Source organism: Nelumbo lutea, chromosome 1 (assembly GCF_056320005.1).
Source record: "Nelumbo lutea isolate HS-2025 chromosome 1, American lotus-T2T, whole genome shotgun sequence".
Lineage (NCBI taxonomy): Eukaryota > Viridiplantae > Streptophyta > Magnoliopsida > Proteales > Nelumbonaceae > Nelumbo > Nelumbo lutea.
Window position 1 is genome coordinate 201,266,315 of NC_142684.1, and position 60,814 is coordinate 201,327,128.

Here is a 60,814-nt window from a genome sequence, read left to right on the forward strand (position 1 = left end):
AAGCGGATGTTTCAACTGATGCACAGATTGCTCATTCTCTTAATACCGAAGATGATTTGGATGCATATCTACAACATGCCAATCAACTAGGATTTTGTCAATTAGGTGATGTTGATAATTCACAAAAGGAAGGAGACACTGACAGAATCCATAATGCAGTACCATTTCATTATCTCACACGCAAGGTGGTGGAATTTGCAAAGAAGCCCAAGAGTGGAAAGACTAGTCATGGTGGAGGTAGAATAAAGCAGCCATTTGAGAAAAAAAAAGAAAAGTAAAAAAAAAATCCCGACTCCAACCACAAAATCCAGCTACTTCGACAGTTGAAATTCAGCCCTTAGCACATCTTGCTTCAGTATTATCCTAACTCACATATGTATTATGTAGTTACTTTAACAAATGTATTTTTTATTATAGATTTATTTATTTGTATTTATGCCATTTCTTGTTTGATAGGAATCATATGGTGTTAGTCCAAGCATGAATCAGTTAGATACAACATGTCAACCATATGCAATGAATATCGACACCATTGGATTGGTACATACCCTAGATCTTAACCAGCTTGCATCTCAGAACCCCATCAACATGATAGACTTGCTACATGCTTCAAGTCCAGTTCAACAACAAACAAGCCAAGTATGTATGGAGTTGAATATAAAAAGTTGTAAAGATAAAATAAGTTTTCTTTCTCAAATTATTCAACATTTTCTTATTTGTTGTAGGAAAATATTATAGATTTGCAAAACTGATGTTTTGGCACAAATTTGGATGGAGGATACCAACCAACATATCAAGACAGGCAATAAGACCATCCTAGTGAGTGCACTTTTTAGACAAATTGTAACTTGATTCATTTTTTTTTCATAGATTTTGGCTTACAAAAAAATTACATTTTTGGAATTTAAATTGAGATTCTTTGACTATAGGGGACCTCTATGGAAACTTGGATAATTCTATGACTATTGAGGACCTAAACATCCAACAATCATTACACCATCAGCTTATGAGAAAGCTCAATATGATATGTAGGGTTAAGCTCAGAGGTAGACCCAACTGTGGGGCAGATGCCCTAAATTTTCAAAACACCCCAATTATAAAATCAAGTGGACAACATGTAGATCTGCAAATTTCTTTCTTAGATAAGGTTGAATGGAGAACAGATTAAGCTATGAGTTGTTTGCAATCTATATGGGTTGGGTCCTTTTTCCTTTGGCGTATGGTATGATGACAACAACAACGAAGGTCAATAAAGGCTAAGTGGATTATTTATGAATTAGCGAAGTGGCATAGTACGGAAATGAAAATAATAATTCTTGACTGAATAATTGAGAGAAAATTCAATATCAAAAACTATCTTAGCCTTCCCCTAACTATTCTTTATATAGGCATACACACTTATGCCTCCTACAAGAAATCTTTCTAATCTATGAAAACACTCCATAATAGATTCCTAGTAAAACTCTTTAAAAAGAAAGTCTTAATTGAGCAATCATAATCTAAGAAAACACTCCATAATAAAATATTAGTAAAACTCTTCAAAAAGAAAGTCCTAATTGAATACAAATTCAAAATCTCGCTATAACATTAACTTGGTAATTACGAACTAAGATAGAAACTCTGCGATGGCGCCAACTTGGTAAAAATAAACTAAGATAGAAATTCTATGATGATATTATATCAATAAATATTTACTAAGTTTGGTCGATGGCATCATCTCTGTTTCTTATGTGTCTTGGAATGGTCCCAACTTGCATAGAATTTATTAGCTTGCTTTTATATTGCATCATCATCTCCCTATATGTACTAAGAGGGGTTTTCGAAAATCAACTTTGTAAATTTTTACTCAGTTGGTCCGAATCTCGTATTGCGTCATCCTCCCCAGGTTTAAGAGAATCCATCATTGAATTCATGCTATCATGTGAGAGTCCTCCAACATTACGTATTGTGCTTTATTTGTGCTTCTTTGTTTCCAGCTTTCTAATAGACAGTTGGTGGTGTAACCCTCCAATATGAATTGGAATGTCTTCATTACACCTCTCAACTTTTGAAGCACAACTGTTGATCTTCAAATAATTTAGTTCTCTCTTTACTGACCATTCAGAGCTTTGTAAAAATGATTGTGAATATGGATCTTCATAGACTTGTATAAAAATAATGCTATCAAAGTATCTAGAATGATAAATATTATCTCCATCTTTTTTTAAAATCATGATGAAGGATAACATGTTTTTCTTGAGCAATGGGTTCTTTATCATAGATTGAAGGTTTGTTCCAATGAACATATTGTTCTTCAATAGATGTTGTTGAGGAGAATGGCCATGCAAGATTTTCGTAACAATCATCAACAATATTAAAGCAATCAACAAAGCCATAAGATTTGATTTTACTTTCTGACTTTGAAACTGATAACTCCTCCATGGAACTCCAATCCATGAATTCATTTGAGGATATACCTCCATTAAACTCCGGGAACTCAAACATGAGATATGTTTCCCATCGATTCTTTTCACCACTTGCAACTACAGCTAGTTTGGGTGCTTGCTATGTAGAGAAACCTTCATGAAACTTTGGGATCTCAATATTGAAACCCGTTTCCCACTATTTTTTATCACCACCTACAACTACAACCAACTTGGATGCTTGCCTTAATGATGAAAAGGAATGAGGATAAACACTTGCATTGGAGTCGCTGTCCCCTCGCAGCGATTTTAACTCCTAAGCAAGTGCCTTGACTTGTCTTCTCAGCTCTCCTATCTCTCCTTGTGTTTTTTTGTTAGGTTATTGTTCCATGATGTGAGCTATTTGTTTCTTCTTAGGAGTCATAATCTGAATAAGGATCAAACATGAGTTCTAATATGAAATGACACAGTATAGAAACAAAACACGTTGAAAAAGCTTCAAAGAAAAGAGCAGAAGTCGAACTAACAGGAAGAAGAATTCTTCATTGAATAATTAAGAGAAAATTCAATTTACTAGCTATTGTTAAAAATATATATGGGTAACATTTTTATTAATTGTTGCTAAAACAATAATTTTGGCAACGATTGTAATTAGTTGTTGCAAAACACAATTGCTACCAACAATTGAGCCAGCTGTTGTGAAAAACATATTTTGCAACACCTAATTGTTGTTAAAAACTTTTAACAACGGCTCCGCCGCTTGCAACAGTTTGTTCAATTGTAAGTAAACATTTGGCAACAGTTTTTAAGTGTTTGGCAACATATTTTGATTGTTGCAAAAGGTCACTTTTTTGTAGTGATTATTTATTCCATTTGTTAGGTTGCAAGAGGCTGTTGGGACAGTGTGAGCATGGGCTTACCTTGACCGAAGCCAATATCAATCTTGGCATAGGCCAAAACCAACCTAAATGTGTTAAATTTTAATTTGAAGTAGGCTTTGGTTGGCCAGGTTGAGCTTGACCTTTGCCTCGGAACTAAATTTTAGAGTTTGGCCTAGCTAAGTTGCCTTTGAACAATGCTCAACCCGTCTAAGCTACATTCCTACAAGTAAGGGTGTCAATGGACTGGTTTTGGATTGGACCCCATATAAACCAAAATTAATTTGGATGGATTGGACTAACCAACAAGACATATTGAATTGGACCATTCCAGACTTAATTGTTCAAAGTATTTACTGGATTGGATTGGACTTAATCCATCCATAATGAATTTATATGTGATTGGTTTGGATTGAGTCAATATTTGATCCATTGATAAAAGATAGGAATATATGTGTCAATGGACCCGGATTGGGTTAGAACTAATCTAAGCCAAAACAATTTTGAATAGATTTGACTATCCGAACATTGAATAGGATTGATCCAAAATGGTCCAAAATATTCATTGGATTGGATTGGCCCTAGTCCATTTGTAATGGACTCACATTGGATCGGATTGGACCAAATCCAATCCAATTGACACCCATATCTACGAGGCTGGGGTGCATAATCCAACATTTCAAATCTGCCCTGCTTGGTTTTGCAAATTTTATATGTTATTTTTATCAATTTATTAATTTTATTCTTAATTTTTTTAGGCTTACACCTCACATTTCTAGACCATTACACCTCAACTACACCTTTAACCTTTTAAAACCTTGTCAACAAGTGAAATGATCAAAACTCCCTAAATTTAAAGCCTTGGTCCATCCATCCATATGCTAACCCTAAAAACATATTTTTATTGATCAAAGTTTTTGACTAATGGATGAAAACACGAAATAACAAAATATCCAAACCTATAGACAAAGATTGGGTTTTTTTTTTAAATTATAAATGATGGAATTTAGTGACCTATCTATCTACTCTACTTTTGATTCAACAGAAAATTGAGAGAAAGTTTATAAGAAATTTCACAAAAATTAACTCCAAATTCAAACTATGATCCCTACATTCCAATCCAACCTCATTACATCCCTACATGTAATAGCCACCATGAGAACAATTATTGCCTTATTTATTGGTCAAGTCGCTCTTGAGATGAAGTGGCCTATTGGTCTAAGTAGGTCAAAAACTTATTGGCCTATTGGACTAGGTGGCTTTAGCATCCACCATACAAAAAGTGGAAGTACCTATTCGAATTTAATATGGGAGAATGACTGTTCAGCCCACCTCGGAATTCTTAGCCCCAACGTACAGGTGGGATGAACCCTGATTGTGGATTGATGCCAAATCCACGGGCAGGATACGATTTATAGGGAGCTACTAGTAGACTATGGGGGCTGTAATTTCAAAATCCTTATTTTCTCCTCGACCTCCTAAAAGTTTTATGGATTTTTTTTTTAATTTTTGAGTAAAATAAAATACATTGAGGTAGTGTTTGGTTCATGGTTTTGAAAATAACAAATTTTGGTATTCTAGAACCATATCAAAATTTTGTTTTTCTTTGTTTGAAAATAACAATTTTTTTTTGGAACTACATGGTACAAAAAGAGGTTGTGTATAGGGATGGCAATTTTCCCCATCCTTGACAGGGACCCGACTTCCTTGACCCGATGGGATCAGGGATAGAGACGGGGATTGAGGTCTCCACCCCACCCTAACCCTCATTATACATATATGAAATATTATTTATATGAAATATATATTTTTATATATGATATTATTTATATTATTTATATTATTGTATATCAAAACATATTTAAAACATTAGTTTGTATTTTATTTTTTTTTATTTTAAGTAAATTTACTTTTTAAAAAATACTGTTGACTAAAAACATTTTGGGGATTCAAATCCCTATGAGGAACCCATCCCTGTCAAGGATTAGGGATGGAGGACAACTTTTGTCCCCGATGGGGATTGGGGACGGGGACAACACAGGAATTAGTTTTAAAATCGGGGTTGGGGACAAGGAATATGATTGTGACTTAATTGGAATATTCTTTGATTGGTTGAAGTAGAGATTAATATGACCAACTGACCAAGGTTGGGGATTATGGATATGGGAGATGGGATACCCCACGGTGTGCATCCCATGAAGAAAAAAATAAAAAAAAGGCTGCCCATATGCGAGTGTTGACCATACAGTGTAAGGCACAACCATATAGATGTGGAAGGCACACCATATACACCTACAACATCTTAATTTAGGGTTGTGTTTGGTACTATTGTAATTTTTACTTGTAAGGTTTTAGGTTGGTCGATACAAATTTTTGAGAAATTGGTTTGCCACATCACACCAGATAACCACTTCCACTAAAAAAAATATAGGCATTGGATTGGGTGTTGACATTTATAGTAAAAATACCAAATTTGGTGTTTCTATAACTCAAAACATTTGTGGTAGAAAAAATACATTCTCATAAGATTTGTATTGACCAACATAAAACATTGCAAGTAGAAATGGTCATGGTACCAAACATAACCTGGTTGTCTGAACCAAAGTTCATTCACGATTTCATTGTAAATGATTCTATTTCTTAATAGATGCTTTGTTTACTTGCTAAAAACATGTTTCCTCGGTAGAGGAAGCTATAAATAGTTGTGTTAAAAAAAAAGCATTTTTGTGGTAAACTTTCAGGTAGGATGGAACTTTGGCTCTCATTAAGTTGCAGTACAATCACCTTTTCATGGTGGATGTAAAGTCAATAGACCTGGCAATTGGGTTGGGTGGGTCGGATTCGGGTTGGGTCAAGACACTTCGGGTTGATTTCAGGTTGGGTTGAATTTCTAGTTGAGTTATCAAATGCTAGACCCTAACCCTAAATGTTCGGGTTAGGGTTGGCCCATGGGTCAATTCGAGTCATCCCAAAAAAATAATTGAAATTAAAAAAATTAAAAAAAAAACTACATGAAAAATGTCAAAATTAAAGGAATTAACCTTAAAATTCCAAATATAAAATAAAAAACTTGAACATTTAACAATTTAAAGAGTAAACAATAAAGAGTAAAGACTAAATAGAAAAAAATAAAGAGTAGAAACTTCTAATAATTCATAAATAGTCCCAATTAGATTTGACAATTGGGCCAGTGGATTGACCCACGACCCAACCCATTTTTCCAAGCCGGGTCGGGTCATTCTCACATTCAAGTAGTTAATTATGAGACCCTAACCCTTTTTTTCTGGGTTAGGTTGGGTCAAGTTTGTGGATTAGGTCAACATATTAGCATTCAAAAAATTAGACAAAAAATAAGGAAAGTGTGGACATCATCCACCGTTAAAAGCGATTGTACTTGCAATTTAAAAGGACCAAAAGTTTTTTACCAGATGTGATTAGCCATGTGGGCTGATTCCATATGAGTGAGATACTCAGCTTATATTTGTCCTAACGAGTGATTTTTGCTCTTCAAAAGTCAGAATCACTGAAAAAGCGCTTTTCATTCGCGATTTTCTTGTTATATATCAGTAAGATACGTGTTATTTATTTAATTACTTTTGGGCCAGTATATAGCAAATGTTCTACACGGCCCCTCCCAAGTTTCACCCCTAAATGCAAATCTATAGAATGCAAAATTTTGTATTTTGTATTTATACTCCTTTCAAACTGAGCCTAAGGCCCTAACCAAAATTGTGTTCGTTGGACTTGGATAATAATAAAGTTGTCAGGCTGGGATAATAGTGAAGCTGTTAGAGATGAACCATAAGCCCATGCATTATGAAACATGAACCATGATAGTGAACCTTGGCCGCATGCATTAATAAAAGAGTAAAATATAAAAACCTTTCCTGAAGTTTCTGATAATCATTAAAACCTTCCTTATAGTTTTATTTTAGCAAAAGCCTCCCTTTATTTTTAAAAAATTGTCAAAAACTCCCTTCCGTCAACGAGCAATACGAAAAATGTTAAACCGATGATAATATTTTTCAAAATAACTGTTTACCCCTCTGGCTACGACACATGGCACAACCATGAGTTCTCTCTCTGCGGCGCGATCCCTTCGTTTTAAATTCCAGTTGGCTCAATCATTTCTCCAACGAGATCCCGGCATCACTTGGGAGATTGCCAGTGACGGTGAGCTTCGATCTGAGGCATAATAACCTCAGCGGAGAAATCCCTCTGGAACGCAGACAACTGGGATGAGCCTCTTAAATAAACAAATCGATCAAAGAAACAATGGACCCAGAAATTAAAAACGTAAGAATCAAACTAACCGGATTTTGGCAGCTTAGCAATTGGACCGATCGAAGAGCGAAACCCTACGCATCGTATACACATTGGAAAGTGGTACCTCTGCCTTTTGCATCCAAACACACCTCGCAGACGACTGATATTGAACTATTTATCGGGATATGCTATGTAACACTTTCGTGCTTTGTATACGAACGTGGGTTCATGTATGTGTTCGCCGTAGACATCATGAACTTCTCTCTCATCCCCAGTAGCTTCCATATCTGGTTCTCATAATCCACGTGCCCCAACCCCAGCATCCCTTGTCCTGTGGATAAACACTCCGGCGTTGCAGTTTGACCTAGAATCCCGTCGGATCTGGTGGAGGTATTTTCTCATGCAGGAAATCGATTGATCAAGGCAGTATGTAATTATCCCCTATCCCTCTTCTCTCCCTCCTCGACTGCTTCATCATTGTGACGAAGAAGAAGCAATTTTTGTCTTCAAGAATTGTAGAAAAATCTACCTTGTCGGTAATCGGAATTCTGTAGCAATTTCCCGGTGATGATCTTGATAGTTTCCGATGGATGAGAGAAATGGCGATTTGCTGAGGAGGGATTCTGATTTTCTGACTCAAAAAGGATCAGAAATTCTTGAACTCCAGAAACAAATGCACGTTGACGTTGTCGAGGTCGATTCCGCGCTCCCCATCAAAGAAGATCACCGGGAAAGAAGCGATTGTGAAATTCTCCGTAATATTTACTTGATTCCCGGCGAAATTTCATCAATCTGCCGACGGAACTCCAGGGGCGAGGAGGAGTTTGGATGAATAGGAAGATACAGAGCAGTTTTTAAACTTGAGAAAGGCACGAGGTTTCCTCTTTCAAAACTGAAAACTGCATGAAGAAAGTGATGCCGGGGAGAGGCTCATCCCAGCTGTCTACCTTCCAGTCTGAGGGATTTCTCTGGTGAGGTTGTTATGCCTCAGACCGAAGCTCACCGTCACTGGCAATCTCCCAAGTGATGGCCGGGATATCGCCGGAGAAATGGTTGAGATAGATCGCCGCTGCATAGAGAGAACTCATGGTTGTGCCATGCATTGCAGCCGGAGGGGTAAAATAGGTATTTTGAAAAAAATATCATCGGTTTAACATTTTCCGTCTTGGTCGTGAGGTTTTTGTCAAAATTTTTTCACAATAGAAAGGAGATTTTTGTTAAAGTTAAACTATAGTGGAGGTTTTTGTTAAAAATTTTTTGACAATAGAAAGGAGATTTTTGTTAAAGTTAAATTATAGGGGAGGTTTTTGTCAATTTTTTTTTGAAAATAGATAGAAGATTTTTGTTAAAATTAAAGAGGTTTTTATGATTATCAGAAAATTAAGGAAAGGCTTTTGTATTTTATCCTTAATAAAAATCCCAACCTGTCGTAGGCAAATTGACTTAATCTTCTCAAGGAAAATTGATGTTTCATAAAGAGAGGAGAAAAGTCATACATCAGTCTACTTAGTATCGATTTCGATTAATTGTCAGTTTTTTATTTTGATTAATCGAAATCGGACTGATTACTTTGATTAACCGAATTTTTTATTCGATTTTGACAGAATATGGTTTTCTGGTTTTTTTCTCACCCTGAGATCGGATCTGCTCGGGGCGCCTCACACCCACATCCTATAGCAATATGTTAAGTATTTATAAATTATTATTCAGGTAAAATGTTCCTAATGAATGGTGGATGTGCCTAAGCGCCCATGTGTGAGGAGCAGATCCCGTTCCCTTTCCTTCAGCTATCCAGCCTTTCATTTAAACAGAATCGCTCTGAAAAAGTGTATTTGAACTTTTTTAGGTTCCTTGATTAAACATAGCTTCTAATCATTCCGGTTCACCTGGACGGGGACTACCGAGCAGGGTGCTGGGACGTGCCACCTGTCTTGTTATTAGTTATGACACGAGGTAGGGAGAAGAGTCGCTTGCATGGCACGTGAGGCGCGAGGAGAAGAGTCTAGAAGGTGACAGCTAACTTCAATGTTCAGACATGCAAACCCTCAAGCATGGGTTTGAAATTTGAGGACACCGTGACGTAAGCTCCAAGGATTTCACGGCGGCGTATTTGCCTATTAGGAGGATTCTAACACGTGTTGCTTATATTGCTTATCAGCCTTATCTGAATTCTGATCCTTCGTGGCCTGAGCTTGATTAGCCACTGGTTTAACGGCTCGACCAATCGTAACCGTGGAGAAGAGGAAAAGAATAAGTGTATATTACGCATCGCATGAACGTAGCCCCAACTCTGATTGGTGGACGTAAAGTAGTGAAGGCCGGCGGGTCCACTAAATAAAGTCAGATGCCTAGACCTAGGCTATCAAGTACAATGAAGCCCAAAGATCCCTCTCAGGCTATCACCCACCCAAAGTGATCCACAAATACAAAGTGAAAATTGAGAAAGAAGCATTGATATTGTATGGGAACATCAATTTATGGATTATGGTGGGAGTGGGACCACTCCTACTCCTACCCAGTAAAATCATCTAAGCACTAAGCTTCTCGCAATTATGTATAATCTGGTGGATTGTTTAATCTTTTATGGTAGAGAGGATTCAGGGAAAGGGAAAGTGATCGCAATGGATTCATGATCCAGTTACCTTATTGGAGAGATTGATATCATACACTTTTGATCCACAAATTAGGAGGGTTTGTTGGGATGTCTGCGCTTTATGGTTGTGATGAATTGACCTTTACGCTGCTTAAACTTGCCACGTAAAAGCAATGCAGCCATGTCAAATACACTTTCTGAAGAAACCGTTGCTTGGAAATCTTCGAGAGGGACCACAGCCCTGCCTATATAGATCTAGATACAGTTTATCAGCCCCCATCAGCCTCCGCTCAAACCCGAAAACTCGGTGGCTAGTGGAGTTTATTTTCCAGGGAGACGTTTCCTGGGGCGCTTCATCCTTGGTTCTTGGACTTGTTTTGGTGAAACAGCTGTTCCGGTCCCACCAGCACTGACCTCCCCCGGGTCCACGCACTCCAGTTGCCTTCATTGTTTGAGTTGACCCAAGCACGCCCACCACTTGCTGCAGCAGTTGGATGGACCTTGGACGGGACATATTACCTTCCCCGGGTAATCCGATTTACAAAACTTCGAATTTGCTGATCCAACCCGCCAACCCGACCCAACCAAATGCTACTACCCACCACTCCATTGGCAATTACATCTCCACATGGTGGCAAGATGGCAACTTGTCTGCGCTTCTCTTGAACCCAACTGGCCAAGTCACATATGTCAATAGAGGTGATTGTTCCTGGCATTCGAGTCTTCGTACAAGCCTGCATGCTTTGTCACAATGTATACCGTGTACTAAAGTCCGATAAATCCAAGGCCTTAATTAACCCGACCGAATGACTTGTCATCAGTGGCCATCGGAGATCGGACCTTCAAATTTCAAAAGCTTCACAAGAAAGGCCATTTAGAGATTGAAGTGATTTAATGATAGTGTTCCCAGTGATCTAGTGGTAGAGATTAAGTAAGCTCCATGGATCATATTACGGATGAGATGACTGAAACAGGTATTGTGCTTCATTATTTGCTTTCAACTATCATTCTTTACAAACCATGAATTAACGCTTAAAATTAATTATATTTTGTACAAATTTACATTGAAACTTATTTCAGATCCGGTCCACTCAGGAGACTCCACGTGCAATGAGGTCAAAGATCCTCTTCCCCCAATCTCACTCTCTGACCCAAATAAAAAAGTCAACTCCCGGCGGCAGCGGCTCGACGAGCGGTGCACGTTAGCCACGGTTCAAAGTCTGCCACAAAGATGCGCATTGTTTCCTCGCAAACCCAACTCTTCGCTTCTCCAGGTCATACACCACCTCAAACCCCTGCTGCTGATAATTGCCCAACGTAGCTGCGGGCCCGCCCGATTCCGCGTCATCTCCACCGTTCATCACCATCAAACAACCCGCTTTTCTTTTCTTTCCCCCTCCGTCACCACCGTTGGTGAGCCCAAAGAAGTAATTTCGACTGGGCAGAACCACGCTCGCATTGCCAACAAAATGGAACACTAGTTTAGGCACCTTGGGGAACTTATCAACTGAGTCATCGTAGTAATAACACGGACCGAGTCCCGTCTGATCCTCGACCACGGTTGCCCGCTCATATACTTGTCCGACTCGGTGGTCGAACTCGGTCACCATTGTTTTATACAACCCGGGTGGGAGCATAGTAAACGTCGTGCCAGAGTCAACCACCATTCCGCCATTCCCCTCCCTGTTTACTCGTTTTAAGCTATGCGACGCCGGAATACGAGTACTGCCTACGGAGACCGCTTCCAGCCCAACACAGTAAAAGTATGGACGTTTCGGGTTGTCAAGCATCGGCGTGTATAGAAATTCGCCATCACCACCGTCGTTGCCGGACCTTTTCTCTTTCTGATGACGACCAAGAATAAGCGGGCTCGGTCGACGAATGCGATTAACATCGAACGAATGAGATATTAAACAGTAGGAGAATTGGTTACCGAGTTGGGGAGAGACGTGAGCGAGTTGGGCAGGCAGAGAGAGGATGCCTTGGCCGAAGCCGGCAACGCCTATTGGTTCGGCAAGTGCGGTGTGAGCGCAGCCGAATGTGAAATTTGGTAGATGAAGCGGTGGAGACGAGAAAGGGATTGAGAAGCTATCACGGTACAAACGAGCAATCAGACTTCCATCGCCATAAGCATAGTAGAAAGGAGGGCAAGAGAAGGAGGAGCAATCGGAAGTCTCAATAGTTTCTAATGGGCAGCGAGCAATAGCGCAGAGGTCGGAAGACGGGAGGGATGAATGGACGGCGGAGCAGGCAGGGGAGTTGCAGGAGACGCGAGAGGCAGAGGAGGCATTAGGAGGAGTGGTGTCCGCAGTAACAGTGGTGTCGTATTTGTCTTCGCAGAGTATGCATTCGAATGGTGCGCAAGGAAACCAGACAAGGTCGCTTCCAGTGTCCATGTAAAGAGAGATGGTTTGAGTTGGGTTGGAACCGAGGGAGAAGGACAGAGTATAGTCGCTACCGGGAGAAAGGGGTAGAGAGATTTGACGCTGATTCTGGTGGTGCCGGTGATGGTGACGGAACCTGGTGGTGGAGCGAACAGAGGCGGCCTTGAGAAGGTGGTGGGTGTGATTGAATTCGGTTTCTGAGAGTGAGTGCGTGAGAGGCAGAACAATTTGTGAGCACGAAAGAGATAGGTGCTCAATAGCTATTGCGAAGAAGAGTAATGAAGTGAAGGAAGCCATGAACGGAGAACAGGAATGAAAAGAGAGGGAGGCGTTCAGAGATCAGAGGTGGGTGACACTCGAAAGAACTAAGACGAAGCTTCTGGTTAAGGCTCTTATGAGCAATAAAGCGAAGTGAAGCGTAGACTGCTTACACAGACCACATATAGACCGTGAAAGAGAGAGAGAGAGAGAGAGAGAGTTATCACTTATCATCTCATCTCTCAATGAAAGTAAATTTATAATAAAATGACACTAATAAATCACTCGAAGTCTCGAACGTCTATTTAATGGAGGAGTTGGGAATGGGAGAGCGGGACATCTGTTTGGTATTTGGTGATTGGTCGTGGACAAAAGTCACTAAAGAGGTGGTTGGCTCCTGCGGCGCATATTAGAATTAAGAAGTGGCAACTCCACCATGCTATGTTGCTAAGGGCTCAGCCTCGGCTAGACTGCCATGTATACAATTCAAATTGGTTGGCTTTTGAAGCCGCTTGAGGATGGATTTGATGAGGCGCAACGTAACTCATGTAGATTGTAGACTACAGAAATGCGTACCCTCTCTCGCATTGGTAGCTGGTCCCCTTGTTTCAGACTGTCCATTTGATTCCACAATTCCCTAATGGAGCCATCCTGAAAACGACAACCACGAATTTTTAAAAATCTGTTAACGTGTGTGATTGATATTCAAGTACATCAAACGGTCATGATTGTTCAGGGGGGGGAATCTTATAGTCTTGAGTTTATCTCCTTTGGGCGTCTCCGAGAAATGGAAATTTGTGGGGTTACAGTCTTGTCAAATCCAGCTAGAGTGGCCTCCCTTTCACGTTTCAAAATCAAAATTTATAGACGAAAACACCCTTACAGGGAATGATGACAAGAAGCGGCTAGGAATCAAAGTTCGTTCATATATGGAAGAAAGAACAGATGGGCATTATAGTCATACAGAATTAGAAGGAAGAAGGCAATCTGCTTTCAGCTTCGGGTTTTCTAATTCTCCAAGCTACCAAAAGAAACCCCAACAAAAGGAAGGGTTTCCCAACAATTTTCCAGCTCTGATATTGCCAGCTGTTTGAAAACAAAGCCGTTTACTACAATGCAGCCGCGTGTCAAATTGACGCGTTGTGCTTCGTGCCGACTGCCGAAGTGGCAGTCTGATGTGGGCCCAGAAAGAGTAGGTATCTTCCTTTCATGGGGATTTGGACAGAGATTCTCGTGACCTGCCTACCTACAGACGAGCCACAAGGACACGAGTGGCCAACAACGAAACCATAACATGGGTTTTTTAATGATATTTTTGGTGAAATTGTCCATGCATACACAGCTGTAGCTCTGGAACCAATAAAGGCTCACGTAGACGTAGGCAGGCGAGACTTGAAGACGACGTCATCTCTTCTCTCTGCTTTGACTAAAACAACGGTGAAGACAAGCTCATAGAGCATGGGAAAGCATGGAGAGAGAGAGAGATGGATATCACGGTTCACAAAACCAAAGGAGGAAAGTTCATTCATTCATTCATGTTCATGGTGTCTCGTCTTACGTGAGTCGATTTCAATGTTGTATGTGCCAGCTGCTCGGCAGGTTGACTACCAAACTATGATAAAAGTAAACTAAATGTTAGTATTAGCTTCTTATTTTATAGTGTGAATTTGGTAGAAAAACATTTGTTTACGAGAGTGACCTAACGGGAAGTTGCACCGGATTCAGTCAGAGCAAAGTCGGTTCAAACAACCAACATAGCCTTGCATTTGAGAATAAAGTACGGAAATATTCTCAATGCAAGGCTGTAAAAGCTGTTCGACACTGTTTAAACGGGCCTTGCACTGACTGAATCGGATCTCCACCGGTTCATCTTCTTTAAAAAAAATTGATTCAAAGCTTTTTAGAAAACTCCATCTCGTCCCGTGGAGTAGACAGCCTACTGTTTCTGTCCGTGCGTTAACTGGAAAAGACAAAAGAATGGTGGGAAAACATGGATTATGGCCATACAACAGGACTGGAGCTCTTGTCATCAACCCTGGATGATTCTTATCCAAGATCAATAATGAGATGGTACTGTCAGAAGGTATGTCATTGGATGAATACAGAGCAGAATAGCAGATAGCAGCATGGCTGCTGCTTCTTGCAAGGACATACAGGACCCAGCATGGATACAAAGTGGTTGTTGGAACCCAAATTGAAGAATAACGTATGTTAAAGATGGAGGAAGACATGAAATCCTAATCCAATAGAAAAGGAGTTGTCTTAAAGCTAATCACATCCCAGTGAGTCATGGTCTTGGCCTGCCGATGGAATGGATCATCAGGACCTGGATCCAGGCTGCAAAACTTCAATATCCATTTTGTATCCAAAAACCTTCGATATCAATATTCATATGACGATGTAAGTACCATTTTCTTAGAAAACAATGCTTCTTTTTTATTTGGAAGTGACACTAAAACATAGGCTGTTTTTCGTGAAATCAACATTGATTTTATTTGATATCAGTGTACAACTATTTTAAGTATTAGTCATAATATCTAACGTCCAAGATGAAGTACATCGATGGCACAACATTATACCACTGGCAGCAAAGAACTGTTCTATAAGAAAACACCACACTTTCTCGATTTATAAGACATAATTTAAACGAACTTTTTTTATAAAAAATAGTTTAATATAAGATGTTTTTTTTTTTTTTTTTTCTGATATAGCGTCTACATAGTGCCATTTTCTCCCAAAACGACATCCATGCCAAACATCTAAGATATCTTGACCCAAGATTCAGAAACCTTTTCTGGAATATCAATCCACTGAGTCCGTGTTCCATGAACCCGTGGGTTCACAAAACGCGTGAACCCGCCAATGAGGGACGACCACATCGTCCAGTATAGATGGGCTAGCTTTAACAGGGTTTTGGCCGTTAGTTGGGTATGCGGTTGAACCAAGGAACAAAACGATAAAAATTAAATTAAACCCTCCACAGTTTGAACCCTCTTTCCCCTTTTTCTGCTTTTCTCTTTTCTCCGCCACCGAACCCTCTATCCCACACGGCCATCGTCCCAGCTGTAAGAGCTCCGACGGTACGCTCTTCTTCTTATTCTTCTTCTTACTTCCTGGTTCTCTGTTTGGACAGATTGAAGGTGACCCCGAAACATCCATGACAGTTTTGTAAGAAGAAGCAACTGAGGTTCGGGGTCACCTTCGATCCACCCTTACTTCGTTACAAACTAGACGCAGTTGACCTCTTTGCAACTCGAGAACAATAACTTTACAGGAAAAATTCCTCCTAAGATCGGTAGATTGACATATCTCACCATCCTCTTCCTCTACAATAATCACTTCTCAGGTGTGATACCCCCAGAGATTGGAAACCTGAAAAACTTGCAGCAACTAGACCTATCGGTGAATGCTCTCATAGGTCCTATACCTCACACAATTGGAAACCTCTCAAAGCTTGATTTCTTACAGCTTTTCTACAACAATTTGACTGGAACGATTCCACCGAAGATAGATATTTGATAACATGTCATCATTACGAACGCTTGATCTCAACACGAATCAATTGCAGGGTGAGGTGCCAGACCATCTCCCGCCTTGAATATCTTGAGACACTCTTGTTTACCAACAATTTATTGGGTAGCATTCCAAAAGAATTTGGACAGCCCTTTAATTTGGCTTATGTTAGCTTTTCCAACAACAGCTTTTCCGGTGAGTTACCGTTGGAATTATGTAATGGCTTTTCACTCTACCATTTGTCAATCAACAACAACCATTTCACAGGGCCATTACCTGATCGCTTGCGCAATTGCTCACAACTAGTTAGAGTTAGGTTTGATGGAAACCAGCTCACTGGGAACATATCGAAGGCATTCGGAATACACCCAAACTTTTTGTACATAGATCTCAGTGGTAATCAGTTGTCTAGTGCATGGTTTTTAAAACCGAACCGATCATGGGTCCCGTTATCGGTTGGAACGGCCCGGCCGGCCTATTCTGATAAAAAAATAAAAAATTAAAATTTTGAAAAACGGTCAAAACGGTTTGAACGGTTTGAATGATTAACAGGCCATTTCAGCGGTTTGTTCACTAAAATCAACAGTTTGGGGGGAAAGTGGTTTTAGAGAAAAACGAAAGGTGACCAATTTCTGGCTTTTCCGGTCCGACCATCCGGTCCGGTCCAGTTTTGAAAACAGTGGTCTAGTGAGCTCTCCCCTGAGTGGAGAGAATGTACATATCTTATTTTCACATTGATGGATATAAAAGTTATGGTGAGATTCCAACCGAGCTTGGGAAATTAACACATTTTAGGCTATGTTTGGTTTGAAGGAAAAGGTAGGGAAAGGTCAGGAAACATATACAAGGTTTGTGAAGGTTATCCTACCTTTCCCTTTCTTTCTCTACTTTTTCCTTCAAACCAAACACAACATTAGGGGACCTAAGTTCCATCTTCAAATGAACTGAGGGGGTAAATTCCAGCAGAATTAGGAGATCTAAACAGGTTATTCAAGTTTAACTTGAGCAACAATCACTTGACAAGAGTGATCCCTTGGAGCATTGGCAATTTAAGTAGGCCACAAAGTACTTGACTTGTCGGAAAATATATTAAATGGCATCAGAGCTTGGAAGTTGCACCAATTTGAGGTTCGGGGTCACTTTTGATCTGTCCAAATAGAGAACCAAGAACACCTTTGCAAGAAAAAGAAGAGGAAGAAGAAGAGGATGAAGAAATGCATACCGTTAGAGCTCTTGCCACCTATGGAATAAGAGGAAGAAATGAATACCGTTAGAACTCTTGCCACCTATGGATGATGGCCGGTGTGGTGCATTCACCGATGGTAAGGGAAAAGCAGAAAATGGGAAGGAGGGTTTGAACTGTGATACGTGATAGGGTTTAATTTAATTTCTATCGTTTTGTGCCTTGATTCAACCACATACCCAACTAACGGCCAAAACCCTGTTAAAGTTAGCCTATCTACCTGGACGACATGGTCATCCACCAATATTGAAAAGGATTTCACTCTCACATGAATTTAACAGAATGATTGATCAATCCAATTCAGAATTATTTAACTCTACTGTACAAGGGTGATGAATCTAACAGTGGATTGATGTCAAATCCACAGGTAAGATGTGATTTATAGATATCACTAATAGACTTTAGGGGACTGTAATTCATAATTCTGCAGTAACCTCCGCAATACTTTTCTCCATAAATTATTCACCTCGGCCGTGCATTTCAGGACGCATATGCTACTGATGAATTCTGAATTTATTGGTGCAATCCATATAGGCCGATCCCCGAGACTAGTCCCCTAGCATGTAGCATCTAAGCCATCATCCTAAATGTGCCTCGATATTGCTGCTCACCGGATCCCAATCGCAAGACGTGTGTTGGGACTTGGGAGCATATCCGGACTCGACACGCTCTGCGCGGCCTAGAGGCTCAGGCCAGTACCAATTTGGGGGAGCAACGCCAAATTTCTTCACTTATGCGCTTGATGTGCCACCAAACGGCGTTCCAAATTCCGCTGCCTGCACATCAACTGAACTCAGAAGACAGAACAGAACCACCAAGCAAACCTTTTTCACTTGTAAACTTCCACTAAAACGGACCCATTTCATCAGTCCTAGTCTGAAATGCCAGCTCGAATGAGGAGTAATAAAGGCACGTTGGCCAATTGCCATTCTATTAAAAAATCAAAATGCAAAGCAATGGACAGAAATGATAACCTACGCTCCTGCATTATAGTTAATAAATATTTGTTCTAATCTAAACATTGCTAACATTGCTTTTGCAAAGGCACTAAGATGCATCTTTTTCTTCCTCCCATTATTATATATTAATAATTACTTGGTGCTCTCTCAAAATAAGGGTGCTTTGAATGGGCATTGTACTGACCGAAGCTGAATTCGATCATAAGTGCCATATTTCTAAATTTAAAATGCATTTTGAGAACAACTGTAATTTATAAAAACAGAAAAAAAAATCCAGGGGAGTACCACTGATACTCGAGCAGCAACATCAGCAATCAGGACAACCAGTAGCGGAAACACCGGGCCCTTTTATTGACTAATGTGTCATTCGTATACAAGATAAACGCTTGAAAAAAGCTACCTTAACCACACATCAGGAACATCCCCTCGTGTTCCCAACGTGCGGCTGTAGTGGCTCGTTGGGAGCAGATCCGAACTTGACGAAAAGGCCCATAGGATGGTGGGCCTGGTGTTTATTACCCAAGAAAATAAACTTTCCCTAGTCCCCACATAAATCTGAAAAAACATGTGTTTCCTGGTCAATGGGAATCAAAATTCCATTGACCAACTTTCCCCCTCTCAAAATCCAAAAAAAAAAAAAAAAAAATCCAAAAGGGTATTAATAAGGTTTAACCATAAATGGATTATAAGAAAGAAATACAATTTTAAGACATGCATCTATATACACTTTGCAACAACTAAAATATGCATGTATAATAGAAAAATTAGCTCATTAGATTAGAACATCAAATTAAACCAATATTTAGTGAAATATGTTGTTTTTAAGTTCACTTAAAGCCTCATTATCATAACATGATGTAGCTTGATGGTGACAACTCTAGCAAGTCATGCGGGAAAGTTGGGTTATGAGTCTTGTTGACAGTACATTGTTATATATATTGTGATTCACTTAAATGCATTTGAAAGAGCCTGTTTGTTTTCTATTAACTCTTATCTCTTAAAATGAATCTTTTAAGTTTAAGAGAAAAATGGTTATCCGTTTCCTCTTATCTCTTATCTCTTAAAGTGCAACCATACAACTTTTTGTTTTCTAATGATACGCCCAAAAAGATAAACAAAAACTCTCATATATGGGGTCAATTGATAATTTTCAGAATTCAGAATTCAAAACAACATTCTCTGCATTCAAAGTTCAGAGTAAAGAAAAGTTCACCAATACCAATATACCACTTAATGTAATTATTGTACTCTCAAATGTTAGACTTCAGAGCAAATAAACAGGCCCTAGTTTGGAAAGAGTGAAAATATTTACAGTACTAAACTTGTATATGCACTATACATATTTGTATTTGTACTCTTTCCAAACTGAGCCTTAAAATTTTGATTTTATTCAAATATGAAAATTGCATTCAAATTTAATGGACTAAAAAGTTGCAACCAATTAACCGAATGAGTTGCCTTACTAATGTACTAAATAAATAAGCAAACAAAGATTAATGGAGAATGAATGAGGTAATCAATATAGTAAAATACAAAACTTAATGGGCTTGTTATCAGCCTGTATTAGCCATGCATCGGTCTGTTTTGACACGAGTACATAGCTGATACAGGCTAATATGAGCTCGGTCTACATGAGCACAAAGTGACCAATAAACATGGATGCCTTGCTGATACAGGCTAATATGAGCTCTGAGCTCGGATCAGGTAAGCACACTGAATAAGTACTCGGGAAATTTTGTGACACCTGTCCCATAAAATACCCTCAGCCTACCCTTAAAATGATTTAAACAAAATTCTAATACAGCTGTGAGAATATTTATTGAATGCTTACTGAATGTGCTCACAATAGTGTGCCTACTGGATCCGATCTTAGGCGGGCACCTGGCATGGATCAGTAAAATTATAATCACAACAATACTGGGCCATTCCACCTATGCCACATGTCAGTATAGCCAAAAACCAATACATATCAAACTGTATAAGCCAGCACATGTCAATACTTTAAATCATGGATATGAATGTGAAGATACAACACCTGACCTAGCCAATATATCTGAAATAGGGTCAAGTTCCTCTAGAAATCATCAAACCTAACCTGAAGAGCATGAAAGAATCTTCCCTGCCTTAAGCTAGATGCTCAGCAAGCCCCGTAGCCTCTTCCTACTGCATCTAATAGCATTGGATGAATCCTTTTCACCCTGTGAAGAGCTAAACAGCAATCCCCTGGCAATTTGAGCTCCAGTAAGGCAGTAAATACCTCTGCCTCAGATGAATCCAGTATTGAATTGACAACCAAGAGAATTGGAATCCAATACCGTGTCTAGGAGTCTGACATGGACTCAGGGACATCCAAAATCAAATTTTACTATTAAAAAACTTCCATATCTTGTGAATTCTTTCATTATATACTTGTATAATATTGTGCAAGTGAATCCAATAGTTAATCTGTGTCACCTAGAAACATTCAATAAGAGAAAATGGAAACCATTATGTATATAAGATATATTTAATTACTTATGTCAAAGATGCAAGGTGAAGGAGGAATACCACATGTAGAAGCGTCCTTAGATGCTGGAATTGACGCATGTTCAATGCATACATTTTTTTTTTCCATTTAAGAGACTCCATATAACACTGGTTGTATCAGTGTTTCATATGGAACCACCGAAGAGACACATTGTTCCGGCTAGGGGTGTAATTCAGATGGTTCATTTCAGTTTGAATAGAAATTTCGAACTTAAGTGACATTTCAGTTTGACCATTTCTTAAACCATACCAAACTGAATTCAGTATCAAAACTAAACCAAATTTAAATTGGTTTGGTTCGGTTTCAAAACAGTTTGGCAACAATAAATCATGTGGAATGTGGCTTCTAATTCTATAATTGATGGGAACAGATTGACAATGGCAATATTGGCTGTTAATCACCAAATTTATTTTTTAGAACGAGTAAAGTCTAAACACACAAAAACCCAGTCAGCATTAGGACATAGAACAAAGAGCCACACAAGACCCATACCCTAATCTTGAAAAATAATCAAAATAGGATGCACAACAAAGATAATACCATCGCTTATAAAGTAGTAGCAGAAAACCATAATGAAAACTTGAGAGAGAGAGAGAGTACCGTCAACACTAGGAGTGAGACCATATCTCTGCCACACTAAAAGCGGCAGCAAACCATAAAGGAAAGTAGCAGCAGCTGAATGGTTTTTGAGTGCTCTTTGAGTCTCCAACAGGGAGTCACAGAGGGCTAGAGAGAAAGAGAGAGGCTCTTGCATTTGGGGAAAAAATCTAAGTATTGGTTTTTACAAGTGATACAGTGCCGGCAATCTCACTGTAAGTTTAAGAACTAACAAATCAAATAATAATAATTTATGAATGTATTATATGTTTTTAATATTTATTATCCAATTTTCAGTCTGGTTTGGTTAAAAACTTTGTCAAATCGAATCAAAACCAAAAAGACGAATCTTTAAAAAAATCAATTTGAGCTGAACTACAAACCAAATAAGCCGAACCAAATTAGCTTATTTGATTTGGTTCAGTTTGGTTTTTGGTTCAGAATCCAAATTTGAACATCCCTAGTTCTAGCCTCTCCATGGAGGAAAATTCAACCAATACCATCCAGTCCTATATTTCCAATGAACTGCCATGACATTGAAGCCTTACCAACCCAGCCACTAGAGAGAGGGATAGAAGTAATTTCCATGAAATCAAGAGGCCAGCATCCACAAGTTGGGGAAATCTCCTCATCTCTTCAAATGGTGGGCAGGAAATGATGAGCTTTGAAAGGTTAGGACAGCAGGAGATGACTGAAAGATCTCGATTAGAAATTTTTTTCTGAATATTATTAGAAGTAATAAACCCTGAAATCCTTAGCACCCAGCATCCATGAGTTGAAAAGGATATATCTTCTCAATACTTGAAAGGATGCTCAATGTGGAGTGATGAATCATTAAAGTATGAACATGGACAAAAACATAATGCCTTTGAAATCATGAAGTTTTTTTCAAACTTTTATGGGGTATTTGTCAATATAAATGAATTTGTTTTCAAAACAAAACAAATGCCATATCAGAAAAAACAATATGATTTTTCTGATGTGACAGTTGTTTATGTTTTAAAAACAAAATCATGCATATTGGCCAACACCCCCTTAGTGTTTCAATTTCTGTCAACATGTGTTTGAATGTATAAATTTAACAATGGTAACAAGATGATCAAGACAATGGTGTTAATAATGGATTGATTGCAGCGATGGTGATAATCAAGATAATGATCAGAAGATCTGCACCTCCCTCCCTTCATACTTTTCAATATTAAAAGTTCAAAGGAAATAAAATGAAGGACAATACAACACATGACCGGTGTATATAAGGAGACAAAACAGAAGAAATGAAACAGAAGCTACCCATTTTGACTGGTTACAGCTTCAATAACATGCATTTTCATCAAACTTGGGGAGGCAGCAATACCAGTTCAATTTATTCCTAGAATCCTGAGCTCTCTACTTCAGTAAATGGGATGTAGAGTAACTGCTCCCAGTCAATATGACTCTGTCAGCATAAAACAACAGCACTCAAAGGCATCAATTTGATAAAGAAAAATTCTACCCAAAACTAATACCTGTACTACACAGATTTAGGTGCATTACTGTGTAGTAGAGTTTGCCCCACATTCAAAACGTGACTCACAGGAGAGTATACAAAATTGGGCATTTAACTGCAAGAAAAACCATAAGATTTAAAAGAAAGCATTAATTGATACCATCAGGATTTGAGGTACCCAAAGATAACCTCCATCTTTCCTTTGTGTTAGAATGCTCGAGTCAGGGGTATTTTGGTCATTCTGGTGTATCTTCTTGAAAGTGAAAGGTCTATTGTATCTGAGTTTAAGTTATGTGTCCCATCTTCTATGAGGGACAAAATTGTCTTTCTTGTAACTCTTAAGTTTTATGAATAAAATTCAAGTGGGTCGGCTAGGAGAGTGATTTTTCACATTCTCTCTTCTAGTCTGGCCAAACACTCTTCTTCTTCTTCTTTCTCTTTTCTTTCTTCTTTCTTCTTCTCTACTTTGACCTGGAATCAACTAGGGTTTATTCACATGGTATCAGAGCAATAAGGTCTCGTGTTTTCTTGCTGCTGTCTTCTTCCTGGGTTCGCCACCAGCTTCACAATAGGTTTCATCATCCTATGGCTGACCTGATTGAAGAATCGATAAAGGGCTGAAAAGGAGTTGTCGTTTTGAGGGCCTGGAGGTGAGAATGCCTCTGGCCGGTGCTACGGTGGTCGTTGAAGTGGTATACTAGACCCTCTATTCAGTGTACGAAGAGGGCTGGACGTATACAGGTATGGACACTGCTGTCGTGTGTTCAGAAATGGACTGTGAATGCTAATTTTTGTGCTTCAAAAGTTAGTTGTTGTGGTGCTGGGTGAAACTGATACACATATTAGTCATGTTCCTTTGTTGTGGTGTGGTGATGGTTGTGTTGTGGTGGCTGACATCTGTGATTCTAAATGCTTAAAAGTGAACCCCTAGACCTTGTGTGTAATCAGTTCTGCAGTATAAAGAACAAGTGTTCGATGAAATGACTGAGTAATTTCAGCAGTGGTGTGTTGATGGTAAATGGTTCTGCGGTGTGCAGTCCAAGTGTTTGATGTGTTGACTGAATGATTTCAGCTTTAGAGTGTAGTGTGTAATGTGCAGTTGAAGAAGGTGGAGTTGGTGGTATCATAAGTGAGATAAGTCTTGTGACGAGTGTGAGATTGTGGTGTATATTCAAAGGTGAAATAATTGAGATGGCTTCATCTATAGATGGGAATGACAACAAAACCGGCATCATGCTTTCTCCAGATTATCTAAGTGTTCAAATGACATCCATCAAGTTGAATGGTGAGAACTATGTACCATGGGCAAAATCTGTGGAGGTGTTCTTGAAGGCCAAGGGGAAAGTAAAACATGTGAGGGAGGAGAAACCTCCCTCAAATTCCCCTGGGTTCAGTGATTGGGAACAAGATGATGCACAGATAATGACATGGCTTTGGAACAGCATGGAACCAAAGATTAGTGTGAACTTCGTGTTCCTAGGTATAGCCAAAGAGATCTGGGATCATGCTAAAAAGTTGTACTCTGGACAAGACAACACAACTAAGGTATATCAGTCATACCAAGAGTACTTTAATTTGAAGCAAGGAAGTCAAAGCTTAGAAGAGTGTTATGCAAGTTTGAGGAACATCCACAATGAGCTAAATGTGTATCACCCTCTAACATCAGATGTCCAGATCCAACAACAGCAATGTGAACAGCTTGATGTGACTAGGTTTCTTGTGGGCTTGAAGGCTGAGTATGAGCCTGTCAGAGCACAGATATTGGGGGGATCAGCTCTCCCCTCACTTGAAGAAGTTTTTGCCCGTCTTAAGAGAGCATCCATTGAACCGATGGAACATTCTTCCTTCTCTGATAGATCTGGTTTGATAGTGACTAAAGGGAGTGGCCGTGGAAGTAGAAGTGGTAGTGGCAGCAGTGGCCCTCCAAGCAATCGTGGTGGACACATGTTTAACCGAGCTAGTGGCCGGATTGGAGGCCGTGGAAAAGGAAGGAGTAATGCTCAGAGAAAATGTACATATTGTGCCTTAGAGGGGCACACAGTTAATTTCTGCTATGATTTGCATGGTCCACCCAACACTTGGGCTGACCATGCTACATCTAAGAGTAATAGCACAATTACTGAAAGCCAACAAACTGCCCCAACCCCTCCACACCCGCTTATGCTTCCGGGCAGGAAATGGTGAGTGTACCACGGGCAATATATGAGTAGTTCCTTCAAACATCTCAGCAGAACACAACTACATTTGCCCATTCAGGTATGACTTGCTTAGCTTCCAAAACCTCACCCTAGATCATTGATTCCGGAGCCTCGGACCATATGTCTGGGACTCTTGATGTATTTTCTTCCCTTTCTCGCTCCTCCACATCTTAGACAGTTACACTTGCTAATGGTTCTATATCTCCTATTTGTGGTGTTGGTGATGTTGATCTCTCCTCCTTGTCTTTAGCATCTTTTTTATATATTCCTAAGTTCCCTTTTAACCTTATGTCTGTTAGTAGATTAACCAAGTCCCTTAGTTGTTCTGTAACCTTCTATCCTTCTTCTGTGTGTTTCAGGATCTCAAGATGGGGAAGAAGATTGGTGGAGGGCATGAAGCAGGTGGTTTGTATTACCTTGATGATGGTGGCCCCCTAGTGGCTTTTCAGTCATCTCTTACTCCTCTCCAATGGCGCTGCAGATTTTGTCATCCCTCTCTCAAGGCTTTGAAGCTGCTAGTTCCTTCCTTGAGTCATCTTTCATCACTAGATTGTGAGTCATGTCAGTTGGCAAAACATCATCAAATCTCATTTAGTCCAAGAATTGATAGTCGTGTCTCAAGTCCTTTTGCTTTAGTTCATTCTGATGTATGGGGTCCAATTAAAGTGGTGTCATACAATGGGTTTAAGTATTTGGTAACCTTTGTTGATGACTTTTCAATGATGACATGGATCTATCTTATGAAAGACCGTAGTGAATTGTTCTCTATTTTTCAGAAATTTCATGCTAAAATACACACTCAATTTGGTGTTCATATGAAAATACTTCGCTCCGATAATGCCAAAGAATATATCTCCTCACCATTTCAGCAAAACCTAGAACATCATGGAATAATTCATCAAACTTCTTGTGCCTACATCCCGCAACAAAACGGTGTAGTTGAATGGAAAAATAGACATCTTCTTGAAACTGCTCGGTCCTTGATGATCAATATGCATGTCCCAAAGCATTTTTTGAATGATGCTGTTCTTACGTCCTGTTTTTTTATAAATTGGATGCCCATGTCAAACCTTGGAAGTCAATCCCCTTTCTCCGTGTTGTTTCCCACTTTGTCTCCATTTCCTCTCACCGCAAGAGTCTTTGGCTGTGTTTGTTTTGTTCAACACTTAGGGCCTGGAGTAGACAAGCTAGATGCTTGAGCTACGAAGTGTATTTTTCTTGGCTACTCGAGGACTCAGAAAGGGTATAAATGTTATCACCCAAAATTTCATAAATCGTTTGTGTGCTCTGATATCACCTTCTTTGAATCAGTTCCATTTTTCTCAGATGTCGGGGTCTCTTCTTCTCCCTCTGTGGTTCCTCTTCCTATACCGGTTGTGGACCCTTTTCCTGTAGCTCTCATTCCTACTACAGATGCACATCATATGCCTGTTACTACAGAGAGGCCGCTAATTACTCAGGTGTATACCCGCAGAAGTGCTTCGGCCCCTCCTCCATTTCCGCACCTATCGACAGATCCTGCTACTGCTCCTCCCTCAGATATTGATCTCCCTATTGCTTTGCGGAAAGGTAAACGTACTTATACTTCTCATCCCATTTCAGACTATGTTTCCACTACTCACCTTTCTGCTTCTCATTGCAAGTTTATATCATTACTCTCATTAGTTCCCATTCCCAAGACTATACAGGAAGCCCTTACCTCCCCAAGGTGGCGGCAAGCCATGGAAGAAGAATGGCTCAAAAAGGCAATCTATGGATTAAAACAATCTCTACGTGCATGGTTTGGCAAGTTCAATGAAGTGGTGAAGGCCTTTGGGATGAAACAGTGTCAGGTTGATCATTCTGTGTTCAGCTATAATTCAAAGGATGGAAAAATCTTGCTAGTCGTGTATGTGGATGATATTGTCATAACTAGAAGTGACATCAATGGAATTGACAGGCTGAAAAAATTCTTACAAGACCACTTCAATACGAAAGATCTGGGGAAGCTAAAGTATTTCCTAGGAATAGAGCTTACGAGGTCAAAACAGGGGTTCAACCTATGTCAGAGAAAATATGTTCTTGATCTACTTGAAGAAACAGGGTTGTTAGGTGTTAAACCAACAGAAACTCCTATGGAACTCAATCCAAGTTAAGTGTGGATGCAAGTGAAGAGTTTGATGATCCTGGAAGATATAGAAGGTTGGTGGGAAAGTTGAACTACCTAACCATTACCCGACCAGATATATCATTTGTTGTGAGTGTGGCGAGTCAGTTTATGCAACATCCCCGGGTTCCTCACTGGGAAGCTATTCTAAGAATTGTTAGGTACCTAAAGGGTGCTCCAGGTCGTGGTTTGTTATACCAAAAGGGAGGAACTCTTGAGATGATAAGGTACACAGATGCTGACTGGGCTGGCTCTACATAAGACAGGAGGTCAACCACAGGGTATTGTACCTTCCTGAGTAGCAATCTTGTAACTTGGAAGAGCAAGAAGCAAACAGTGGTGGCAAGAAGTAGTGTAGAAGTAGAGTACAGGGCTATGGCCCATACCACATGTGAACTAGTATGGCTGAAGAACTTACTACAGGAGATGGGCTTCTCAATTGACAAACCCATGAAACTATACTGTGATAACTAAGCTATTGTTCACATCTCATCCAATCCCGTCTTCCATGAAAGAACTAAATATATTGAGGTGGATTGTCACTTTGTGAGAGAGAAAGTGATAAGTGGGGTAATAACTACATCTCATATGAGCTCAAGAAACCAGTGGGCAGATCTCTTCACAAAAGGATTGTCTCGAGGAAGAATAGATTACATTTGTAACAAGCTAGGACTATACGATATATACTCTCCAGCTTGAGGGGGAGTGTTAGAATGCTCGAGTTAGGGGTATTTTGGTCATTTTGGTGCATCTTTTTGAAAGTGAAAGGTCTATTGTATCTGAGTTTAAGTTATGTGTCCCATCTTCTATGAGGGACAAAATTGTCTTTCTTGTAACTCTAAGTTTTATGAATAAAATTCAAGTGGGTCGGCTAGGAGAGTGATTTTTCACATTCTCTCTTCTAGTCTAGCCGAACACTCTTCTTCTTCTTTCTCTTTTCTTTCTTCTTTCTTCTTCTCTACTTTGACCTGGAATCAACTAGGGTTTATTCACAATTTGGAGGCCTTTTGACAATTGAAATGTGTTTTACGGGAATTATCTAACTATGCCTCCCAATTTTCAAAATGTAATGACCAAGTCAACATAAGGGAGTTATCAACCAATGAAATAAACCTACCTATAAAAAAAGTAAATGAAATAAACCTAATTGACGCAGTAAACAAAAAATGACAAGCAACAGAAATTAGTTTGTAATATGCATATCACAAACCAAAAGGATATGCTGATATGGCAAGTATCTAAAGCAGAGATAGCTTCAAGTTTGTAGGAACCTGTAACTGGCTTTAGTAGTATACTTGCATAGAAAGAGGAAGAAAAACAAGAAATGGAAGAAAAAAGGAAAGAGAAGAATGTAAAGGAAAGAAGGGTGGGGATATGGGATGGAGTTTAACTACCTCTTTACAACCTACAGGAGTTTTACCAATCCTGGAAGGAGATAACAGTGTCTCACCTCTATTTCAAAGAAACCTCTCCTCTGAGGAAAGAAATCAAGTTGCAAGCTCAAAACTTAAATCTTCATTACTTTGGGAAAGATGGATTACATAGGCTCATATATGAACTTATGGAGTACTAGGATTCCCCTTAGGCTGTGTTTTATTTGAAAGAAAAGGTAGGGAAACCTATACAGGCCCTGCATAGGTTTCCCTACCTTGCCTTAGGGTAAATAATAACTTTGATGATAGGCAAATAGGTAAAACCCATGTTTTTAAAAACCAACCTAGGGGCCAAACCATTTTTGCCTGCAGTTCACGGGTCACCAATTCAACCATGCCACTTCATTACCGTATGTTTGTGTATAAACATGCATTTGGTCAATAAATAATTAATAATGTATAATTATATCTACATGTAATATAAGTATTATGTTATATTTAATTACTATTTTTTAATTCAGTTTTTAGTTTTTATATGTAAAAAATGCTAAAAATTGTGGTTTGTGGCCAAAAAAGGGATTTTTTCGCAAAAAAAAAAAAAGTGGGGCAAGGTGCCTACAACGCATAGATCTCGAAAAGTTACTGAAATCAATAAAAGATCACCCCATTCAGACATTGGAGCGCAAATTAATAGCCTCTGAACCTTTGCGTACACATTTAGTGTGCAACCCATGACCTGGTGATTGGGTCAAACGAGTCAACGGTTCAACAACCTAAGTCGAACAATTTTTTACCATTTCCCAGGTTTTAGGAGAACTGAACCCAGAATCATGGTCAGGTGATGGTTCTAATGGTTCAACCAGTCAAGTCAACGGCGGGTTGAAAACAATGGGTAAAACATATAAAGACAAAATCCAAAACATTCTAGAATATTCTTTCTCTAGAATCTACGATGAAAGGCCTGCTAGAGTGGCTTCATACTTGGATCACAAGTCAGTGACTGAGCTTTGACTACTATGGACTAAGTTGTTGGTCAAGTGATGGGTATCATTTTGGGCCTTAACACATGAAGCTCATATGTTTGGAGCCTAAAGGCATTAGGAAGGGTCTTATTTGCATTAAGAACCCAAGGTTAAGAGGGTGAGGTATATCCTAACTCCGTCATAAGAAAATTCCATAAATAACTATTTTACCGTGTTATAAATCTAAAAGAAGAGTAACAAATAACAATTCACAAGAGAGCATAATTATAAGGCTTTGAGTTTAATTCATGAACAAGGTCAGGAGCCAAAGCAATTGTTGATGCAAGATGGTAGAAACTTAAGTCAAGTAGATGGAGCAGAAAAGTTCCTTTTTTACAACAGATACATAAAAGATAAATATGGTCTATCTGTTCATAAAAGTGCGAATAAAATTATAACTATTAAACTTAACTAGAAGCAAAATAATAGCAATAATGATGATGAAGAAACTATAAACAATATGGTAGAGCCAAGATTAATATTCACTATAACAGCCAAAACATTAACATTGCAGGGAGGAATTATGTACTCATATCCCATAAGGCCCCTAAGTGAGACCATGCTTACCTACATTGTTACGTGACCGATCAACTTGCAAACTGATCCATCAGAAACATTTACAAGTCAGTTAACTTGGTTTTGTATTATGTGCCAAATCCTATTTATAGTTATCAACTAAATTTAAAAAGAGCCCACAATCCTATTGGTCTATTAAATGAAAGAATCCTCTAGCTAGTTACTGATATCCCTATGTTTTAGGGTAGAGTGCTGATAATTATACACTAAACGAAAATGTAAGAATCCTACTTGTTGCGAAACTTCTCATGTTTCAGAGAAGTTGTATTAGCTGATAACTTTAGGTACATAACCATAAATGATACTCAGTTTACTTGATTAGTAACACTATGAAATTCCATATATTATGTTAGGTAAATTTATTAGATCAAATATGAAATATACTTGGCTCAAGCAATTTTGTAGAGTTAGTTTAACTTAAATAATTTTGTAGAGTTAGTTCAATAAATTTTATTATATTTTAGTATCAACCAGGTAAATGCCTCAAGACCCATGCTAGGTGAGGATATGGTTTATTCACAGAAGGGAGAGTGTCATATTATATATTATTTTAAGAATTCAATCAGCTTTGTTAGTAACATTTTTTTTTTTGAGAAGCTAGAAACTAGATGGAGGTTATCAGGAATTATAGTATCTCTTCTACAGACCTTTGGCTTTGTTGAGTCCAAAAGCTATCACCTAACTAGGAAGCTTCAGGAGAGACCTGATCAAAATAGTAGATGAATCTATTAAATGCTACAAAAGGTTCTATTTTATGTATGACAAACTAACCAATGGATCACACTTGAAGCAGAAAGCAAAAAAGCCAATTTTCAAAGCTATAGGTCAGACCTCAACCAAAAGTAGGAAAGTAAACCATCTAAAGTCCATTTGAAAATTTAAGGCACCATGAGGATAACTTGCCCATAGCCACTGGATTTTCAATTTGCAAAACCTACTTGCAAGTAAGAAAATTATTAGCCTGACATAATTCTGTGTTCACCATTAAAAAGCATTCAAAAATTGAGTTGAATTAAGTGAATCAAATATTTATTGATGATTGATCTGACCTCCTAAGCTTAATAAACCAATATCTCAAGACAATCAACAAAGAATTGGTGTTGAGCTAAATTTAGGTTTTTCTATTCAACCTATGATTACAAACCATGAATCGATGACAAATCAAATAAGCCACGATCTCATGTGGAGTAATTTTCTAGGTCAATTTTGAAAAAGCATGCTTGAATACTGCATGATTCTTATATGTCTCACTTCCTTGGCTAACTTTAGAAAGCTCTATTCAACTCAAAACAACATACTTCCTCTATCAACAAGAATATACTAAAACAAATAAAGGCTCAACCAGTTCCATGTTTCTCTCTTCCAATCCTTCTATATGAACAAAAAACAAGAACAGACTGAAGGACCACATAAAATGAGATAATGATTATAAATTTCATGTACTACTATAACCTACTCCATTTAGGTTGTGGTAAATCATCACATCTGTGAAAAACATTCAAATCCCTATTTGAATATTATCAAGCTCACTTAATGCCCTTTGGGAGAATTTTACAAATCATGTTCAATATCAGAAGATTCAAAGAATTTTGACTGCTATTTGGAGTTTGAGTCCGGGAGGCAACTTGTTCCATCCAATCAAAAATGCACATTCTGGAAAAAGAATCAGATTCCAACAGAAAAGAGTCCTTGATCTGGATCCATTGTTTTATTCATACTTTTCCTTGCCGAGGGACTGACATGATTTGTTCCCTGCCTAACCACCTTATATGTTCCTAAAAATGAAAATTACCCACGTTAAGTCGTTAAGTCAACTGACTGGTTGAGATCTCAAAACCAACACCTTAACTAAACATTCAAATTCATTCCCTTAGCATAACCAACAACATTGCTTTTTCTTTTTTTTATCAATAACACCAGCTTCATTAAATTAAAAGAAAAGAGGGAACATGGATAAAAAGGGGAGATAAAATATCTTAGCTCCCCAAAAACAGAAAACAAAGGGAGTGCAAAGAAAAAAGATTAAAAACTAGCCCAAAAAACAGACATCCTATTCACTCCTTGCTTGGCCAACCCATCCGCAAATGAGTCGGCACTCCTCTTCACCCAGTTGTACCGAATCTCAATGTTCCTACTCAGCCATAAGAACTGTTTTTTTTTTTTTTCATTGTTAAAGCTCCACAAACCACTGTCCTCTGTCTTCAACCAACTAACCACCACCTTTGAATCACCTTCCAGGATCAAACGACTGATATTTAATTCCTTTGCTCTTCGAATTCCTTCAAGCGTTGCAAGGATCTCAGCCCTAAGAGAGTCACCTTCTCCAATAGGGCCAGAGAACAAAGCAATAGCAATCCCTTCCTCATTCCTGAAGACTCCTCCAATCCCAGAGGGCCCTGGATTCCTTACACTACTACCATCAAAATTCAGCTTCATAAAGCCTGAGGGGGGAGGGAACCAAAACGGACAAAGAGTCCTCTTGCATCTAGCATTGGAAGCAATCTCTTTCCGGTTTCTTAGCAAGTCATCCACAGGAAAATCTGAAAACAACTCCAAAGATTTTAGCCAGTGGGCAGCCCTTAAAAGAATTCGATCTAACAATTCTTCCAATGTTCTTTCGTTGTCAGAAAAAAATGCATGAGTTTCTTTCTTCCCACAATGATCAGCATACCGTTGCCCTAATACACCTCCACATAGTCTTCCCTCGCTTCCTAGGCCAACTGAAGAAAGAAGGAGAAAACAAACCTTTGACAATCTCCTGAGGATACCAAGAACACCCAAAACGGGAGAAAACCCACTCCCAAACAGTTTTAGCAGCCTTACAAGAGACCATGAGGTGGTAGCCAGATTCCCCATTAGCTTTACAAAGAGCACATCTATTAGGAAGTAGACAATAGTTGGGTTTCTTTCTCTGAAGTAAGTCTAAAGTGTTGATTCTTTCCAAGAAAATTTTCCAACAAAAAAAACCAACCCGATGAGGAATAGGCCTGCTCCAAATTTCCTTAACCGGAAAGGACAACCCAAAGGGGATAGGAGGTTGAGTTAAGGTTTCAAAGAATGAAGCACAAGAAAAGGTACCAAAGCTAGAAGGGTTCCAAAATCCGGTGTCTTCCTTAACAGGGTTTAGGAAGACAATCTCAATGTAGGGTAGCAAAGTTACCAAGCTATCCATGTTTGTATCCCTAATTGCCCTACGCAGGCCTAAGTTCCATCCAAAGCCAAAAGTTGAGGCTGAAGGGACCAAGAAAGAAGATATGGGTTTATTTTTCAAGTCTGATAGAGCATACAAGGAAGGAAATTGGTCCTTCAAAAGAGAATCCCCGACCCAAAGTTGTTCCCATAATTTTATTCGGTTACCAAAGTTAAGACCATACCTGATCCAAGGGGAGAAAACTGGAACCAGATTGTGAATGGATTTCTAAGGAGAAGCAGCTAAAGCCCTTGCCAAGATTCCAAGATCCTAACCATTGTCTTCCAGCCCATGAATGCTAGCCACAATCTTAGTCCACAATTTATCCCTTTCCAATGAAAACCTACACAACCACTTCCCTAGTATAGTCATATTCCTTTTCTTGAAATTACCACCTCTTAGATTTTTACACCTAGTGACCACCTCCCAACTCACCCTATGATATCTCTTCTCCTCTCCAAGGCTCCCACAAAAAGTTCCTTATTAATTTTTCCAGAAGATTAGAAACCTTTGAGGGGATCTTGAACAATGCCTATCAGCTTTTTAGCAGAAATAATGGCATAAACAAACTTGCCTCCTTCTAAACACTAAAGAAGTAGCAATGAAGCCAATGATCTGGGTACATCGTTAATCCTCCTCAATTAAAAACTTTATAGGATCATAGGTGATGGGCAGAACACAAATTCTCAATCAAATATTTCACCAGAAACCGTTTTTACCTAATTTAAATTAGTTCAAGATTCCGATAAGAACGATGTAACAAGCATCTAAACATACAACAAATCCAATGCTAAATTCAAGAACTAGAACTAGCATGAAAAGAAGAAAAACAGAGGAAAACAAAGAAAAACAAAACTCTAACATGAATGCAGAAGGCTTGATATCTTCGAATACAACGACCTTTTCATCCTGCAAGAAATTCAAGTAATCTAAAAATGTGACTTTGTTTCTTGATCCATTCGAATTAAAACAAAGTAAAGGGAACGAGAATTGAGAAGAGGAAGAAGCATGCCGCGTGAAGGAGAGTGGTCGAAGTGGAAGGAAGACCAGGCAATCAGACAGAACGCGCACGTCCTCTCCCGCGCCACTGCCTGCAACTTTCCCATATTCTAATGTTTTGGAGCATTTGCGGTAAACTGGGTCGTTGCATTGGAGCGGGAACTCGGAGCGAAACAGAACCGAATGGAGCGAGAAAAAGGTTCTCTAGGATAGGCAGTATGGAAGTTGGATTGTTTTTGGTAAATAAGATGGTTAGAAGTTGGATCAAAGTCCCCTTCTAAGGGCAGCAAAATTGGTCATAATTAAATTTGGATCCGATTCATTTGAGCTGGGCTCAAACATCCCGGTTAACACAATCGGATGGAATCAGATCCGAAAATATGATCCGTTTAAATAAATCGGATCCAAATATTTGGAATCGGATATCCAGAAAATGATCGAATTCAAAATCTTTGTTTTATTTTACATATCCATCTCGAATTCTTGTTGGATTCGATTTGGTTATATCCCTATCCAAATTCGATCCAAATCGTTTGCAGCCCTACCCATTTTGGTATTTCCACATCAACCGAGTCATTTTCTCGAAGTCCCAAATGATGATCTCATTCCATCCCTGCCAATAAGAAATATCAAATATCTCCAAGCGCAAAGTTAAAACCCACAACATAGTTCCATTCAACACCTCCAATAGTTACTCTGAGATGATGATGGAATCAAGAATTTCCTATCCTGGTGTAGTATCTCATGAAAATAGGTATTGTTCTTGTCCATTTCAGTCCTACGTTTCACTTCGTATTGCAATTTTCTGCTGCAGATAACAGACATACTTATCATCCTGAAACCCTTCTGTTTGATGTCCCCAATAAACTTAATACCCCAGTTACAGGTGTTTGATTTTCAGATTATCCGATAAAGGTTTTAGTCGAACAAGCTGTAACCGGTCAAGAAAATGGAATGAATAAAGGTCGAACAAACCATGAATATTTGTGGTTACTGAATGAAAGCTTTTTTCTGCTAGTTCTGATAAATGCTTCTATATTCCAGACATATAATTTTGCTCTTTGTGATGTGTATATCAGACAATTTTTGTCATCAACTTATTTTGATAAAGAAACACAAATGATAATCTATATTTTTATACAAGAGAAGAAACAGAAAACAGAAGAGTGTACTCTGTTGTAACCAAAAATCTTTGTTCAATTTGTTTTCTACTAGAGAATGGGAATGGAAGAGTTAGGTTGGAAGGACTGAATGAGCTCAGAGTCTGGCAAGTTGAGAGGAGGAAGAGAAAATTGACCATAAGTAGAGCTCCCTCTTCTCATTTCTTGCATGGTCACTAGAGCAGCTATGGTATTCCTGAAAATTCCCTGACAAGCCACCACTGATGCTTCTTTTTGTCCTCTTTCCTTTATTCTACCTTCTTCCTGCACATCTGGGAACACTGCATCTATTGTGTTCTCACATTCTTTGACAAGCTTTGAAACAAGGTCCGTTGTGAAGAAAGGCTGCTGCAATACCTTCTGAATGAAAGGTAGTCGCAACAAACCCCCGGTACGTTTATCATACTTCTTCAATATCTTAGCCAACCCTGCAACAAACCATTTTCTTAATTAAATTATAATTCTGAAAGCAAATTGGATCACTGTTAATGCAAATACTTTGGATTTGATTTTAAACGTGGAGCCAGTCTTGAGGTTAGTGAATACCTGTATAATTGATGTTGCTATAGTTTTCCAACAATACCATTTCTCCATGGAAATTGATAATGTCTTTTCTAATCCTGTCCATCTCCTCTCTATAATCCACCTCTGAAGGCTGACTTCCATTTGGTCCAAATGTAGCGACCACCCTCTGGATCCTCTGTTTTAACTCCTATATCAACATACCGACCAATTTTCAGTTCAATTTTCTTTCTCTGTTACGCTCTCTAAGGATTTAAGGAGAATATATAAGAGGCTTTCATATATGCATTGGGCACTAAATGTTGCAAAAACCTTTACATCCATATTGTGAGTACAAGTGGTAATGTCAGTTTGCAGAAATACACAAACAAGTGTTTCACAGAAAAATGGGTATGACATCTTCCCATTGTTCCATCTCCCGGTAACTTGACTGGGATCAAACCAGCAACCTTTGTGTTCAATTTATAAAAGCATCGAATAGAATTTGCAGGTAAATGCCAGCTCTAAATGGGAAGAAGCATACATTTTTTAACAGTGTTTTCATTACAAGTTAGCCAACCCAAAGGCAATATGATATCTTCTACAGGGTTGCTTCAACAATAAGCCATGCGTATATGGAGTGTAACCAGGTTGCAAATGCCTTAGCGAATCATGCCTGTGACAACCAAGAGAGCTAATGGAGTCCCTTGGATCAAGTCAAAGTTGGTGTAGACTTCGTGTACAGTTTTTCGAGTGGATTTCTATTGGAGTCCCTTGGATCAGTGTGGTAATGTTGAGATTCACAATGAGTAGTTGAAGAAAATCTCACATTGGAAATGAATGAGAGATGCAAGAGACTTATATACAAGAATGGCCCATAACCCAATAAAGAGAGATTGTTGGGATTCACATATTCCCTCTCTTGTAAGTCCTAACACAGTTTTGACGACTCCCCTCAATTCATAACAGGCATCTTGATCTAAATGAACTATTGTTTTGTTTTATTTTACCAGTTCTCATCAATTTCTGCTTTGGACCTTATAGATAACATGCTTGATTTAGAACTGTGAATTAAATTTGTAACAAGTTTGATTTGGGTAGTTCACAGTCGGGCCATATTTTCTTGACCCAATGTCCCTCTTACTGCCTAAACTAACATCTTAGAGCAGTGCTGAATTTGGCTTAACACTAAATAGCAACAAAGAAAACAGCATGACTTACTTCATGACGGATTATGAAATCCTCTTCTTGCTCCATAAAGAAGGCGTTGAACTTATCAATCTCTGCATTCAAAAAGTAAACAAAATTGGCTTCTGCTTTGCAGGGCTCATGCAATTTCCCCAATGTCGACGTCCCAGAAGAGACAAGCCGGACGAGCTTCTTCAAATCCTTGTAAGATAAGAACTTGTCCCGCCACTCGGGCAAGGTCTCTTGAATTTGGAGCTTCAATCTCTTCCCGAATTTCATGTTTCCAGTCAATCCCTCTTCCTTCAACCCAGAAGGGACCAAACAGATTATATTATTAGCCCAAAACGCAGAGCAGGAAAAGAAAAAGAAGCTACAGAGGTTATATTAGTGAAAAGTAGAATATTTGAAGGCATATGCCACGCGTGATGACGAGTGGACGGACACTTAAAGCCTGCCTGAACTTCGAACTTTGAAGCAAAAGCATTCCCGGCATATTCGGTTATTACTCAAACTACAACCCGTGGCCCAACGAGCCTTGCGGCTGATTTCATAATATTGTCAAAAGTGTAGAGAGAGAGAGAGAGGATGATTCCATAGAATCTCCTTTAGAAACTTCCCTGGAAATGGGAGCCCAGGTGACTAGGCACAAGACGTTGTGACGCTTCATGGGTTTAAAGGTGGAATTAAAATACCAAGAAAGATATGGTGCATGCAGGATGCAAATTCCAAGCACTGACTCATTGATCAGAGCTTTTTCATCAGTGGCCCACTTGATGGGTGTATGGGCCCACCGGCCCATTTATCAGGCCCACTTGTTGGATGCCTAAGAAGCTTGAAGGATGGTTGGGATATTGTACTTGGCTTTGATTCAGTCATTCAGTGAGTGAGGATATCTCTATTCTCTATCCGAAGAGTATGTTTTCGAACCATTTGTAAGGTATTCGAAGGATTTCGAGAAAGTAAAATGTGGGTCCACGGGGAGGAGATTCTAATCTGATGCTAAAGAGGGGAACCCCATGTGAGAGGTATTCCAATTCATGAACCCAAACCCTTTTGTCTTTGGTCAATTTGATATTGGGCTATATGTTAAGGTCGGTCAAGCGATTTGACTTTAGTGGAGAATTGATAGCAGTTTGACAATGGGTCAAGATCTTTAGGGTATAAACCAAATATTCTTAAGCACATCCACTGAAGGGATGCCAGATTTTTGGTTTCTACCCAATTTTAAGAGGCTGTGTAAACATTTGATCACCGCTTGATCAAGATTACTTGCATCTTCTTAGCTGAAGAAGTTTTTATTGATTGATATGAGTTTCAGATATGATTTATTTGATCTAGTATTTACTATTTAGCACTTGTACACATTATGAACTAATTAGGCACTTAATATGTGGATAACTCTCTTATTAGATGGTTGGAGTAAGTATTTATCTAGAACTGTAATACATGTAAAGAAACTTTTTTCATTAATTTTAAATTCTTTGACATTAAAAAGAAAGAACCCAACATTGGTCTCAGCTTATATATGGTCTTAGGATAGATTGGATATAGTCCTAAATTTTGTTTTCATTATTTTCCCTTGAACCCATGTTCTCACGCATACAAGCCCAAGATTTTACAACACAATGAGCGAAGGCCTCTTTGTAGATTCTTTGAGATTATTAAAGAAAAATAATGAGTTAGTTCATCTCTCTTTTCATGTTTGGCATGTCTAAATGCCAACTGCTCAACTCTTTTTATTTTTCTAAATCATTGCATGTATGTGGTCGTATTCTTGGCAAGATTAAATTGAATTAATATGAGCTATTTGTTTAAGCCAGCTTTTAAAAAAAATAATCAATTAATTTTTCATCTCGTTTAAATTCAATAAAATATGCTTAGATGAAAAAGTCAGTAAGAATAAGTCGGTATTATATTTTATCAAAACCATATCTATTTTCTTTTGTGAAGAAGGTGTTTCTTTTCAACTATTTTTATTTTTTAATTTTTCCCTTTTCTTTCTCTTAAGGATGAGACACCTATTGAAACTTTGAAATTTGCAGGTCAAAATTACAGTTTTGTTGGATTTTAATCTCATTGAAAATTAAATTTAATGGGGTTTGATTGGTTAATTACATGAAAAATACATATGTACATATATCTTGAAAAATATTTTTTTTCATACTAAAACCAATTTTTAACTTGTCTCATATTGGAAAATTACTAAACATGTTTTGAATTTTTAAATAGAAACTTGTTTACACTCTTTAGAATTATAAGATTAGAGTATGGAGGCTTGCTACCATGCACACATGCATGCGTGTGTACGACGTAATAAGGCACTTTAGAGGCACAATTTGCTCGTCTCCATGACCATTGAATCAATGGTGACGATTTGATCAAGTGTGATCAAGAGGCACTAAATAACTTTTAACAATCACACAAGGTTTGAAATTGTGACAGTTCAAAGAGTCTTTTTTGAACTAGCACATTTCTCTTCTCTATAACTCTTTAAAAATTATATAAGGAGCGTGAATCAAATAAATTGAACACAAGTTTTCGAAAATCACTCGTCTCTCTCAGTTCGATTCTCGCCCAAGGTTCCTAAGAAAGAATTTGTCTATAATCAACCAACAAATTTAGTAAAACTGAGTAGGAGCAAATAACGTTCTAAAGACAATATCTTTAAACGCACCTCAGAGCTTTTCCTCCAAATTTCTGTGACCTCAATTTCCAGCATCATATGTACATGTATTTTAACTATCAAGATTGTATGATCATTATCATTCATCAAATAAAGGCATTATGATTAGAGCAAAATTTGGGTGTGAGAAACATCATATGACTACCATTTCATGTTTTTAAAAGTTGTTTTCAAGTAAAGGCTATTTTGTTAGTTTTAAAAACACGAATTGATTGTTCTAGAACCAACAATTGCATACAATATGCTAGTTTTTTTCAAGAAAATGCTATTATGCGTAGGATTGCAAATGGTATCTAATTCTTCAACTTCGAAGTTGAATTCAATCCTAAAGGGGTTATCTTAATTCAATCCATTTATAATTGGATTAAATAAGGATCCACCCCTATTCAATCTAATTCGATTCAGTTTAAATATATAATGTCCATATATACTTAAAATTCAGATTATATCTATCAGTAAAGTTGGTCTAAATGTTTCATTTTCATTAAATTGTCATAGGTTCAAGTTTCATACCAGTAATCCTAATCTGAATTTGATTTGAATTTGTTAAATATCTAATGGATACGATCCAATTCAAATTTGATTGTAAACAAATCAAAATTGGATTTTACCAATATCCAATTCGATTTAATCTGTTTGCTTTATTGATTCTAAAACCATGAATTGTTAATTCGAGAACCAACAATAGCAACAATAGCATTGGTTGTGTTCATGACTAGGGGTGGCAATTTTCCACCCAACCCGTTGAACCCACCGAGTATCTAATTCATCCAATCCGCCCATTTAAATAGGTTGGGTTGGGTTGAGTTGTGGATAACCATTGGTTTAACCATTACAGACAAGTATTAATTCCTTAGCCTTTTTTTTAATTTTCTTCATTTCAATTAAATAATTTATAATTAATGCATTAACTTTTTATTAATTATTGATTAAATTTAGTTTTGTCTTGAACAAACGCACTTCACCCAACATAAATTCAAATCAATTTGACTGGAGTTCAGACCAGTTCAACGTGGTCTGACCCGATCCAGCATATATCGATCTGGGTTGACCCGAATCCGAAATAGACCTCAGACGGGATGGTTTAGTATCGCTTGCTCTGCCTGGTTTGGGTTGTCTAGTCCAACCGGTATTAACACAGCTCGACCTAACTTGGTACAAGCCGATCCGGGTTAACCCGAATCCGAAACAGTTTCGGGCAGATGCTTTGGTGTCGGCATGCTTTGCCCGGTTTGGACCGTTCGGCCAACCAATATCCACATAACACGACCCCAATCCGGACTAACCCGATTTACTTACGTTGACCTGCTTCGGGTCAGTCGATTCGGTCCCAAACCCATGCACAAACTTGATATGGTCCAGTCCAAGTCAATCCACCATTGACTAAACCGGTCTAGTCCGGTCAAACTGATCCAGATCTAAACGGTTCAACCACCCTTAATGTTATTAGCTCAAAGATAATCCAATTAGATAGTTCAAATTGGTCTGACCGGTTTGAACCTAAGTGGTTCAATCAAGCCAAAATCCAAACATAGTCAAATGACTTCACCGCTTGTGTAAAAATAACATGCATGTAATGTGATTTGAACCTTCACCACTTGTGTAAATAGTAACTGGAATTACCACTAAGCTATGACCAACTTATTTGTTAAAAGAGTTTGGGTTGGATTGGGTTAAAGTGGGTTTGGGTTGAACCCAATTCATTTAATTTTATAAAAAGGAAATGATTTTTGAAAGTGAAAATAATATCACTTCTAAGTTCTAATACAAAAATATTAAAAATTAAAAATATAAATCAATATTAAATCCAAATGTTAATTTATCTTTTCTAATCCAAAAATATTAAAAAAGTTAAAAGTAAAAGCAAATTTAAGGATTATCACAAACACCATTGTTGGAGGCATCTTTTCTTCATCATGCAACGTGTCAAAACCAGCTATAACGTTTTTGTGTTGAATCGTTCAGCTTGAGCATTTTCTTTATTATTACTTCTCTAACCCATTCAAGACCATAAATGACTCAAGAGAACCAATCATAAATGAAAGTCAATATCTGGTTTTTTATTCAATGAATGCAACATAAAGTCCCCAAGGTGCAACCATGAATTATAAGAGAGAGAAGTGCCAAAGCAGGGGACATTTGTATGAAGATATCCGTGCTTTAGGTTAAATTCAGTTGTAAAATAAAAGTCCTATATATCATTGGTATTCCAATTGAATCTCTTGAATTTGATTCAATTGTGGTAAATTGAACTACAAAACCTGATATAAAGATCTAAGAAAAATCCAATTCACTAAGAAAAATAACACCATACACCAAGGTTCAAAATATTGATACAGGGTGATATGCTGATTGGATGTATCATCCTCTATCAGTAATGTTTTCTTTGTTTTTTTTTATTTTTATAAATTTGGTTCAGAGGAGCCGGTTTAATGCCGATCTACCCCCTCAACCACTCAATGACCCGAAACACCCCCTATAGGGGCATATATCGGGAAGGCCCCAAAACAATACGTTCCAGCCAATACAATCCGATATTTAACAAATTTCCAAACCTTGATTGGGACCTAAATAACAAACATCACCATGTAATACAGAACTTATTTTGGCAATATATGAAGCATGGATTATACATTATATGAAATCTAAACTTGGTGAAAAAAAACCCCACCAGCATTTACCTAATGAGTGATATGTTATTAAACTGGTAGTGCACAAATTGTTTAGCTAATGATCTGTACTTCCATTTTTTTTCTTCAATCGCATGCAAGGTGGTCTTTCTTATTGCTGCAAACAGTTCAAATTTTATGAATTGAGAAAATCTTTCATAAATACCAAATTATATTGTATTCCCCGAATTGGAAGCAATAATAGTTCTATCTCCTGTATCAAAATTAACAAAATGGTTCCATCCAATATCCGAATTCAAGTTGATATCCGACAAAAATCAAAAATTAATATCCAAATTTGAATCCGATTAAATATTTGAATATTCGATTCAATTCGAAATTGATTAATTAATTATTTTAGATAATTAACAATATATAAAATAAATATATAGTATATAAATATATATATTATTTATATAACTTAATTATTGTATATAAATTATATAAAATATTTATATATTATATATAAGAATTAAATAATCAATCAAATTCGGATATTTATCAAATCGAATCAGGTCATATCCGAATTCGAATCCGATTAACTATTCGATAAGAATAGAATATCCAAATTCGACTGATTAAATATTCGAATTATCCAAATTCGATTCGATTATGTCGAATATCAAATTCAAAATCGAATTTTCAAATACCTCTGACACCCCCTATTCAAAATGTAGTATAGTGTTAAATGCAGAGAATTATAGCATCAATTGATATTTGAGGTGAGCTATTAAAGAAGCCAAGAGAATTCTATAGCTTGTATTGGATTAATCAAATGGGGCTTATAAGTTATAATAACCATATGCCTCTGAGATAACTTTTGGAACGTTTTTTAAAGAAAGATGGCAATCACAAGGAAGCTTTTTTCAGAGCAGCTGGTAGTTGGCTATCGAAAACCCCATAAATTCGATCACCACCAAGCTGCCAAAATAACAAAAATGACATTACTCTATTGACTTAGAATCATACCCAACTAATCGGCATTCTCAACTATCAACCCTCAATGTTATGGTAGGTCACAAACGACATAACTCTGGAAGGTCATTGAGAAAAAGAGTTCCAACAGCTACTTGAAACTCCATCATACCTTCTAAACCCCACACTGAGCAGGCGGCGTATATGCAGTAGCCAAAAATTTGCATACAACCGTTACTTGAACAAAGTAAGGTAAGGTGAAAATTGAAAAAATAGAGGCAAGGCAAAAAAGGAAAATGACAAAAAGCAGTTGGTATTACTGGCAACGCAAGAAGCCAAAATTTGAGAGCAATTACACTTTGAGATTGTACACGTGCAAGTCTTGGGAATGGAGAGGCCCATGTGTGAGAGTTGTGGTAAGAGGTCTTTGCCTATGCATGTTCCTCTTTTATTATATAAATACAGATTTGAAGTGAAGTCATGAAAACTTAAACAGGCTGAGCCTGCAGCTAGGGGTGGCAACGAGTTGAGCTTGTCACAAGCTGCTCGACCTCAGCTCGGCTCAATTGGCTCGATTTCAATCGAGCTCGAGCCCAATTCACTGGCTTGATTATTAAACAAGCCAAGCTCGAGCCTAGTAGAGCTCGGCTTGTGACGCTCGCAAGCTAGCTCGAATATATATATATATAGAAAATAATATATATAATAAAAATATTATAATTATTATTATTCTTAATTTTTTAAATATCAAATAAAAGTTTTTATATATAATTTTTTATTTTTATAAAATACTTTTTCTTAAAATCGAGCTCGAGCTTATGAATTTTTTACTTGAACCGAGCTCGAGCTCGAGCCTTGTAGAGCAATCTTGATCCGAGCTTGAGCCTAGTACTATTCGGCTCCCAAGTTACAGGTGAATCCAAAAAAGAAAAAACGTCTCTCCAGGGTGTAATTCGGGTTGGCCCAATAAGCATTTTACACTGTTTTGGACTTAGGCTTCGGGCCAAGATCATTCAAGTTTTGAAAAAACCCAATCTGAGCCTGACCAAGTTGCATCCCTATCTCTGATACAAATTTCAGAAAATGGCAATGATTCTTGACACATTAATCGCGACTTGCAAATAAAAATCATTATACCAGTCATGCAAATAAAAATCTTAGGGATCTTTGACAACATGGTTGGTTTTATTTTTGAAAATAAAAGCAACTGCCACATTAGAAAAATTATATGTTTTTTACTGATGTGTCACTTGTTTTTTATTAATAAACAAAACCAATCATGTTGTCGAACACCCCTAGGATTTTTATTTACATGGCTGGTATTATGATTTTTATTTACAAATCATGATTAATGTGTTAAGAACCATTGCCATTTTCTGAAATTTGGATCAGAGATAGGGATGCAACTTGCTCAAACTCAAATTGGGCATTTGTTAAAAGGCACTTGTTTTTTATGGTAAAACAAAACCCACCATGTTTTCGAGCCACACCCCCTCAGGCTATGTTTAGTTTGAAGAAAAAGGTAGGGAAAGGAAAGGTATGGAAACCTTTACAAGCCTTGTATAGGTTTCCCTGTGTTGGTGTCGTGGTAAAGCTATGGAGGTTGGTCAAGTCTCCAAAGGTCCCGAGAAGGCGACAGGAAAGAGAGAGAACGTCAGGAAGAGAGGAGAGAATGGAGAGTCCTCCTTTTGAGAAGCCCTAGATCAAGATTATATGATATTATCTAATGTGGATGAGAGTTATTCCCTTTTTATAGAGAGTACTCCAAGATTATTAGGAGAATGATCTAAAACTAGGCATTTCCTATTAGGAAAGGGGATCTTTATCTTTTATGTTGGCTATTAAGGGAGCACCATTGGGTTTCACCACGTGTCCAGTGAGATCCTTCAAAAACAAAGTTTCCTTTCTCTTAAGGATTCTCACATGGCACGTGTAGGCTACGTCCCCTTACAAGTTTCCCAATCGTGGCAATCAACATATACCTACATTAGCCCCCTACTTATTAGTGAGTGGGAGCTTACCGATAATCATTCTAGTTTTACTATATCTTGGTGTTATTTAGGTGAAGATCGGGAGCGGTTGATTTGAGTTGTGTTGATGTGTTCAGTCCCCATGTCTTTAGTTTCCACGAGTTATTCTCTCATACTTATTTTCTTGTGGTATCGGTTTAGCACCTTCTATGCCTCCAGTGGCCACGTGTTAAAGGACAAGATTGGCGATGTTATAACAAGTCTTAGGCGACGCCCATTGTTCATCGTGGGTCCCAAGTGGTTTTGTATGCTCATCGCAAATCTATGATAGTTACTAAGCTTATCACAAGTTTGTGATGGTTTGTTTAAGCTCATCGCAAGTCTTTGCGGGTCTCGAGATCATTGCGGATGTGAGCTGAGTCATGGACTCATCACGGGTGTTCTTTTGACAGGGTGCTATTTGTTGTATTGACTCATACTTTTTTTCTAGGTTGTTTAAGTCGTGTACAAAGTGTTTGAAGATGTAATTGGTGGTAAAATCATAGGAGCATTTTGCAAGGTATAGGTCAATACTTCATCTACTTTAGCCCCCTTGTTTCTTGATAGAAGTCATTGTATCAAAAAACAAGTGAAGTAAATAGTTGGCTACTTTAATGTTCACCCCCCCTGTATCTTAATAAAATGTCTTCTATCGAGAAACACTTAAGTGTGGTTTGTTGGGTGTACTATCTTTGTCATCCCCCTATGTGAGTGGGAGGGTGTTGCATGGGTGTTTAACGGGTAGGGTACCTAGCCCCCCTTCGCTTTGATAGAAGGCATTACATCAAGAAATAAGTATAGCATCAGGTAGAACATCTGCCAAGTAGTATGGATTGGGAGTATGTCAAATTGAATTCACAGCCCCCTACTTCTTAATAGAATGACTTCTATCAAGAAGCATGAAAGAACTTAGATCGATTTGTCAACCCCCTGTCAAGAAACGTTTGAGAGAGGAAAGAAAAATCAGATCAGGTCTGCAGCCCCCCATTTGAATTCTTATGGGATTGGGTTAAGCGTGTTTTGTCAAGAGGTGTATATAGGACCTCAAGCATATTGATACGTGTTAAATATTACTAGAAAATCCAGATGATCGTATAGCGCTGTTAATAAACATATTGTTGTGATGGGATTCTAAAAGAATAGGAAAGGTCTGAAGATAGTTTTACGACTACATTTTGGTAAGTGAAGTATCAAGTAGGGGTAAATATGGCACAAAGAAAAGCCCCCCATTTAATGTGCAAAATTTTGGAACATGCTAACGTTGATATGGTTTGAGCATTTGTTGTGATTGCTTTGTTGCAGCATATTGATATTCTTGTGAAATATCGCAAATCATTTATTTGAACTATGTGCGATGATATGGGGTATATTATTGCATACAAAGTCTTTTGGACTTGGTTATGTCATCGCAACTCGGAGTACTAAGTGTGTGTAGTATTCCATCTCCTTTGAGTTTGTCGAGGACTTTCTTTTGCCAAGGTTCGTAAGTGTGGTTGAGATTGTCGAAGCTTTCCTGGTCTTTCTAGGATATGTCACACTTGATTATGCAAAGTGTTCAGATTGATTGTTGTGCTTGTTGTTATCACGGCCTTTCTATTTGCCAATGTCTTCCATCGTTCTCAGGATTTCCAAGGTCTTTTGGGTTTGCCAAGATATTTCATCGCATTTGAGAAAGTTAAGTGTCAACGCATTTGAGAAAATTAAGTGTCATCACACCTAGTGTTGCCAGGGTAGTTCATTGCACTTCAAAAGCTAAGTGCCCAGATATCTCATCGCACCTAGTGTTGCCAAGTCCTTCCTAGATTTGCTAGGGTAATAATTTGTATTTAAAGAAAACTATGTATTGAGATTTTATCATCGCACCTAGTTTCTGCCAAGTTCTTGGGGCTGCCAGGGTAACTCATTGCATTTCAAAAGGCTATGTGCTTTGGCTTGTCATCGCTCCTAGGGTTGCTAGGGTATATGCCACCGTAGTTAGGGTTGCCAAGGCCTTCCTGGGGTTGTCAAGGTATATGAGGCCATGCCTGGGGTTGCCAGGGCTTATTACAACTAGGGTGTCAGCCCAGAGGCGATGCCCGATTCTGGTAGACCAGACCTGTAATGAGTAAGCTACGTTGGCGATTAGTGCTTGTTGCTCAAGACTTCCCTATGATGCTACAAGAAACATGTTAGCAAGTTGCAAGATGTGCGACGAATGCGAAAATATTCACTTAAACTCATTTTAAATTTGTCATATCTTCTCCAGAAAAAAAAAAAAAAAAAGCGTGTTTGAAACCATTTTCTGAGAAACAATGATGAAGCATTATTTTTGAACCAGATAGTAACATATTTTAGAAAATAGTATTGAAAGTGTATTTTTTAAAATAACTTTTTGAATGGGAAAACCATCCTGACATAACATTTTCTAAAAATGCTTTAAAAATTAATTTTTTTTTCAAGCATCGTGAAACATGACTTAAAACTTTACGAAAGAAGATAATGAATATTAATCCAAATAAGAAAAATTTTAACAAAGATGAGGACATTGTACTCAGAGCATATTCAATGATTAAAAGAATTTAGACAAAGAAAACAATGACTGAGGTACAATAAAAAATGGGCTGCTAAGGATGCTAAAGCTAAAATCAAGTGGTTGTTCGCTTGTAACCTGAAGCACCATAGATAGCCCATCTGCTACATGATGAGACTTCTTATTCAATCAATATACCCAATATCACATATTTCTAATAAGGTGTGAAGAAAATTTTCTGTAACATTAAAATAAAATCAAAAGCATACAATTCTTTGTCAAATGTTAGTTGTAAGCCACATTATTTGTGGTATACTATTTTAGCGGGTTTTAAGATGATAACTACAATATAAGATAATGAATGATTATCCAAAACTTATCATTATATCCACATGTATCCTTATTATGCTTACAAATATCAATATAAATAAAATAAGGTTAATAGAGGTGACTAGGTAAGAAAAACATGGATGCCATTCTAAGGAAAGGAAAGATTTGAAATTGGAGGCATCTATACTTGTTCCTAGGAATGGAACAATGCAAACTTCCCGAAACCTCTCAGTTTCAAAATTTTGTCGAAATAACAATTCAAAAAAGAGAGGAACAAATAGAGTACAATAGGAAATCCCAATTAATGAAATAAAGTAGAACATTGAAATCAGGTAACAGAGCATGTAGTAGATCTACAATTTTCGGTTAACTAGTAATGATAATTTACCTAGAGCAATACTATGTATCAAAGGTGATGCTATGATCAATGCAAGATTATTGACCAATCTAAATGGTAAAGTGGGCCACTGGATGAATAACAATAGATGATGCTAGGCAGTGGAGGAAATAAAAAAAAAGGCTCACTTGGGTTTCTAAGGAAATAAATTTATCTTAATAATGATACTGAGTTGGGAGTGCAAAACAGCAAACCATCATTCTGCTAGGATTTTTTTTCTCAAACCATTTGCATTGAGGAGGATGCAAGTTTGGTGTCTGAAGAATTAAGCTACCGAATGGTGATGTAGACCAGATGTGTGGCCCAAAGCAATCATTTGCTTTATTAGAGTTGAAAGTGCTTTATCCCTTGTTTCAATCATTGGCACTTTGGGACAACAAATACACCACCCTTCCTAATGAGCTATGGTGATCATCTCGAGGGCGATGATCCAATGAATCAAAAGTAAGTTGAGGGTTGTTAACTATCCCAACTCCACATACCTGATCCTTTCAATACTTTGTGTACATCTGTTAAACATTAACTTGCTCATCTATGATGTGCCCCATCTCTCTTTTACAAGTGTTCAGTGCATAATTGTCTGCAATTTGTCATTTAATTTTCCCTCTGAATCATGTTTGTTCTTAATTCAGTGGCCGCCAATGTATATTCTATTTTCAGCCCTCTGACCCTTGATTTGGGATCCCCAACCATGAATCCTTTTGCTTGATTTTTTTTATTCTTTTTCCAATATCTAATTACTAGTTTATCTTTCACATTATTTATGTCTACATCACCATAGCTCATTAGGAAACTTGGGCGCCATCGAAAAAATTATTGTAAAGGTTTTCAACATCTACTATAGGCTACAATACTTGACTCCAAACCTGCTCTAATTTACAAGGCAATTTAAACCCATAAAGTACAAGGCATAACATGCATACGAGCTATCATAATAGTTACCAACTTTATTTATCTAAGAAACTGGCACTCAAACCTAGTATAATCTCCAATCCAAACCTGGCATGAATTTTCTTTTTCCTCCAATGAAACTCTTCCTTCAAATACTATCCCATCCCATCCTGAGGAACTTAACACAAGATCAATACGATTTCACACAATGGTGCTTAAAGACAATATAAAAAGATTTGGCTACAGATATTATCTTTCCCTATAGGATTTATTCCACAGAACACCAAAACAATTCTTTCCACTAATGAGGTTGTGACTTTTTTTTTGGGAATTTGTTGATTCCTAATGCCTCCTACAGGTCATGTTGCCAATATTATAAAATTTATGGAGCCCAGTACATCAGCATGTCTTTTTTTTCTTCTTTACTTATCTCAAAGGATTCTTTCTAAACCAACCGCCATTATACTAGGAACTTTCATATCAGTTGGTTTATTTCTTGAACATCACAAAACAATCATCACACAAAGTATCTTGTATGGTTTTGATCCATTTAATGAGGTGTCTGCAAGAATCCCTATCAACTTGCATTAGGCCATTAGCATCATAGACAAAGGAGGCACAGACACATTTACATTCGATCCTTCTGATGTAAATGCAGAATATACATCATCATCTTCTGTATTTTTGAAATACCAGATAAAAATTCTAGGAATGATAATTTCAATGAATTTTTTCTTACATTAGGTAGAGCTAAAAGATATTTTGTCCCTCTTTAGCGAACATGTAGGTAAAAGAATTTGATGACCTGATGTCTTAGCTTTCTACTGTTAGGCCCTTGTCTGGATTATCCTTTTTTTATTTCTTTTCTCTAATGGGGTAGTCAGGGGTGTTTTTGGTCTATCTGAATGAAATTTATCAACATAATGAGATTATTGATTACTTGTAGGGAGAAGATCATAATCTAGTGGAACATGTCTACTAGGTAATAGTTATAAAGGTCATAGAAGTTATGCTCTCATTAGTACAACATAAGGTTGCATTCTGAATTGAGAAAAAAAGGATGCCATGTAATGTAATATTTGGTTCGTGTTCACACCAAGACATTACTAGAATAAAATGAGTAAAATTGGGAGGTGTTATGTATTTGCAGGCTTGTAAGTTAATTTTCAAAATCACACAAAGGGACAAGCGTTGTTCTTAGAGGCAAGAAGCATTAAGATTGTATTAGGTCAAAATTAGCAGAATACTATCACTCTTATTTTATTTGTTTTAATTTGTGTTAAAAAATATTGTAGAGCACCACCATGTGCATCTTTGTTGGTGTTAACACAACAATTTTGATCATAGGGGTTTCATTCTCAAAATTGCAATTAATAAAAATCTCAAAACAGCATTACAAGAAAAAAAGAACATGATTTGGGCATCAATAGTGAAAGCACTAATCAAGACGTGGAAGCAATATTACCTAAATCCCTTTGCGATAGAGTGAAATAAAATAAAAAAAGCATATTAAGTCATGGGAGTAACACACCAATTAATATGACTAGAGAAATCACAGAATGAATGAATTGGGAAAATCTACATGATGCGTCGTTCCACAGGAGAATTGACGATGGCCCATTGTCTTCTTAAATATTTCTTGTTGCCTCTATTTTGTAAACACGCGCTACGGAATCCCCAACTTCATGATCGATCTTGATTCAATACTTGGTAACCGGAGTGACTTGCAACCAGAGCTAGGGAGGTTTCCATGGGTAGGTTGAATGTTGCTTCCCTCCAAGAAGAAGCCATCTCTATCAAAAATTGGAGATAACCAGAGATTCGGTTGTTGGTGTTGTGATAAGGTTACAGAGGTTAGTCAAGTCTTCGAAGGTCCGGAGAAAGCAATAGGAAAGAGAGAGAACGTGGGGAAGAGAGGGAAGAGGAGAGAGATGGGAGAGTCCTCCTTTTGAGAAGCCCTATGTCAATATTATATGATATTGTCTAATGTCGGGGAGAGTTATTCCCTTTTTATGGAGAGGACCCCAAAGTTATAAGGAGAATGATCTAAAAGGAGACATTTCCTATTAGGAAAGGGATCTTTATCTTTTATGTTAGCTATTAAGGGAGCGCCATTGGAGTTTTGCCACATATCCAGCGAGATCCTTTAAGTACAAAGTTTTCTTTCTCTTAAGGACTCTCACGTAACACGTGCTGGCTACGTCCCCTTACGGGTTTCCCAATTGTGGCAATCAGCACATACCTACACCCTATCTTTCTCTTCCTTTCTCTACCTTTTCCTTCAAAGCAAACATAACCTTAGTGTTTGCGGCCAAAAACATCGTCAATGCAGCAACATTTAAAGTAGTATATCGATCATACGAGGCTATAAGCCAACTCCTATGTTTAAACCATTGTTCTATTTCATGTTAAAAGTTTTCTAAGCCTTTAAAGCAAAATTCATTCATAAAGTAAATGCTCACATTACAATCCATAAAACATAAATAGCAAGAAAATAAAAAAATACAATAAACTAAACTTGCGTAGAAAGAAGAGAGAATCAAGAGCACTGGGAGTAAACAACTCAAGAAATCTCTGCAAACACACGCAATAGGGATGAAAAGGAGGACCATTAACCTCCAATAGAGACCATTTCAAAAAGCTTGACTCCCTCACCATCACTATGAAGAACTCAACTAACCACCTTCAAAAGGCAGGATTAAAGATTATAAATCGCCATGGTTAACCCCAGTACATGAAAAAGTAGGCCAAAGAACTTCCCCTAAGCACGTTCAAAAAGAATATCCTAAAATCCAGGAACTGCTTAACCAACGCAAACCATCTATAACAACTTGGAAATGTCTTGCAACCAATTTTCCTAGATTCATTAGCCCATGATAACATGCTTCGACAAATAAAGAGTGAACAAGTCAGCATCTTTAAAGAAGGGAGTTGAAATTGCGCCCAAAAGCCTGTTATTAGTTGTTACTATCGAAATTGAAACAGCAAGAGAAAGAGACCGCCAAAATGAACAATCTGGTTAAAGGGGTGTTTTGTAATGTGGATGAGAAATTTGTGGGTGTGGACTGATCCATACCACACCTTGTGGTAGGGACCAATCCACACCACACCATAGTCCACAGTTGTTCTGAATTGTGGACAAATAGTGTGGACTGGACTAGTCCACACTACACATTTTTTATTCCATGTATCTCGTATACATTTTATTAATGGTATACATAATTAATCATAAATATTTAATTTTTTGCATTTTATATGATAAATATTTTAAAAAAATGCATCAATATATTAACCAATAAATATTATTTTTTTTATAAAACAATACTAAAATTATTAAAATTTTAAAAAATATATATTTTTTAAATATTTAAAAATATTATTTTATTGATAAAAACATTGAAATTTATAAAAATTAAGTTAAATAATTATTATATTTTATTGACAAAAATATTTAAAATAATATTAAAACAATTGATAAAAGAAAATTAGGGTTTCAAAGAGACTTGTGAAATATGGGATAAAAAATAAACAGTGGAGGGGACGCATCCACGAGTTTTTGCCGTTGACGATATATTGGGGTGTGGATGGGACCGGTCCACAATATATTGGGGTATGGCATGGACCGGTCCCATCCATACCCAACCGAACGGTCCCGTCCACGATATGAACGCAGTGCCAAACACCGCCTAAGTTTATCGGTCAACAGATTGTTGGAACTAGATAGGGTAACAACCGTAAGACGAACAACATCTATCATCACTGGGCATCAAAACCGCTTCCATGGAAAAAAGAACAAACAACACATAAATCCACTGATATGCCACAAAAGCCCATATCAATGTTTTGAGAGATGATACAAATAGAGAAGAAATCCACATCAACCCCAAGGAGAAATGAAACAAGTTGTTTGCCCCACCATTCTAAACCACAGCAAGCCCTAGATAAAATATAATGTTGAAGAAATAGCAACATCAAATCCAATAGAAACAAACCTACATTGTTTTCCCAAAAACCTTTCTTGCAAATGCACGTACCCAGAACGCAAAAAGAAATCTCACATATGTGAGAGAGAGAGAAAGAAAGGCCTGCAGTCGAAGACGTAAAAGAGAACCTTTGCACACAAGGTGTGAGAGAGAAAACAGATGTGCGAGAACTTCGTTTTAATTGCATTATTTCATGTTAAAAGTTAGGGGTTCGACTATGATATGGAAAAGATATGATATCAGAAAAACAATTTACCAATAAATTGGAATAAAAAATGTGGTAGCGAATCAGGTGTCATTTATCAAAATTCATGGGTGGGCTTTGATTGGTCAAAACTCTTTCCCATATCATAGATTTTCCCAAAAGTTAAACCCATAATTTTGCAACTAGGAAAATTTGAACCCAAGTCTCTAGGTTAAAAAAGCAACGAGCACACCACTACATGACCTATAAACTATATGCACATTTCTAACATGTTTCGTATTTATGTGTAATTGACGGGTCACAAGATTCAAAGTACATATCTTCCCAAGATCTTGATGGGTCTCATGGTTCAAAATATCAATACCTATGGCTGCATTTGGTTTGAGGGAAGATTTTGGCAGGATGGAATGAGAAAGGGAAAATGGGTGAAAATCTTCCATGTTCTATTGTTTGGTTGCAAGAGGGAAAATTGACCCTAATAACAATTATTAATTAATTAGGTAATGAGTAATATTTGTTATTATTTTATATTTTACTATTAATGAATTATTATTTATTAATATTTATTAATTTATTTATAATTAATTAATATTGAGAAATAGTTAATTAATTACTAATTAATAATTAATATTTTAATTTTTATATAAAGTTTTATTTTATTAATATTTATTATTAATTAATTGGTATTTTATCTGCATTATTAATTGTTTTTAATTATTAACATTTTTGTTATTTATTTATTTATTAATTACATATTTAATTAATTATTAACTAGTTAATAATGCATTTTTGTTATTTTGTATTTTATTATTAATTATTTAAAAATAATAATTAATTAATTATCATCACTAGTTAATATTTTAATCTTTATTAGTTGATATTTACTTATTAATTTTTTTATTTTATCAATACCTATGCCTTAATTAATAATTTTAATATTTTAATATCAATTTTTAATTGATTATTTATGTATGCATTTGTTTTAATTAAATTATTAATAATAACATAATTATTTCATTATTTTTTAATTAGTTAATTAATTAATTATAAACTATTTGTTTTTTAATTATTAATTATAAGATTTTAGTTTATATTTTATTTTATTAATACTTATCACTTAATTAATAATTTTAATATTATATTCTAAAATTTTAGGTAATTATTAAATTACTTTTAATTATTTATTTAATTTTTTTAATTTATTTATTAATTAATTTTATTAGATTATTTTAATAATAGGTTTTGAATAATTAACAATTTATTTATGGGTCACAAATCTAATATTAAGTCTTGAAAATACAAAGGTATGTGTTTTTAGGGAAAAATGCATATTAGTACCTTGTACTTTAGGCCTAGTCTCACTTTGGTCCCCGAACTTCAAAACATGCCAATCCAATACCCAAACTTCAAAAACCGTGTCAATTTAATACCTATAGTTAGTAGTTTGTTAGTTAGTTATCTGTATCACGTGATGACATGTGCAATTTACAACTTTTAAAAGATCAAAACTACCCTTCAAAGAACATTGGTCATTGTCTTCTACCTTGAGACTAAATAGAGTGGACAATGTACAGTTGCATTAAGCAATACATGAAGTCATAAAAAACCAAATACATACATTAATATAAAAACTCATCACTAAAATAGTGCTCCATGACCCAAATTAGATGACACCCAAAGGGCATTTGTGTCTTTTCACATGCCACTTAACAGTTGATTAATAATAGGTACTAAGTTGGCACATTTTGAAAGTTTAGGTACCGGATTGACACATTTTAAAGTACAGGGACCAAAGTGACACTAGGCCCAAAATACAAGGTACTAATCTACAATTTTCCCTGATTTTTATTGTTAAACAAGTTTCCCCCTCCATTCCCACTTGTTTATATAATCCCACCTTTTTCCCTTCCCATCCCATAAACCAAATGAAGCCTATCATACCAGGTTCTTAAGAATTTGTATCTCCTACACATGGCATCAGCACAATTCCCTAATGTTGTTACTAAGGGAGTTGCACTTGTTACTTTGTCTTTGTTGGAGGTTGAATGTCTTCGTTTTGACGCTTCTTTACTTTGTGCCGTTTGCAGAGATTTTCTTGATCTATTTCACTCCTGGTGTTCGTGGTTACTACTTTGCACAGCAAGTTTAGGTGATGTTTGGAACTGTGGTCGTTTTTCAAAAAAACAGTGCCACACCGGATCTACATAGATGTTTCAACAAACACCCATGTATCTCATTATTTGGTTCAGCCGATTATTAAAAAACCGAGCATGCCTCAAAAATCAGTACCCACTGATAATTTGGCGCTTCATGCATCGGTGAACCATTTCCCCCAACAGTTGACTAATGTGTATCCCATGTGGTGCTTACCTATCAGCACATACATGAAAAACGGTGATGAAAATCACCTTACCAAACAGCATAGTGTTGCTCACTACCTACGTGACAGAAGCATTTTTTTGTGAAAAACGGGTCTTGAAAGCATAGGCGTTTTTTCTTGAAAATCGGTCACAAAAAGTGTCCACACTTCCGTTTGTTCTCCTTGTAATTGTAATGAATGAAATTAACGTTTTCTTTTGTCAGAGATTGGGTGTTGTGGTGTTGTTGACGGAGAGATCTCTCCTCGTCTCTCTCGGGTTCAAATCTGAAATGATATGGAAGGATGTAAAGGACTTAAATAATCTATTATAATCAGATTGAATGAATCAGGTACCCATGCTCAATCAGATTGCTTTACCAGTCGAGAGGAACAAACAGGACCTAATTTTGAAACCACTTAAACTTGATGAGTGATAGTGAAGTCTAAGGGCTTCGATCTCAATCGTTTTCAAAGAGAATGGTTGCCAATGAAGTCTAAAACATCAAGAGCAACAACTCGTGCCAATCCTCTCCCATTTCATTTTGATCAGTGACGGAAATGGGAGAGGAAGCCAAAGCCTGCCTTCCTCTCCTATTTGGTTCCCTCTTTTAAAGTTAAATAAAACAAAAGGGGGCAAAAACTGATCCAACGTTCAAAGCATCGACACTGCTGTGTTTTTTAATTTTTTTTTTAACCGATTCAAAAGGGTCGATTTAAATCCCGACTATCCTCCGAATCATGATCTGACCCAATACAAACCCTATAGGAACATATTAGAAAGCCACCGGCACGATATGTATCGGCTAATACACATCGATACTTTGAACAAACTGACCCAATCGATACATGAGATATAAGAATTCTTGTCTTCTTCTTTGTCTCAATTTTCACCACCGCTTAAGCATCAAGTGAACACCAGTGAAGCACCGACGGAGGCAAACGATAAAGTATTATTTCTCCAACTATAGGTTTTACTCTGTTGGTTGAAGCTCATCAATAATGAAAAGATGAAATTGGTCACACTCAAGTGATGTTAGATTAAGAGAAAATATGAAGAGGATTTTGTTTCTTCAACATTGATTTTGCGGGAATATGAAAATGGAAACAGATCAACGAGAGAAGAATGAAAGTCGCCGAAATAATTTAGAGACAAGGAAACCGCAAAAACATGATTTAATGCTGGCACAAATGAGTTGTATACATGGTGTCTTATGATTGGGAGTGCAGCAAGTTGTACAGGAGACCAATGTGCAGGAAGCAGCTATAAATCATTTTGGAAACAACATAGGTAGCAATGTAGCATCACGTAGGAAGTAGATCCAGACTACCAGCATAGAGGACTCGAATTGACCAAAAGAATGATAGAGGACTGAAGGGCATGAGCATGGAAGTAACACTGTTTGACAGTTTCTGCATGCCCTTAGCTTCAACCAGTTTTGATGTACTTTTGATGTTTAATGTAAATAAATGAAGTACACCTGATCCCTAGACGCGATTTTGGTACTGCACTAGGTGTTGAATCAGACTGTCTTTGATATGGCAATCAATGAAATCCTTAGCGGAGGTCAAAACTTGGGTATGTTGGGACGATCAAGAATTCATCTGAGTGGATGATCATAGTAACGGGATCAGCCCCTTTGTTGGACAAAGGTAATGATCGGGGATGCATTCTCTCTGATGGAAACCAAACTGCCGGTAGTTGATTTCAATCGTTGGAATTTTGTTTTGTAAAACTTATATATGATATATATCTAAGTATGGTTTCAAAATATTTGCAAATGGTTTTAATTCTCGGGATCCATGTAAATAGAGAGTGCAGCATTGTTCCTTGCAGTCGAGTTAGAGCTTATCTCTTGTCGGGCAGTGCTAGATCATTATGGGCTGAGAGGTTAAGTGTAAGGCCATTTGGGATGATACCTGATGGGCTAATCTTGCACCTGCCCACAGTCCTTAGGTTTTTATAAGATGGTTTGGCCTAGAGACCACTTAGTGCAAGTGTTAAGCCCATAGGGTCCATGTGATGGGCTCAAGGGGTTCACTAGGCTCACTAGTGAATTCGGCTTGACCTTGTAACAGAGATTGGGCCGAACCCATGTGGCTGGTGTGTAGATCAATGCTTGGGTCCCACGCCATAAAAAGAAACCCAATTAGGCAGCAGTTTGGAAGACATTTGAGCACTTGATTCTTATTGGGCCTAAAGATCATTTCAAACTGGGCTGATTTAATCAATCATTATTAGGGGGCGGATCTAAGATTAGGATGAGCCCAAAAGCTTATCTAATCTGCAAATAAGATTAAAAAGAATCCTAATCCAAATACAGATTTGGATAAGGGCAACTCCTGATATGATCATGAGATTTTTCTTAATCATTAAGCAATTGGAGGAAACCCTATTCGAATTACAAGAATTCGAACCCTAGGGGATTTACACACACAACACACCTTGCAGTTTTGATATAGGATCTTAAAAACCCTAAAGAAGAAAAGCAATTCGCCACCTTCTTCTCTAGCTTCCTCCTATTGCAACGGCCACCATCTACTGTAGTTCGATTTCTCTATCAGAAAAAGATCAAGAAAAGTTCTTGATATCAATCTTTGCTGAAAGGTTGATTCAGTTCGATGCTCATTGCTTCCAAAAGATTCTTGTGAAGGATTTAGTGTGTAGAACGCACTCTACTGGTTTTGTTCCACAGTTGTTATGTCATCTTCAGCAGGAACGGATCTTGGTGTCTTCTTTGAGCGTGAACACTAACTTTGAGAAATATTATTTCTCTGAATCAAGTATAATCACTCCCTTCTCTTTTGGTTCAAATCTAGTTCGGTTCTAGTTCAAGTAAGATATCAAGACCACCTTATCCATCAATGCAATACGGGTCCCCAATGAGGAAATTAAAGCTTGTGGGCCCAAAAAGTAATCTTTCATAACAAAAATGTAGAGGAAGTTCTATAGAAATGAAATAAAATTTACATTACTTCTCTGGACAAGCTTGCACAGGCTATGTTCCATCAATTATCCTACCAGATAGCACCTATTTCTCACACATGCAACATTTACCATGTCAGCATATAAATCCTCTACTCCTTTTTCTCCACAAACAGATCCGATCTTAAAGAGGGTATCATTTTCACGTAGTAAGCCACACTGTATAACCTAGATGTCAAATTCAAGACTTCTTGCAATTCAATGGTTACAGTTTCTAAGACATGGCATTTATTCATTTTCCAATCCTTGCGTATTTGAAGTGGCTTCTATAAATAGACACCTGCTACAAGTGGGGAAATGACATTCCATACTCAACGATCCCAAATTTTAGCAGTTGTGGGGAAGTGATGAACAGTTCTGGCCACCCTAGGAGTCATAGAGGCCAGCAACCAAGACATGATTGTGGCATTTTCCTTGCGCCACACAGTGTATTCAAGACTGCCAATTTCTGGTTGTTTCTTGTCTCCATCCAAATAGCCAGTGAGTTCACGAGAGGTAATGAACAGCATTGCAGAGACGGACCACTCTCTGAAGTTGTACTCATCCAGTAGCACACTTGTAATCTGCAAGCTGTGCAGATTAGGGTTTTCCAGGTTTGAGGACCTTGTGACAAGTCTGTTATCTCTAGAGGAAACTCCACCGGATAGTGAGGATATCCTGACTTCAGTCCAAGAGTTGTTCACAGTACCATAGGTGATTCTATTAAGGACTGGCCAAAGTGGTCCCTGTGTTCACAGTACTGGTAGAAGTGTTCACAATTCGGGTACAGTAGCAAGTAGAGGTTTGTAACTGAACCAGTTCACAGTGCTGGTAAAAGTTTAAGGCTGCAACTGTGTGGTGCAAAAGTTGCCGCAATTCTGGTAAAAAGTAAAGGTCTGTAACTGAACCAGTTCAGTCCAAGAGTAGGGCTGATAACCGACCTGAAGAAAATCTGTAACTGAAGTTGCCGCAGTTCTGTAAGAGTCTTGCTGATGCACTGAGACTGCAACTGTAAAAGCTAATGCACCAAAACTGCAATTGTAGAAGAAGCTAAGTCTTTACCACTTGTTCTGCACAAGTCTTGCTGGAGCACGAAGCTGCAACTGTAGAGGAAGTTCTCCCCCTCTCGGCTAGTGCTAGGATTGCTGAATTAGCCCTCAACCAGGTCTATCCTATGCTGACCTCTCTTAGTAGCCCAATAGCTACTACTTGCTGGAAATAATCTAGTAGGACATCTACTTCTGGGTCTTACTTCCCTTGAGTCCTACAACCAAGAGAAACCCTAGGTTCGAACTTGCTTTACTCTCTTACACTCCTAGGTCTTTACTGCAGCAACCCAGAAAAGAAAGAGAGAAGATGAAAAGACAGCAAGAGAAGAGAGTGCACCTGCTGAAACCAGGAAGGAGCTAATGCTCTAATACCATATAATCTGAAGAGCTATAC

The 60,814-nt window shown here is 37.6% G+C and overlaps 2 protein-coding genes and 3 long non-coding RNA genes across 11 annotated transcripts; 1 reads left to right on the forward strand and 4 right to left on the reverse strand.

Annotated features, from left to right (window-relative positions):
* Positions 1-7,158: 7,158 nt before the first annotated feature.
* On the reverse strand, positions 7,159-8,553 carry LOC148880380 (uncharacterized). Its single transcript, XR_016104549.1, has 2 exons — positions 7,594-8,553; positions 7,159-7,498 (listed from the first exon to the last, which is right to left on the reverse strand). It is a non-coding gene; the product is annotated as an uncharacterized LOC148880380 (long non-coding RNA).
* A 2,548-nt stretch (positions 8,554-11,101) lies between these two features.
* On the reverse strand, positions 11,102-14,107 carry LOC148880381 (putative aspartyl protease At4g16563). Its single transcript, XM_088962267.1, has one exon. The coding sequence runs from the start codon at positions 12,818-12,820 to the stop codon at positions 11,342-11,344; it is 1,479 nt and encodes a 492-aa protein (XP_088818393.1). The 5' UTR covers positions 12,821-14,107; the 3' UTR covers positions 11,102-11,341.
* A 3,699-nt stretch (positions 14,108-17,806) lies between these two features.
* Positions 17,807-34,745, reverse strand: LOC148880382 (uncharacterized). 4 transcript variants are annotated; one of them, XR_016104546.1, is made up of 7 exons: positions 34,624-34,698; positions 34,474-34,540; positions 31,069-31,124; positions 30,413-30,444; positions 20,592-20,824; positions 20,328-20,377; positions 17,807-18,313 (listed from the first exon to the last, which is right to left on the reverse strand). It is a non-coding gene; the product is annotated as an uncharacterized LOC148880382 (long non-coding RNA). The 4 variants fall into 4 exon arrangements; XR_016104548.1 differs by lacking the exon at positions 31,069-31,124 and having other exon boundaries at positions 34,474-34,520; positions 34,624-34,745; XR_016104547.1 differs by lacking the exons at positions 30,413-30,444; positions 31,069-31,124 and having other exon boundaries at positions 34,474-34,520; positions 34,624-34,745.
* A 353-nt stretch (positions 34,746-35,098) lies between these two features.
* Positions 35,099-38,780, forward strand: LOC148880383 (uncharacterized). 4 transcript variants are annotated; one of them, XR_016104553.1, is made up of 4 exons: positions 35,217-35,364; positions 35,826-36,161; positions 36,879-37,195; positions 37,596-38,780. It is a non-coding gene; the product is annotated as an uncharacterized LOC148880383 (long non-coding RNA). The 4 variants fall into 4 exon arrangements; XR_016104551.1 differs by lacking the exon at positions 37,596-38,780 and adding an exon at positions 36,643-36,782 and having other exon boundaries at positions 36,879-37,371; XR_016104552.1 differs by lacking the exon at positions 36,879-37,195 and having other exon boundaries at positions 35,099-35,364.
* On the reverse strand, positions 35,200-37,738 carry LOC148880384 (SPX domain-containing protein 3-like). Its single transcript, XM_088962269.1, has 3 exons — positions 37,493-37,738; positions 36,317-36,482; positions 35,200-36,198 (listed from the first exon to the last, which is right to left on the reverse strand). The coding sequence occupies exons 1-3, from the start codon at positions 37,736-37,738 to the stop codon at positions 35,822-35,824; spliced, it is 789 nt and encodes a 262-aa protein (XP_088818395.1). The 3' UTR covers positions 35,200-35,821.
* Positions 38,781-60,814: the final 22,034 nt, after the last annotated feature.

Bases quoted from the DNA above. Each gene is read 5' to 3' on its own strand.
- LOC148880384 (XM_088962269.1), bottom strand. From the start codon at position 37,738: ATGAAATTCGGGAAGAGATTGAAGCTCCAAATTCAAGAGACCTTGCCC. The intron at 36,483-37,492 runs GTAAGTCATGCT...ATGTTGATATAG, and splicing joins ATTTCATAATCCGTCATGAA to GAGTTAAAACAGAGGATCCA. The intron at 36,199-36,316 runs GTATTCACTAAC...GGTTTGTTGCAG, and splicing joins TAGCAACATCAATTATACAG to GGTTGGCTAAGATATTGAAG.
- LOC148880381 (XM_088962267.1), bottom strand. From the start codon at position 12,820: ATGGCTTCCTTCACTTCATTACTCTTCTTCGCAATAGCTATTGAGCAC.